The sequence below is a fragment of the Thrips palmi genome, unplaced genomic scaffold (genome assembly GCF_012932325.1).
Source record: "Thrips palmi isolate BJ-2018 unplaced genomic scaffold, TpBJ-2018v1 HiC_scaffold_4, whole genome shotgun sequence".
In the NCBI taxonomy this organism is placed as follows: domain Eukaryota; kingdom Metazoa; phylum Arthropoda; class Insecta; order Thysanoptera; family Thripidae; genus Thrips; species Thrips palmi.
In genome coordinates, this window is record NW_023144631.1 from 944,319 (window position 1) to 1,013,717 (window position 69,399).

The window sequence follows — 69,399 nt, forward strand, 5'->3', positions numbered from 1 at the left end:
AACCTCTCGGATAAAGATGTAGTGGTGCAAAGTGTGGAACGAAGAGCAGGACGGTCGGCCGCAGGCAGAGCGGGAGAGCGCCTGGTGGGCATACGATCATGTGTGGTCTAGCCCTTAATGGTAATGGTAATGGTGGGCAGGCAGTCCCGTCGAGCAGGGCTGCCTCCGGAAGGCGCTGTACCAACCTTAACCGACTTAATTATTTTTATTGTTTTGTTTTGCAGAGTCCACTGCGATTGGCGACAAATTTGGTGTGGCGCTGCGGATTTGGTGATGGAGTGAGCGGCCCGGCGCGGCGAGGCGGGAGAAAAATGAGGCGATGAAAGGGAAAGGCGGAAGGAGGGGGAAGAGGGGATTGTGAAAAATGACGAGTTATTGTCACGCCGCCCTCCACTGCACTTATGCTCGTCTACACACGTCGAGTTGGTGGCGCTCGTCTGCCCCTACCTCCCCCTCCCCCTCACACACACTTTCCCCGGCCCGACGAGGCCTGCTCGGCGGGGCGGCCTACCAGCCTACCCCGCGGGGGCCGCACTATATTAATGAGGCCCGTGTAGCAATGTGTGTGGCGACTGGTGCGTACAAGACGCAAGGAGGGGACGCCGGGACGACGGGAACAACGGAGGGGCGGAAAATCGATCAACAACAACAAAATTCTCGGCCACAATAGTAGCGGCACGTTGTCCCGGCACCATTTTCTCATCTCTAGAGTGCTGTATTTCTAGTTTTCTTGTTTGTTTTTGTTTATTGGTCTGTTGAGAAAATATTGTATTGTGTATTTCCACGTTGCCGCCCCCCCCCCCCCCCCCAGGTTGGTGGTTTGTCTTGAAGTACGCCTGCAGTCAATCAATTTTCCTACTTTCAAAAACAATATCATTTTTTAAAAACAACATATTAATACCACTGCATCTTTGATGCGTAATACTGAATGTGTGTGGGAGCCCCAGCTGTTCAAGTTGTCCGGATGGGCGCGGCAGCGGCGCCGCGCAGTCCGCCCTGCGTCTGCTGTCACTGTCATGTCATGTGGATAGGGTACTTTCGTAGATCCCTGAACCGGAAGCACACAGACGCCATGTTGGCGGAAGTAGATCCACACTTGACATGGGAAAGAGACGTTCGTCAAAGGTATCGGCCACACTTGAACATAAAGAGTCGGTTGATACTTGTTTGCAGTGCATATGTGTTTCGCGAGCAATATTTGTACAGCTCGGCTATAGTTTTGGATCCGAAGAGAGGTTAGTTTCCGGCCAATTTGGCGTCTGCTGGTCTGCTTGCTTCCGGTTCAGGATTCTACGAAAGTACCCTATTCGAACTCGCCCGGCCACTGCACCAGCGTTCCTGCCGCCTGCCGCCCCGGCCAAGCTTCTGCTCGCAGGGGGTTTATGTGTCAGTCCGGGACGTTTTACGATGACGAATGTCCAGGTCCGGTGCGCGGGCGGGGTCTCTCCTTTGACTGGATCAAGCATGATAGCCGCGCCACGCCCCGCCCCGCCACGCGCACCTGGGGTACGCACCGTGCGCGATACGCAATGGGACGACCACGGCCACGCCGCGTCGCCCACCCTTTTTCCCGACGCCTGTCCGGAGCCCAACATTTTGCGGTTTCTTTCCCTCGGGGACGAACTTCCATCAGGTGCAAGGCGCGAGGTTCTTGTTTTTAATCACAGCTGTGATTTGTGATTACTTCCCTAGGGAAGTAATAAGGAAGGGTGCTTTGGGTGAAAGAGTAACAGAGCTCCTCTCATTAAAAATATAAAGACCGTTTTATTTGACCACTTTACACCATAATTAAAAATAATGTATGATAGTATCACAACCAATCTTTGTTATACCGATATTTGATTCGAAAGTGTGTCAGTGCAATTTACATTAACCACTTTCAGAGATGAAAGTTGACAGGGTAAAATGTAAAAGAAAAGACGAATTACTAGTAAGGAAACTTAGATTGCAAAACATGATTGAAAATAACAAAACTTTCAAAAATCTAAAGGAATTGAGAGGAGTTGAAGCATAACACAAACTCCTTAAAGAAACAAACTACAAAGAACTAACAGTAGCATGGTATCTGAAATCGAGAACAAGGTAACTTAAAATTCTCAAAGGAATTCTTCTATTTTCACAGGTGATTGCAAATGCAGTCGGAAGATTATTAATTTTTTAATAGTAAAATATTGTGTGAGGCATTTATTAATCTGATCTGCATCATCAGTTTTACGTTATAATGCGTTTTGACTCCACACTAACTAATTTCTTACACTACTCTATCATACTAAGTGGCTGCATAAACAAATAACAAGAATAAATTAGAAACAACTATGGCCGAACCTGCGGCACGGTATCTTAGCAGGTTGAAGATAAAACAAAAACTTTGGTTTAAACAGGTTTACAGCCAAGAGATTTGGTGGAAAGTTGGCACCATCACAATTTACTTTTTTTCAGGCATTTACATGAAGGCAGTAAGCGTTAAAAAATAAGCCATAACATAGTCTAAATCTACAAAAGTTATGACATCAGTAAACACAATATATACAACTGTTGAAATTTCAGGCACAAGGTTAGTTCTGCACCGCACCCACAATTTATATGAATAATAATAACATAATAACATTTTCAGTTGGTTTTCATAAAAAATATCAGTTCAAAAGCCTTACCTATCAGTCAAAGAAATTAAAGTATGCATTCAGTGGATTCAATGTATTCCATAACATTCTAATAGTAGACTGTACAATTATTGATTGCTCAAGAGCAGTTATCCCATACAGATCACTCCATTAACTTCTTTGCTCATAAAAAAAAATTGTTTACAAACAAAAGTAAAATTAACGTAAAATAATACGCCCTTTTCTACACAAGTACTAATGTATTCATTAGATACTAATGTATCCATTAGATACTCTCTCATCTACGACTTGTTATTGTCTGAGTGTGGATATTCAGGTCTTAAAATTAAAAAGCAGTCACTCATCCATAAAATTTGATGAGCTCCTCAAGAGAGTGTACCGCCTTTCTTCAAACATTTCTTTTGCATAATTAACTTGTTGAGAAACCTACAAAAATCATTTTAGAATTAGCATTTGTTTAAAAAATGGCAAAAAGATATCTGACTGTCAACAAAAACAGGAATAAAAACATTAAACATACCCATACAGAGACTCTTTCCGAGTTACACCGAACCAATGGACGCTTGATAGATTCTTGAGAGGTTCCCCCACTGGCACCACCACTGATATCAGCTCGTATTGTAAGCTCAATAAAATGCAAAGTATTGGATCCATCTTGTTTAGCGACAGGTTGACATTCAAAAAGGTCACTAGAAAACAAAAGTATGCAAAGCATTAAATGAAGGAAGGAGTGTCAGTGTCCTGTTTTTAAGTTAATTTAATTAAGTTACACACTACAACATGTAAGTACCTGAGTAGAGCTTGAAGAACAACCGTAGCATTTGGTTGACTTCCAGACTGGGAACCAGCACAAGAGAAAACCCTCACTTTCTCACTTGACACAAGGATTCTCAAATCTTCAGTTCCACTCAGCAGTACTTCATAGGCCATCAATCTGAAACACAAAGATCCATTTAATTTAAGTCTGAAAACAAGGATTCAAATCAATATAAAATGAAACATGGTTCACAATGCCTTACATTTCAGAATAGTTTCGTTCATTAATTGTGTACAGAAATTCTTGACCTTCACTTTGTTTGGCCGAGTACGGAGGCAGCAAACCTCCCGGACCAACCACACAACGCGGGGTACGATAACGCGTTGGACTCAATCGATTTGAGTCACGGCAAAGATCTCGGAAAGCACTTGCACCCTCAGATGCAAAATCCAGAACACCAATAACAGGTTTTGTTACAGTTCCCACTAGACCTTTAGCCATTCCAGTAACAGCACCCTAGGAAGTAAAGAAAAAAAACACCTTGGTAAAATTTAAAAATACAGTTAATTTACGAAACACAAAGCACAAAAATAACTTGTATAGCTACCGGCACTCCATCGTTTGCAGCTCCATCCCATGTCTGTTTCACGACACTTGTTATTCCACCGAGAACACCAAATCCAAGACCCTTCAAACCAGAGGTGAAATGTTCCATTACAGTGTTTCCACCTCGCATTCGCCTTCTAGCTTCATCATGCTGCTCATCCATTATTACATGACCCAAACCGTCTCCCAAAGACTCTGAAAAATGGAATAAACTTAATAAATGTTTCTTCCACAATGGAGTAACAATAATAATAAAGTCGATTGGGTTCGGGGTAATTACCAGTGAACTTAGCAGTGGAATTTGTAAGTCCATGTGCAACATTCTTCACCAGAGTTTTCACGCTGCCTTCAAAGATTAATCCTGAAAACCCTTCTGAAACATCTGATGCAAGGGCTGCTGGATTCCCCAAGAAATCACTGGAGCCCAATATATTATGAGCCCTCCATTTGAGCATCTGTAAAGAGAAGGCAGTCAGAATCTAGCAACAGAAAATAACCAAACAATCGTAGGAAATTCTGCAACAAACCTGCTGGTAGTGTTTGACAATAGAGGAGAACAAAAATTGACTAGTCTCAAAGGGGTGTTGTTTAACAAAGCCACCCAAATCAACACATGCATCTTCAAACTTGATCAGACGTAAGCCAAGCTTGCGTTTCACAGCTTGAAGCTCAGGTGGAAGTTTGTTACTTGTAAAGACACTGAGCCGGAACTGAAATTCAAAATAAGGGTGATACAGAATCAAAGTGAAAATCTGTGAAGACAAATTTAAAATAAAATCCAGAACATCCTGTACATACCTCACTTGGCATAAGTTGCATGTGACCAAAGTAGTACCGCTTTGCGTGTATGGATGTAGCTTCACTTAGTATACGTTGGGTCTCAAATTCACTTTCACCCACATCTTCATGCACTGGTATAGATGGCTTATAGCCTGCCCAGATGACCAGCTTCAATAGTAATGATTCTTCAATACTCAGACAGAGACGAGTAATCACAACTGTCAAATACTAGAACACAGAAAAAAAAACAAAAAAAAAACATTAATACCAACAACATAATTGGAGCAGCTGATGAATAAATGAAGAACAGTTTAATCACCTTGAAAATCTCAGCATTGATGTTGGGGCTTGTTAGACGCTCTGCAGCAAGAACAATGGCTGGTTGTGGGGCTTCTAGGCTACCTCCCCTTTTAGAGGTTGTGGGATTGACATAAAGAAGAACAGGACATTGGGCATTATATAACTGGTTATCAACTTGAATGTCTTCCACACTGACAGAAACTTTCTGAGAGTCTGATCCTAATTGGAGTTCTAAAGCTATGCCCACAAGTCTAATAAAAACCAGCTCTTCGGGGGGTTGACGTGACACAACTGATATGCCTAAGCCTCTTTCAAGGAACAAACATATCTGGAAGACGAAAAGAAAAAAGTGAATTGTGGTTGAAGTCAAAATGATGCAAAGGCTTGTAAACATTTTGTACTCACATTTATGTCAACACGTTCATTTGGGGAAGATTGACCCAGATCGTTGTGAATCAATGAAGGTCTCTGTGTTGCTGATATGTGGGCCCAATCACGCTCCTCCAGAAGAGCATATTTTTGCTGGAGAGAGGCACAAAACCAATAATTTAGTTTTAGGTGTAACTAGAGGGGACTAGGTAGGCACATCTTATCTGTGTCATTGAACAGGATGAAGTCATTCAAGCCTACCTTGGATTTTATATCAGTAATTTCCAAAACTCGAGTTGGACCATCTGTCAGTACATTTACTGCCAAAAATCCTGACCCTGGTCTCAAACGCTGACGGCTGACAGCTTGTTCAAGAGGAACACCTTCCTCTGTCAACCTGTGTGTGACAGGCTGGGGAGGCCCAAGGACAGCTTCACACCCTGCAAAGTCAAATTCAAGTAAAGTAGTGTTGTCAAAAAGAGAAAGCAAAGAAAAAAACGTATGAAACATTTGAATCAGTGATAAAATTGTATGAAATTAGGAAATACAATGTAACCTAATGCACCAAGCGTAATCTAGTAGACCAAGATAAGACCATTCGAGAAAGTAGAGAAATGTGACGAAAGCAATCTTATAAGAGAAGAGTACAAATAGAAATACACTAGAAAAACATACACTGCTGCCAACGAGACCCCAAATCGCCAGACGCTCCTGGAACACCAGGATAGCATACATGCATCAAGCACTTACATGCAACCCTCCATGCATGCAAACAAAAATACAATACTCCATAAACTTAGCCAATGCAATACAGGGACATTGCATCATAAAGTAAAGACAAAGATTGACTATATTTTTAGCAAGCAATCAAAGTTTTGTTTAGCTAGCTTTAAAAATAAAACAAATTTTTAAAAAGTAATAAAATGGAAAATAAGTGAATACTGAGATGCAGCCAGAAACTGAACATGAATGATGCTACACAACTCAATAAAAGCAGATAATTAAACAGGTACACTTAAGCTGTCATTAAATAGCTCGCCTTTCCAACTTCCCATAGATTATAAAAGCTTAAGCTACCGGAACAGAACAAGTCAACCAGCCACACATACCTTGACGCAGACCAAAGAAGCCATCTTTCGCCTGAACACACATATTGTTATGCGCGCAGCATAATCTCCCATCTTCTGTGAATCGCCAAGTTTGTGTCGACTTGCGTCTGTTGTCCACGCGGCGCAGCGTGAGGCCGACATATTGGGAAGGCTGAGGCGCTGGCCCAGCAATGTCCAATACAAGAATTTTGTCAGATGACGATGTGGAGCTGCTGCCGAAGCTATGACTTCGGTGGGGATCTCGAGGAGGCGAGCTTCCTTCATGTTGCAGCTGGCCCTCCCCAGTCATGCGCCACAATTGGGATCGAGCTCCTTGCTCTTTGCGAGCCAGCACCACTCTAGTGCCCCCAGGTGGCACGTCAAGAACTAGCTGTTGTCCTTCCACATCCAGTGGATCAAAGGGGCCATCAGACACACTGCAAGGATAAAATGGAATGAGCATCTTGGAGGTTCTTCCCGCAACTTGGACAAGACTTGATCATCAACAAACTTGACCTACTTTTTGAATGTTCCCGTGAAGGCAATGTAAATGAAATTCTCATAGGTGAGATCTCTCCCTCGCCCTAAGACATTCATGTCATAGGAAGCTGTGGCACCACCAGGAGCCACTAAAGAAATGCTAGGACCTTGGGTTGGTTCATCCCATGCATAAGGCATGGAGAGATGGGGTCGAATAGACCATTGCAAACTTTCAACCTGTACGCAACTCTAAACATAAATAAAAACAAAAAGTGTTATAAAAATCGTAAATATCAATCAATCAATCACGCAACCCCTCGCAACCCTCTATGAACTAGACCCACCTGATAGAATAACAAGGGAACCTCTGAATAATTGTCAACTCGAATGGGTGGCGGCATTGTGTTTGCATCAGAGAACACGACAAAGTATGTGGCTCCTTGGAGAACAATTTCTAAACGGAGGAAGTACATTCTTCCATTTCGATCCCTACAAAACATGAAAATAAAAGAGTTGAATGAGACAATGAATGGATAAGAAAATATGGCAAAGAAGGATGGGAATGTAACCTTTTCTTACCTGATATTGACATGTAGGGAGTCTGTCACATTAATACGGAATCCTCCCGACCAGAGACAGTTTGGTACAGCCAAGAGTCGCACACAAAGCAGCTGTTCTTTCTCTTGCCTTGGCCAGTGGAATGGCAGACAGCAATTGGGTACAGCTGTCAGGTAAGTGGCTTGTGCTCCAGGGTCACTCTGTCAAATGTTAGAGGAACAGAAGGCAAAATTTAGATTAAAAGTATTTCCAAATTTTAGAAGCATGAGAAAGAAAGAGACTTACCAGAGTAGTAGCAAAATATTTTTGAGCAAACTGAAGTTTGTAGCTTGATCGATTGAAAAGCTGGTAATGAGGTGACAAAGTGACAATATTTGTACGTCGGTACCGTCCACGTCCTGTCTTCACTTCAACCCCCATCAGATATATAACATCAGGACGAGACTCTCTAAATGACACTAGGAGTCTGCAGAACTGGACACCGGGGTGTAAATGGAAATGATCACACCACTGAAAAAGAAAGAGGGGAAAGAAATTATACCTTCACAATTTTAACATACAAAGAAATTCAAACAGACTGGTGGTTTGTACCTGAGGAACACCTTCAGTATGCACTCCACTTCCCACTCGCGCAACAATTGTAGGGCTTGCTTCATGGTCAGAAAAAGAAAAGAGTAGAGGAGCAACCATACGGGCAACCTCATGCTCAGCAAATTGACCAGCAGTTTCTTCAGGAACCCCTTCTTGGCGAAAGACTAATGGAAGTCCAGTTTTGTTCACAATCCAGTAAGGTGACCACACAACCACCTGGTCACAAAAAAAAAAAAAAAATTAAAAAATAACTAAGGTTGAGAGACAGAAAAAAGATAGAAAAATAAATAGAAAGACTCAATTACAACAATTACCTTGATAGCAGACCCCTTATTGACATGTACACTTGCTTGCAGAAACAGCCTTCTTGAAGAGAGATCATGCAAACGCAAACGTTGGGTAAAACTGCTGCTGGGTTGTGGAGGTAAAACAAGAGTTCCAGCACCAGGGAAATTATCCAAATGGAAGGAAAGTTCAATTGACCCATCAATATCAACTTCCCGAACTGGGTCTTGGCCACCAGGTTTAATTACACCACTAGCTCTTGAGGCTGACAATGTTTTTGATTGAACAGCATAGTGTAAGTCATAAGGCAATAGGTTGACAACAGTAACACAGCACAGAAGAGTGATGGTGTGGGCAGGCTGAACCCAAAGGCCTGTCCTTTCTAAAGGGTAATTCTCCCTTGTGACAGCAGCACAAAACCTGAGAGAGATACAAGAACTATGACAACACTTTCTCTCAAATTAAAAATGTTTACAAGATGTAAGACGTTAGAATTTTACAAACCTATAGCTGTTGCCACGATTGGCTTGGCAAGAATGTGTCTCCTCCATGGTGTCACCTGGCTTCGTCACTGCTGTCCACGATATGGGGTGAGAGCTAAACGCATGGTAGCTGCCTGTTACAGGCCTGACCCAGAGCTGAGCCAATGTATGTGTCAGAGGAATAGGCATTACAGACTGGGGAGCAATCTGAATCATCTTTACTCCAGCCCAGGCTGAAAGAGAAGTAATATAAAAAGCACTTCATTGTTTTAAAGTTCAATGAAATGTAAGATAGACACCAAACAGGACACTGGTTGGGACTCACCACTGCCCTGAAGTAAAGTATTTTCAAGCCGCAGTTCTACAGGGTCTTGAAGCTGATTCTTTACCAGAAGTGCAGAGCGCACAACTACTAATTTCTGGGCAGAACCTTCCAGGATTACTTCCAAAACCACTCTAGCTCCAGGCAGATCTAGATGCTGGGAGGAGACAAAATGGTGAGATTGGTGAAACAAAAGCGTGTGTTGTGAGAATTCCACTCAATAACTGTATTAGACTAAGCAAATACTGTAACATTTTCTGGTTATCAAAACACATCACATAGAATGCTTCAATCGAAACTCCAATCAAGCAAGTTAAAAGGTTAATTAACTCTGAATGAAAATTAAGCCACAAAGAGAGAAAGAAAATTACACATAGATAAACAAACAAAATTAAAGCACAGGCCCATCCAGAAAAAAACATTACTTTCACATACATCTCCACTGCCTGGATGAGGCAGTTTTTTCAACAGTCTTGCTTCTACCTACACATTAAGAAATAAATGAACATATGGTCAAACTACTGGGTGAACATATGACATTTGGTACTCCTCTTTCTAAATCTGCTCAATTAAACTGTACATAACTTACCGATCTTTGAGACTCAGGTACTGCTTGACGGAAATAAATGCCAACTTTATCAACTGAAATGGGTGGAACTGGACGCCATCCCTCAACACATATACCCAGTTGATGAATTTTATACTTGTGGGTATTTTGATGACGAAGTTTTCCTAATAAAATTACAAAGAAATATACAGAGCTAATTTGCTAGTGGTTACAGGAAGGGCTGAAAATCCATCATCTCTTAAAAGACAAAGTACCTCTTTCTTCAAATGTGAATGGCACTGTTGCTCCTGGCGCCACTGGAATCCATTGCACATTGGAGTCTTCAGTATTGTGCTTGGTAACTCTGGCAATAAAAAATTTAATTCAGAGGCCATTCAATATAAGCGCACATGGACGTGTGGTACACATGCTCACCTGTCGGCTGAAGTAACACATGTTGCAAAAAACACCCTTGACCCAGTGTCATTGCGGAGAGCAAACGGTACAAACGGAGAGCGGCGCCGGTGGCCTGCCGGGCTGCTCGTCAGTCGGCTGTTGTTTGTGCAATAGTAGTCCTCAGTCCAATTCTCTTTGACTGCCTTATACAGCTCCACCAAAGTGCTGGTAATGTTTACATTCAGCAGCTCATCTGATTTCACTGTTATTCCTGTCAGCTCACTGCCATCACTGTTTCTCACTCGGTCCCATAGCATTTTGAATGACCATGGTTCCACAAATGGTTCCCAGCCAGACAACACTCGATTGTAGTAATCACTAGCCAGAACACCTTCAATCTTGCAACCACCATTGGAATAATTTTGCTCCGCATTTAAAGATGACAAAGAGAGCTCCAAGAGCGGAACATCGGCATCTCTGCAGTCATCAATGACACAGATACTGAGACACTTGACATTCATTTGAATGAATTGAAATGATAATACAGAGGTCTGCTCTGGGACATTGAGGGGCGGCCGATTGACGGCATATTGGGTCAGCCACAGAGCAGCATCATCTATTTTACCATCACACCTATCTAAAGCTTGAGCACAGTCTTCAGTTTCAAAACCGAGAGCAGACAGCTTATATACTTGGCTTGAAAAATTAGCAGGCCGACAATGCATCTTGAATTCTTGACTCCTTGCAGATACCGTCTGTTGCTTGAGGGACGATATCATCTGCATAAACATGCGCACATCATGGTATGAGAGTCTGACATTTAGTTGTTCAGTTGTTTGGATGACAAGGACTTGATCTTGATTTCCTCTAACATCATCATTGGGAGATCTTGGTTGACACTTCAAATCCATACTAATAGTGACTGGGTCTATGATTGACAATGCAGTTTCATCCTCCATTCCCAAAACGCAAGAAAATACTTCACAGTGGTTCAGATTACATGATAGAGGTTCATTCCTTTGACCAGGTTTGAAAGAAACAACTGTTGTACTTTTTAAAATAACAGCATTCGCATCCCATTGAGAGGTGTCTTCAACAACGACGACCTCAGATGCTGTAATGTTCAGTTTCAGTTCATATGGAACAACTGGATTATCACCATCTATTTCATCAGTTTGAATGGGTTTAGCATTACTGACATTGACCTTTTCCAAATTGGTGAAAGGATCTTCAGCATTTTCCGAGATGAAATCTTTGATAACTTCCCACCAGTCCAAGATGGCCATCAAACGCATGCTATTTAGTAAAATGGTAAATTTTGAGTAATCGCGACGTTTTCTATGATGTATTTCTGCTTGGACCATGTCCTTTGAATAGATCATATTTATAGGTTGCAGAATATTGGTAAATACATTCGAGCGCTTATTAACAGGCTCATCTTGAAATCTTGTATCAGTTATGAGAATTTCCTGGGATACCAGATCTACATCTTGTGATCTGTCACTGTATGTTTCAACAGTGAGTCGTGATTTAATGAAATTAATACAAGCAAGAGAAGATTCGCCCTCTCCTTGACTTGGAATATGGGTTTGGCCAGGAGACAAGTCACACCATGGTTCTGGGCCATGGTTCAGTTGAAGCTTCAAGGTGACGTCAACAAGATCCAGGTGAATAGACATGAGCATCCAAACGTCAGAGCATGAAGGTGCACTCTGCAAAAGTTTTAAAAACGTCAATTATTTATATTAATGTAAGAAGATACAAGGCAAGGGGGAAAAGTTCCATCAGTTTAAAGTAAATTTTTAAAAAGGGAGTTACATACCAAGGCAGAAAGTGATGAATTATTGAAACTGGTTTCGGCCACTTGCACATCAATGTCATCCAAACATTCCCCAATGTTATATGATAGCAAACCACGAATTAAACGGTACTGTGATAAATCAACGGCAGCACTCAATCTTGACAGTGTCCCTTGTACACTCATATCAGGAACTAAAATTTAAGCAGTTACATATCTTTGTTAGCTTGATATGCAAAATTTATTTGGTTAACATGATAAAGCTCAAAACCCACCAGAATGTGAAAGCATTGAATCAAGATTGCTTTCAAGCTGGAGCTTGAGTTGGCACTTTTCACGAAGTAGAGAAGGACCTCTTTTGGCTACAACGAAGCTACCTAGGTGCAATAATGACATTTCCCTCATATTGTCGGAGGCTGGAAGGCGTTGGCCCGCATAGAGATCCATATTCACTAAATCAATTTGCATCACATCAAGAAGTGGCCAATCTGTTTTGGAAAATTAACAGAATTTCAAAAGTGAAAACCATCAACAAATATGCATCATCAGAAATGATAATAAACACAAAACACAGCATACCATTTGGTTTTTCTGGTTCAGCACAAACTTTACTTATCGTTCCTTGAGAGGCAGCATGTAAAAATTTATTTGTTATGCTCAGCCTTCCCAGATCTGCCACAAGTATCTCTGTAGAGTGGGAACTTAATGGTAACAACAATACAGGAGAGCCTGCAGTGAGCACAAGCAGCCTCCGACTTCTCCTAACAGCCTTTTCTTGGACCTAAAAATAAAAAGGAAAATATCCTCTAAACAACCTTTCTAACAATCGTAAGAATTTTGAAACTACTGAACAATGAGCGAGCAAGTTATACCTGATTGGCAGAGCGAATGTTGATAAGGACATTTTGAAGCTGGGAGAAATGTCGGAAGAAGGCATTTATTTCAGCAAGGAAGCGTTGTGTGTGGACATAAAGAACAGATGACATTTCAATTTTCAGCTGAGAGTCATACTCTCTCTTAAGCAGTGGATCTGGAGCCCCAAACCTATGATTTCAAAATAATTTTTATAACACAAAAACCAAGCAAAACTACAAACACAAACAAACAAACAGACTAAGTTTTGAAAAGGAATCATAGAGCAGTAATTCCTACCTGAAGAAATGGACATTAAGAGCTTCAGAGCCAGAGGAAATGAATCGTTCTCTGTAAAATGCAGAGTGAGGTGTGGCATCCATCAAGCTCATTTTACCAAGGCGTCCATCCAATGATAAATTATTATTACGATTAACAACTGTTGCTGACAGTTGAGACACATTGGCTCGAGCTACTTCATACTCTGGTTTATTTAGGACAAGTGTCAGAGACCATACTTCCAGCTCTAGTTTTACATTATCACCTTGTGTGCCTTCTACAGTCTCTGAACCAGAACTTTTGACCACTTGTTCCTGCAACATGAAAAATACAAAACAAAATATAAATGTTACAGTCTTTAAAAATTGTAAAACCTTTGACCAGTAAAAAGAACATTTCCTACAGACCTTTGGCTGAGGTGCTCCAGTAGAGGGACCAAATCCAAAGAAGTCTAAAATTACCACCCATGATTCCACATTTACAATAACATCCAGAGTATTAAAATCAACACTTATACTCCGATGAATGTTGTTGAACAGTGATGTCAGCTTAGGTGCATTGCGGTCAATTAGCACAATATTGATTCTGACTAGGGTGTCATCTCTCAACCGCCCACTACTGTGGTGTAGGGGTGAGGGTGGTGGAGTGCTGGGATATTCTCCCACACCAGATGGAGCAGTTTTCCCTGCAAACAGCAAGTAGAAAATAACCCAAACCTCTGAAGAAAAAAAAAAAAAGTTTACAGAAAAAACAAAACACTAACTAGATTGACGATGGCTAACTTTAGCCTTTGATGAAACAAATGCAGACTCATTTTCTAGATGATCTGGAAGGGATCCATGATGATAATGGTGTGGTCTCAAATAATTTTCATGCAATAAATTATTTGTTCCAATTGAATTTCCACTTAAATTAGGACAAGACTTGGAAACAAAAGCTGGCACATCACAGTATTGACTTCTTGATGCTTCAGAACCATTAGAGGACACTAATAAAAACCGATGTTTGGAATCAGGTGGCTGAAGAAGATCCTCCATTAATAATGATCGCAAAGACATCTGAAACCAACATACCACGAATTATAATTTAAAAAAAACAGGAAATGGTTTAGCCTAATGATGTTTGACATAACTAAATGTTGGAAATGTAACCTCTATCACAGTCTCATATGGTCGTTGGCGCTCAAACTGTAGCTTGAAGTCACTGCATGATAAGTCAACAAGACCTTGTTCCCCATTGCCTAGGTCACCTTTCAGTTCCAAAGTGAATATAGGCAGTTCAAATGAAACTGAAATAGCAAAAATCATGAGTCAGCAAGGGAAACTCAACATGTTAACGCATAAAAAGTACTGAAGCCAAGACCTTTTATTGTGATGCGATGAGGGGGTGCAGGCCTTGAATATTCAACAGTGGGAGGTCCTTGATGTAGCATTCTCGAACGCAATGTTGAATCCATATTTAAAGTTGAAACCCCAGTATGCATGTCTGACTCCTCTTCAGCTATATCTCCCAAAGGTGCCCGTTGTACCGCTGCTGCGGCTGTATTTTGTACTAACTGAGAACTTGACATGACAGACGAGCTACACGGCTGTACCATTCCAGTGAGTAGACTATTAACTGTATCTAGAACCTGCTCATATTGTTGACGGGACAGTGAAACCTTCAAAGCTGTGACAACAGATCCAGACACCTGCAAGTTGTGATGATGAGAATTTTAAAAAGAGAAAAATGGTTGGTCAGAAGTGTTAATGAGAATGAGAAGATGAGCATTGTTGAAAGAAGAATGTCGCCTTACCTGTAGGCTGTCTTGTGACTGATATTCGTTAAAGTCGGCGGTGTTGTCATCGAGTAACAGAGATGACAAACTATCTGATTTTTGCATGATACCACAGCCCATAACACGAGCAACTTCTAATTTGATGACTGTATCATGCAAAATAGGCACTCCTGCCTCTGAACATGCATAAAGTTGTTCAGCACGAAGTAAACTATCTACATGTCCACTGTAATCATAGACATGGAAAGATTGATTGAATGTTAATAAATCAGAAATAAAAGCAAAAAGTCAGTTAAGAACTTACTGAGAAAGCAATCCTCCTGGCTTTTTAGTACTCTCAATAGTTTTTAATGTGTCCAGTGAAAACAGATTCATATCTCGTATCTCAATACTGTATTGCTCTTTTGACTGGCCTGTGCCCCACAAGTGCTCTTGACTATCCTGAACACCTGCTGGATTACTATCATGAATGTTGCTGATTGAAATCTTTCCCAAGTGAGCAACTAAAACTTCAGAGCTAGTGGGACATCGTGGCACTACCACAACAGGAGTATCTAAAACCACATCCAATCTGCAAATTGATTTTTAAAACCTTGAGAAATAACATATCAACATTATAAATTTTGAATGTTGGGCAGATACAAGAGAAATTTATACCTCAATTCAGTGGCAGATGCAAGGCTATCCTCATCACCGTCACCTGGACTGGTGGGTGTGACATTTCCTTTAGTGTTGCATAATGAGGGGTTGGTGGTGTTCGAGACAGATTCATACACCTCAGAAGAGCGAGAAACACTTCTTCTCCTACGCTTTGGTGAAGAGAGCTCTGAGCCAGAGCCACCATAAAATGAGGCTGACAAGCGGCTACTCATGTACAAACTTTGTGCCAGAGCTTCAGCTCTGAAAAAAACAGACAAAACCCAAATTACAGCAATATGAGCGACAAAGCAGAAATTAAACTTGAAATGGGTCCTTACTGTTGAATCCCATACCTTGCATGCACCAGTCCAAGTGCCATCTCAGTTGCAGCAGATTTTATTGAGCTTGCCAAGTTACTCAGGTACTGTTTGAATTCAGAAGCACATGACCCTAATTCATTGACTAAGCATGGGGAATGTGTGTACAAGACAGATGCCATACGTATTTTGACATCCACTGCTTCAGATTCCTGTTGATTGGATGAGAGACCTGCCCAAACACATTACGACACTCACTTGAGTCATTTTGAAGATATCTCTCCTGTATTTTATTACTAAATAAACAACACCACTTGCCTCTTTCGCCTGAGGAAACTGGGCCAGGCACAATACTCTCCAAAGAGCGACTCACTGAAAAGCTAAAAGCTTGTACTTGCTTTTCTTCAGGGCATGTGCTGCCGCTAGGCTGACCCATTGAGTATAAATCAGCACCCAAACAAGTAACAAGGTCTGGTTGACGATCAGATACTAAGGGATCTTTACCAAGGCTGAGAATTCTCTGATGTTTCTGACCTTCTGGAGTCAAGTCGAGAACTTGGAGTCCTCCTAGAGATCCTCCAACCACCAGCTGTTGGCCTGTTACAAAAATTTAATTTTAGAAACTATTCCATTTTTTAATCTGGAATCAGACTCATTTAACAATGACATACCAATAGTGGCATGAATCTTAGCTTCTGACATAGTAGCAGTAGCAATCTTCCTGCCCGTGTGAACATTATCTTTCAATACAGCTCGCAGAAGGAGAACGTTAAGCCGATGAAAATCAAATGATAATTCAGTTCGAGCGGTAGGAGGACTTAAAGCCGATCCAAGGCCTTGAGGAATTTGAGTGGCAGCACTGGGGCTAGGACTGTGCGACATATGCTCAGTTCTGCTCTGAGAAGCAGACCGACCACTGGGAGAAGAAGATCGAGGCACTGAAAGAGAATCAATTAATTGGTTTGGTGAACACACACTAACACAAGTTTCATATTATGCAAATTAATACATGCCATGAGTTGCTGTAGACCGCTTTTTCAGCTGAGGAAACACACGTCGACTGAAGCCAATCAACTCCACTATAGTTTCTTGATTTGCTGAAATAAAATTTAAAAGTGAAGTGGTAAATTCATATTGTGAACAAAATGAAAAAAAAAATCACACTCACCTATAATGTCCAAATTATTAAACTGGACAGAGACAATTTGAAGAGCTTCTCTTGGAGAGGGATCATTTGGATCATTGTTCGTTGGACAATCAGGGCTAACAAGTAGAATCTCTATAGTTATGAGAGCCTCATGATCAAATGTGTCCAGACCAACGTATGAAGCACGGGCTGACAGTCCTCCTCCTGGGAGGAACTGAGGTGACGTTATCATTGGTGGAGGGGATGGTACAGACCACGATGGAGATATTGCTGATATGAGAAAAAAGGGAGAGGCAATTAGAAATACTTTTCTGGACAGGCCATGTAAGTTCTTGGCATAGAGATTTTATGAACTCACCTCGTGGACCTGATGAATCATGTTGAAGACTTGAAAGTGCTTGCGTTAAAGCTAGTGGAGTAGTGAATTTGGTTGAACGAGGACTCTGAACATCTGGGGAAGGTGACCCTGGAGAAGTGGGAGATGTTGGCTCACTGTCTCGCAAGCTCCCACTCACGCTATCCATACTGTCAACAAATCACACTTAAGTAGAGAGCGCCATCAAAGACAAACAATTTGGGAAAATGGTCTAAAACACATACCCAACATGTTTGTGACTAGCAACCAGAAGCTCAAAATCTGGGCCAAATGTCTGAAGGGCATCTACTAACAGCAGACTATGGACACTGAGTGATAATGAAGTATCAAATGGTCTCTTTGTGAATCCCGCCCTGACTCCTGACACCTGCAATTCAGCCACTGATCTTCCTCTTGACTGTACCTGAGGATAAGAATGAAACAAGTTGTGGTACCATGAAAGTACGCCAGTAAAACCTCACTAATCAATTTATTTTTTCTTACCTCAAGTGCCATTTGGTCAATAGAAAACTGTAGCATCACCAGACGAGACATAGTTTTTTCAATGTGAATCTCTTCATCCTTCTCAGCTGACATGTTTTCATCTGGATCACTTACTTCACTGTTGTCCTTAGTTGTTGGTGGCTCTTGGGATCTACAAATATTACTTTTTATTTTTTAAAGAAAGGAAGAATGTATAAAAAAATTAGAACTTAAGTAAAAGGGCCCACCTGAATGGTGAGGGTAGACCTCGACCACTGATTATGTCCACCATAGTTCGTAATGCATCTATTTTTGATTCATTGACGTGTACAACAAGCTTTGGCAAGTTTCCGCTAACAGTTAAACTAGGAAATTGTGGGTCCCGTGTAAAAACAACTCGTCTCTCGATCTAAAGAAAGATGTAAGAGTTTAAAATTGGTCAAATGCAAAAAAAAAAAAAAAAAAAAAAAAAAAAATGTCCATGTGTCATTGCAGATTTACCTGAAGAGAGATGTTGAACCTGTCTAAGACATGTAACGTGGAGGTCCCTTTGAGATGAGCATACTTCCAATTATCTTTAACTTTCCCAACAAGGATTTGCAAGTCACCAAATTCAACAGTGTACCTGAAAACAGGATACACATGAAAACAAGGGGGAAAGCAACTGGAAATTAACACGCACTGGCAAAACTTGAGTGACTTGAAAAACTTACCTATCATATAATCTGTGATGTAGAGACCATTCATTTAGGCCCTCTTTATTAACATCGCCTGACATTTGTGAATTTAAGGTTTCATCAATGACTTCATCCTTTTCACTTCCAGACTCACTAGCAGCACTCCCTGGTGGAGTTGAGCATGGTGTTTGGAAAGCATCTGACAAAGAATGATAAAATTAACAATAAGCAAAACGACTACAGTCACTGAAGCACCAGCAATGCTACCAAATGCAGTTCAGTTACCGTCTTCATCATCACTATCCCGTGTTGTTGTAATAAGTGGTGGAGGTGCTTGAGTCTCTATCCTGTGACTATCTTGAGTACTTAAATGGAACCGTCCAAAATCAACTACTGCAATTACTGCATTTTTGTCACAAAAATGTTCAACAAGGATTATTTGTGGGGCTGATATATTCAGCTCCAATTCCCACGTTTTTCTGTTGCTCTGAAAAAATAAAAAAAAGAGTCTTGGATTGAAACTTTGACTTGCATAGAATGACGAGAAATGAAGAAAGGAAAGCATATACTACCAACCAAATGACCCTCGAGTAGCTCTTCCCAGTTCCTCATGAGTTCTTGTCGCGTTCGACGCTTCATAGCTTGGTAGCCATGACGGGCTGCTTGACGTAGCGCCCCATCAAGCTGCTGGTATGGCTGCGTGAAGAAGTTGGTTAGCCATTCTACTGCAGCTGGGTTGTAGACGACATCCAAAGATTGTGATCGCACATGGAGTCTAATAGAACATCACAAATCAAAGGAGGATTACAAACTTAATATTTAGTGACAAGATAATTTCAATTGAGAAAAGCCCAAGGGCTAGCTTCATACTACTAACCGATAGTCAGAAGTGCTATTAAAGGGTTTCAGTTCATAGACCAACTCAAACAAAGCTTCTTCTGTCTGTGATGTGCGTCTGGCTGTGTTAGGGGTGGAAGTTGCACCTATACTTCCAGAACCCTGGCTACGAAGACGTTGAAGGCCCGGTGGAAAAGCTCGAGGTCCGCGGCCTGCCAAAGCACTCGGCGCAGAATCATGACCTTGGGGTGCAACAAGAACAGGAAACACTGTGTCTTTTGTCAACCTGTCCCATACATAGATTCCACCAAGAGAAACACTAATACGCTGGGAGCCAGTACGAGGACGGGATTCCAAGTTCAATTGAACATTTTCAAATTGAAGCTCAAGAACTGATCTTCTGGAAAAGAACACAAAAAAGTTGAAACATAAACTTTTAAAGAAAATACATGAGGTTGAAACTAGGATAAAATTTACTTACTTTGTGTCCTCTTGTGTTTGTTCCCCCTGCTGCTCTGATTGCTCTTTCTCTAGGGAGCAGAGATGAAAAGTGCCCTCTTTGAGGGTAAAGTTCATTTGACAAAACACAACGTCCCTGCGGAGAAGAGAGTTGTTGTCCACAGTGTCAGCAAGGGCATCTAATAATTGACCCTCAATCTGCTGCTCTACGCTGCTTTCTAGACCCTCCACTGTGCCTTGCTCAGCTTCTGACCATCCCCACCAAGCTGGGAACCATTGGTGCAGAATGCCTCGGCCAGCTGAGGCACCTGTGGCCACATTCCCTGCAGGAGATGACTTGTCCACAGGAAGGGGTGCTGGACAAACACGACGCATTGCAACCTGAGAGAGAAAAGAAATTGAAATAAGGAGGACAGTCTCTCTCAGTAGTTTCCTTTTTTTTTTTTTTGTTGTGGAAATAACTAAATACCTCTCTTAATATTCTTAAATCTTCCAAAGATCGAGTGTGCTCCATGGCATCTTTCATCTCTTTAGTCTGTGCTGATAGAGTCATGGAGGGGTTTGACAACAATTGTTCATAAGCTGTTACATACTGAACATTTTCTTTAGCTAATTTTAAAGCATCTTCCCATGTGTGTGCCCGGTTTTGCTGGATCTGTCAGAAAATAATTGATTAGCCAAAACTAGAATGTAAGATATATACACAAAACACACAGATTTGGTTTAAAAAATCAATTTCCCTCGCACATAAGATTTGTACTTACAAGACGGGGACTGTTGCATTGGGCTAAATACATCCACCATGACCTAGGATCATCCTTCACTGAGGAAACAGGACGGTATTTTCGGAATCTTTGCATCTTTTCAATGGTCTGGAGGCCTTTTAGACAGCCAACCATTTGCCCATATTGCCACTACATAACATCAGCAGAATTAATTAAAGTTAAGAACATTATTTATATTGCAATGGTTAAATGAGCTTTAAAAACTTACATCATAGAGAGATAAGGGCACCTCTTCTAAATGCAAATCACAAACAATTCTAGGTTGTAGACGAGACCTTAAAGGTTGTTCTGAACGGTTGCGTTTAACATGTGCTTGAGCACTGACAGGAGATAGCAAAAAATTATGTGATTTGAATTTTACGCCCACTTGAGACAAGGCAACCTATAAGCAACAAAAAAGAGAGAACTTGTATTTGTCTTGAAAGCATAGACTTTTAACTTTGGAAGGTTGAAGGAAGAAATTTACATACCGCAAGATCTCCAAGAGATAAATCACCCAGCAGACCACTGGAATCAAGCTTGTCCCAATACACACCCAATGCACTGAGTTCCAAAAGCTTGAAGCTGTTGGGTCCTGAGTCCCCAGACAAATAGCGCGGTTGCCATGTGTCATCGCAACTTTGAGCAGATAAAGTGTCCAAAGTTATGCCAAAGGCAAATGCTTCATTTGGAACAGTGATGTCATCTTCATATCTAATATGCACATCAATTATCTTGAGCTAAAATGGAAAGCAGAGTATGTTACAAATAGAAAGTAATTGATATCATTATGCATGTACTCAAAAATAAGAAAACAAACCTGTAAATTTTCAACCACATTGGTGACAAGACTTGTTCCATAGCTTAACCATGATGAGTAGCTTGAAGCATAATAACTTGAACCTTGTGTTTGGTTGCCAAATTCTGCTCGCCATTGTGCTTCAAGATTGTCTAAAACACTTAGTTTATACTCTTGAGCAACCTGCTCTTCTGTTTCCTCATCCCACTGTAAATTTTTAAGAGATGGTGATGTAAACTGATAATTAATAGGGACAGTGCAGAAATACAAAGCCAGCTAAACTGTACTCACCTCATTGAGACGTACAGGTCCTGCCACAAGATAAAGTTGTTCGATTTGTATTACCCATGGAGCACTACGAATAGCTCGCACAGGGATTTGAAGTTTGATCTTCCCAATAAACCCTGCACGTACTTGAATTGGCAAACCAAAGTGACGCAAGGCATCTTTCTTCAGAGGCAAATTTTCAAATTCTACCTCACCTGAAATTTCAAAATAATTACCGAAATTTTTTGGTTGAATAAAGAAGTTGTTGTCAACAAATCTCAAATGTAACATACTGAATGGCATATATTTTTACCTTGTAGGAGGGCTATGCTGAGCTGGTGAGTATTTAGATTTTCTACATATTTGCCCAAGTAGGTGTTGAGCACCCATGCAACCAAACCTTCTAGCATGATGCATTACGTATGAGAACCTAGGAAAATAAAATAATTGATTCACATCATGAAAAGGGAAACTAAGAAGAGAAGATATTGTAGACAAAAGAAAAATTAGTAATGAATACAAATTGGTGAAATTTAATGCAGAATCATTCTCTTGAAAACAAGGAACTAACAATAGGTCTAAGCAATTCACTCATTTGCATTAATATCATAAGAAAGTTTGTGAACCAGTAAACGGTCAAAATAAATGGCCCAGAAAAGCTGTCAGACAGAGAGTTCGACCCAAAGAAACTTAGTGACAATCCAAACAAGTGAAATAAATACAGAAAACGGTTTATCAGATTGTTGCCTCATCGCAAGGCATGCCAATGTTTTCGTTTGTGGCTGATAAAACAAAAACCATGACCCATCTCATGAGGAGTTCTAGGTTATGACAGCAAATTGAAGGATCTTAACTTTGACATTATGAATGTCTACGTACCATGAACGAAGAAAATGACATTATATATAGATCATCAGTGAACAATCACCTTTCCATCGATTAGACTTGAGGCATTTTGATTGAGTGCAATGACAGTCACAAGTCAAACAAAGTTCACAGATCAGTTCTTTCAGCCAGCAGACTGTTGTGACGCGAAACACACATTCATATTAGGGTTTGCCAGAACTCGAGGGAAGTCGCCACCAGAGACCGCCACCGGTCGCCACCGCGAAAGTTTGAAAGTTTCTCCCAGAGAGCCGGTCCACCCTTTGGAAATACTCCATGGAAATACCAGAGGCGGATCAAGAGGCGGCTTTTGGGTAGAGTCGTCCTAAAGACCCCTTCTGGGGCGGTGTAGCACTTCTCTCCTACTTCCAGGGGTCAAGTATGACTTTTTGCCTACCTTCCAGGCGACTATCTAGGAAATAAATTTTTTGAAACTATTTTTACTTTGTCTCTTAGGGCATTGATGCGTATTCCAGGAACACCCTTGTTGCATAAACGAGATTTGTGTGCTAAACAGCTTGTTCTTGCTCTCTGATATTGTTTTAAATATGGTAAAAGAAGTGTTGATGGTGAAATTTTGATTATTGTGAGTCAATTGTGGAGTCACCATCATTGTTTAAATATGGCTCGAAGTCAAATCAAGTAATCCTGCAAAGTACTTATTCGCCAATCATCAGACAACGCTTGTAATGCTTGATCGTTAGTTCAAAGAGGCATTTTCTTTTAATTTCAAACCAAAACGATTCTCTTCACTATGCCTGAAGGTGTTAACCAAAATTTGAAGAGGAGAGATGATTATGCAGATTTGGGTACTGATCATGGCATTACTTCAGTAAAATTTGGGCTTGGATGGATTATTCCAAAAAACAATACGTACTTTCAGGTAACACAAAAAATAAGTTTTATTTCATGAATGTTTACCTTGCAGTGTAAATGGAAGTGGATTAAAACTACAAGCAGGTATGATAAAATCAAATGACAGTAAGAACAAGTGGAAATAAAGATGTGATACAGTGTATTTTGTTCAAACAATAAATGATGATGATGACAGATCATAGTTTTAAAAGAAATTCACCAAATCATACATAGTGGTTTGCTTTATTTTTAATATGTATCTACATTTTGATTAAAACAATAGTAACTGATAAAATGTTGAATATCAACAAAAGAAATTGGCACTCAATATGAATAGAAACAATTTACAAAAAACAGTCACACACATGGTTATATGATATTTTGTTTTAAATTAAAAAAGAAACACCTATACACACAAATTGTATATTTATACACAAATACAAAGAGATATAGTGTAAAATTAACCAACCACTTATCTTAGTGAAACAAACATACTCCTTTGCTCATTCCAAAAAAAAAAAAATACTGAATAGCTCTTACAATTTTCACAAGGAAACTAATAATTAGCAATACAAAACTACAGACTCACTCCCACCCCCATTCCATCTTCTTCTGCAAACATTTAGTCCACTGATGTTTATAATGTCAGGACGCTCAAATGAAATGTGGTGGCCTAAGTCAACCGTAAGTTGTATCTGCTTGTAATTTGCCACCATAAGTTAAATCACAGCAATTATCATCAGTCATTTTCAATTCCATCAAACTTCATTCATGCAAGGATACAACAAATTAAGTACCATAGGAATGGCAACGATTGCATTTCACATACACAAGGACATCATACTTTTGTTCACGACACAACATAACAGGTATGCTCGTAACACATTTTGATTATACTTCAAGGCTTTTAAATAGTTTATTGACTTTCAGAAAAGTTCTTTGTTATTACGGTGGTTGCAATGTTGTACATGGAAGGTTGGACATTAAACAAACCTCTTCCAAAGGTGGTTAATGAAATAATATGCTTGTTTGGAATTGGCGCAGGCAACATTTGTTTGAATCAACTAAGCAAGAATTTCAGATTGGGTAAGACTTTATACTACTGAGAATAAATAAAGAACTTGACTTAACACCATGAGAAGACCCCTATATACTTTTCAGCCACCTGCCATCCTACCACCTACAATAATTTAAAAAGATGTGTAACCATAACTTCTTCCTTGCATTCATTGATAAGGTAGCAGCTAACACTGACACATCGAGACAAATATAGCCAAATTAAAACAAATGTAGGGGAACAACCTGAGATGAAATGTCTGTCAACAAAAGATCTTTGATTATAAAGATAAAAGGCATGTGACGGACTGGCATTACAACAATTATCAAAGATCAATTTAGAACCAATTTAATTGGATTTATCTCAAACACATAAAATTCTAACTAGCTTTGTAAATACATCTACACGAATTTTTGAAAGTCTATAACCACTTTCTGACAGCAGCAAGAGGGAGTTCACTAGAGGTTTCTATACATTTTAGTACATATTAAATTAAACGGCTGGAAAGCCATACAACTAGGCTACACAAGGGTTACTTGTTTTGTTTTAACACACACCAGCGAGTTTAGGAGTTCCATACATGGGACAACATAGCCAACGTCGTCCTGGCAATCAGTGACTAGGATTAAAACAATAATCATACAAGGAAGCTTTATAGACTGGGACTTTCCTCTTTCCAGATTGCGCTCTGCGCAGATCCTTGGGGTTTGCTAGCACGGACACATTTGAGACATTGCCCTATGTCCAATAACTTGTAAAATAATAATAAATTTTCTTTTGGAAAAAAGCACACAATTTAAAAAGAATATGAAATGAGCATTTTGGAAGTGCCACTTCAGCAATAAGACATAGAGTATAGAAAGGTAACAAGATATGAAGTGGTCTACTCTACTAGAACAGGTATTATCATACACATTAACATAAAAATGCCCACAAGGAACTTTGCACAAATGAACTTGAACAAATTTACAAGGTTTTCATTTCATTAATGTTTAAATTAGAACATAAATTTGAATTATAGATCTATTGTTTCATACAACTATGTACACATTTGAAATATTCGCACATAGTATTTACATAATTATTCAGTGAAAAATTAGAGGGTTGCCCATGTAGTAAATGTTGTTTAGAACAATTTTAAGCTGTAAAATACAGAAATCTAGAGAAGGGTTATCAATTTGTTACTGAGCTTCTGTATTCACAGTGTGATAGCCACAGAAGGAAAGCTTACTACCTGACATTGAATAAAAGCACTATATATTTTTGCCAGTACAAGTTCGTCCAGATTAAGAATAACAAACTACAAAAAATTCAAAATTCTTTGCATGATTGTATGCTGAATTTAGAATAATGGTCATATCATAGGAAACGATTAATCAAATTTTAAACTACAATAATTGTTGACTGCATAAATTTTAAACTACAGTAATTATTCATTGTAGATGTTATGCCATTGAGCAAACCATCACAATACACAAGAAACACTTGGGTACCAAACAGTAAGCAAAAATCTGTCGAAACTGAACCTATACATATATAAATATGGTAGTACGATACGGACACAATGATAATGGTCTAGCGGCAAAGGACTTCTTAACATATAACAAACTGTAATGAGGTCCCACATTGCAAACCAAATTAGTTCATAATCTGCTTTCAGTTGTCAAAAGCAACATACTTCATAGTATGGCATCCCAATTCAAATAAAGTGGACACAATATTAACCAAACAGGCTTCCACATGCCTTAAATCCTACCATCTTACAAATAACATTACCATACCAGCAACAATAAAATTCAAAACTGACTGATGACAACATTAACATGAACCTCCATCAACGTGAAGACGTAAGGCGAGGAACCCTCAAACAACCTCAGGGCTGGTCCCACTCACACCCAGGCAGACCAACGGACGGGCCAGGCCCAATCGCGTAAGGGTCAATCCTGTCAAATGCATTCACAAGGCGAGCGTAAGAAGTGGCAGCGCCTTGGCCTTCACCTGCATTCACAGTGGGTTGTGGGTCATCCAACGAGTTAACCCGCGTAGGCTCCTGAGCAGGATTCTGCATCATCTGCATCACAGCCTCGCTGGGCAAAGAAACGAATGCCACCCCGGTGTCGGCCGAGGTTCCTGAGGCGTGCCCCTAACTCTCCCGAGCCTTGTTTTTCTCTGCCTTTACGGGGAAGTCCTCTCCAAGGATGGTGTTGATTTCGCCCGGCATGAAGGCCCACGGGGTGTTGGTGTTGGCCAATGGGCACTTGTCACCACTTGGACAGTAAACCTGCGGAACAGAGAGAGATACGCCCACATTAATCGAGAGAAAGTGTTGTGAGGAACAAACATGACTTTGGCTCTCTTCAACGAGTCACCGTGCATTCCTTGCAGCATAGGCGAGGTTGCCCAAAACACACGAACCAGACAACGTACCTCAGAGCCGGCTCCTTGCCGCTTGATGCTGTCCCGCGAGCAGGGGAAGCAGAACTTGTGGTGGGGCACGGACGGGCACTGCACGAAGTGGGTGTCTTCCAGCCTCTCCTGGCAGAGGGTGCACTTGAGAGTGGTGCTGGTGGGCGCGGGCGTGCCGGCCCCCGGCGAGGTGTTGGTGCCGTTGGTGGGCGGGTTGGGCGCTGGCCCGGCGGGGTTGGGGCCGCTGGGGCCGTTGGGGCCCTGCGGGACGGCGTCGCTCAAGGGGGTGCCGTTCGGGGTGCCCGGGCCCCCTTCAACGCCCTGCGGCGCCTCGCTGGAGGTGACGGTGGTGGAGCTGACGTGGCGGCTGCCTGATGACCGTCGTCCACTCGTTGATCCTGCGCAACACAAGAAACAGACAACGTCCGGGTAAGTCCACGTCATTTTGGTACGGCCAAAGTATGTAATCCGGCCGGCGGCGACATTGCGTCAATCTTCAAGAAGCCAAGAACTAAATAGCGAAGCATAACGGGTGACTTGGTATAAATTGGGAAGAGTAAACCAAAAAATTATGGAACGAAAAACATGTGACGTGACTTAAAAGGCACGAGCAGGTAAAACATGTTTAGGAGAGCAAATTTTAGATGGAAAAAAAAAACATGCAACAAATATATTTACTATATGGCGTTTCCAGCTAAGGATTCCATGCAATGCTTGTGAACCGAGGAATGCGACAAATATAAGCAAATTAATTGACGCAAGAGTTGAATGAATTGACTCGAGGCCCTGAAAACACGCCACTCGGGCAAACTTGTGACCGAGGTCGTGACGTGGCAGGGGTGGGGCGGTGGGGCCCGGTGCAACACTGGCTGCTCAAAGCGTTACGGGGTGGGGGCGGGCCTGCGCGGGCCTGCGCGGGCGCGGCACCAGGGCCAGGGCCGCCAGGGCGTGCAAGGCGTCCTGCCGCGGACACGGACAGCGGACAGCGTACCTGTGGAGTTAGGCGAGTGCTGGGAGCCCCTCGAGGCGGCCCGGGGACCCGAACCCCCGGCTCCCCCAGGACCACTGACGCCGGGGGCACCAGGAGGGCTGCCCCCAGCGCTCCGCGGCGACCCGGCAGGCAGGTTGTCCGTCACCGACATGAGCGCGGCCATGGGGTTGGGCCCGTTCGGCCCGTTCGGGTTTGGGCCGTTCGCCGGCTGTTGTGGCCCGGGTCCGCCGGGTCCGCTGCTCGCGCCGGGTCCGGCTGGGGGCGGGAGCGGGAGTGGGCCCCCCGCAGGCTGGGGCTGGTCAGGGGGGGAGCCAGTGCGGGGGCCCAGGGGGGAAACCGAGCCTCCGTTCGTCATGGCCATCCCCGGCATGCCTGGCCCATGGCCTGGCCCATGGCCCGCGCCATGGCCCCCGGGGTAACCTGTGTCAGGCAATGCCATAAAGCAAGTTTAGTTGAAATCACTCACATCAAGACTGAGACGAGAGGAAGACAGGAGTGATTGACATTTTAGTGTGGATTTAATGGTGGGCTCGGTTTGTTAGTGGCGTTTACGCTTTCGGTCAGAATGGTCGTTGGGGTGAGGCTCAGGGCTGCTCAACAAGAGTCCAGCCATTTAGTAAACAATACTGTACTTTAACACATTTAGGAAATTAACGCAATTAATGTCGAGTTTAGAGTCGATTTATATCACTGGAAGAAGGACAAAGGGCCCCAAACAATAACTCAAGAAACAGTGTGCGACATGTAAAACGTAACGTAGTGCGTTTCTACTCTAGCAGAAGCAGTTCCGTCAACATATGCCGCAAGAGAGCTGACTTCAGCACCGTGGAAGTAGCAGCTTAGGATAGGTAAGGGGTTGGCGCCACCAGGGTGTAAGACCGCTGGACACTACAGTCTAGAAGTAAGGAGGGTCACAGTCCTACTACAGTAGAAAGAATGACAGAGAGAGAAGGAACCAAATGAAAATGCAAACAAGGAAACGCCGCAACGCTGAAAACCTCAGCCGTTCGGCAAGCATGAATCGGAGCCCGCCTCGCAGTCGCAGAGCCAGAACGGCCAGCAGCCCCACAGTGTGGCCCACAGTGTGCCCACACCGGTACCGGCGCAAGCGCGAGGCGCTCCGCTTGCCCCGCTCCGGCAGAAGGGGAAGGGGCCTCGCCTGCCTGCCTACGGCACGGCTGCCTTGCCTGCCTGCGCGCGCATGCGCACAGCTCTGCAGACCCTCACAAAGGCCGCCTGCCTGCCATGTTGCCGCGCAGACCTGAGTCACCGTGCAGCGCGCAGCACCGCGAAAGCGGCTAGGGCGGATGGGGCGGGGGAGGAGGGGGAGGGTGCGCCGCGCCGCCCGCGCCTTCCGCGCCGCCCCACCCCGCGTGGCTCCGCGTGGCCGGTCGTTATCAGCAGGGTCGACGAGAACGCCGCGCCGCGCCACGGCGGGGAGTTGCATGAGATAGACTAACCTACCCCACTAGGCTAGCAGCTAGCACATCAGGCGCGCGGCGTGGCGGCGGCGCGGCGCGGTGGGTCAAGGCGGGGCGGCGCGCGTGGCGCTTCCAGTCCGGCCTGGACTGCCTGCCGCCGGCGGGCAGCCTGGCCAGGGGGTGTGCTTCGGCCTGCGTCGGCTCGGCGTCCAGGTGAACCTGGGCCCTTCACCATTCACTGGCCTGACGGCGCAGCGCCGCGCAGCGCGCTCCGGGCGACCTTCCCGGCCGTTCCCCGCGTTATCGCTACGGCCTCGGCGATTCTGGTTTATCTCGCTCCCGTCGCCCTGGCGGCCTAGCCGACGGCATGCCCACGCGCGCCGCGCGCCGGCCACGGCGGCCGCGCCACTGACTTAGCGCGACACCTATTTCGGGCGCGGACCGGGCCCCCGGCACCCGGGCGGGGCCAGGCCCGCGATAAGAGATAGCGGACGCGAGGACGCCGGCGATAGCGATAGCGTGGCCGCGCCACTGGCTTGCCACTGGCCATCGCCGCCGCGTCGCCGCGCAATCACCTCAATCACGGCAGCGCGCAGCACAGCGCAGCACCGCGGCCACGGCGGTGGTGGTGGAGCTACCCGCACAGCCCGGCCGGCCATCAGCCAGCACGCTGATAATGACGTGACGTCATGCGGACACCGCCTCGGCAACGCCGCCCGCTGCCCGCCTCGCCATGAGGCTCGCCATGAGGCTCACGGGGCGGGCGTAGCGCGGAGGGCGGCAGAGGCGGCAAATGCTCACCAGGCGAGCGGACTGCCAACGCGCAACGCGCCCGGCAACACCGCATGACGTGACCATCGCTGCATAACCGGCGGCAGCAACGGCGGCACGGCCAGGAGAGGGGGGAGGAGGGAGGCCTGTGCCGCGGCCGAGTCTCGGTCGCTGGGTCTGGCTGGCAACCACCATCACCACCGCTGCCGCCGCCACCGCTGCCGCGACGCGAGCGGGCCGGCCGTCGTCCTCACCCCCCTCTCCCACGCCGCACCGACGCCGCCAGAAAGAAGGCCACGAGCATGACGTCAGAGGACGAACGTGCAGGCAGGGAGCGCCTCGCCGGCCCCGCGTCCCGACCCCCCGCGCCCCGCGCCCCGCCCTCCCCGCCGCGCCACTTCGCCCGCTCCACGCTCCGCGCCGCGCCGGCCACGCCAGCAGGCAGCCAGCAGGCAGGCTCGTCGCTCGTCCTCTCCCCACTCCCTTCCCTTTTCCACCGCGGAACGCGGCGCGGCGGCGTTGCCACGTGGTGCTGACGTGACGTCACGCGCCGCCAATGTGGTACAGCGCGCACGGTTCATTCCTCAACGGGAGGGGTGGCGGATGCACCAAGGAAGAGAAAACAGCTGCACTGCCACGACCCGGCAACAGCGGCTGCGCCTAGCGGCGTTCGAAGTTCGTAGCCACGGTCGCCACAACGCTCGACGCCACCGGGTTGTTTCGCACGCCAGAGGTCGCCGTCGGCTCGCGCGTTCGAACGCAGCGCCGCGCCGTACAGGTGACCTTAAAAAGTGCGGCGATAGCGGGGAGCGGCGAATTGCCGTGTCGCGGATTGGGAGGGGAAAGGCCAAGTGGCGAGTTTGCGAGGAAGCGGGACGAGCCAGGCGGGGAGGGAGGGGGGAGCCGTCCTTCGCATTTCCGCACCAAGGACATCCCGACCGCCATGCGACGCCGAGCAAGGCTTCGGGCTCGGCGGGGAGGATGTCGCCGAAAAGGGAACGGGGGAGCCCCGTGCTGCCCCGAGCCCCGAACGCGCAACATGGCGGCGAGAGGGTCAACGTCTGGGGCCCTTTATAGTGCGCTGCGCATGCGTGGTGCGTACGACGCCGGGGCGCGGCGTGGCGGGCGCGGCGTTGCCCTACGCTCCAAGGGCGCGCCGCCATGCCGCCATCCGCATCGACCCCGGCCGGCCTGGCGGGCCTGGCGGCAGGCCTCCCCCGCCCCGTGACGTCACAGGGCCGCAGGGCTGGCTGGCCGGCCGGCGCGTCACTGGGAGGGAAGGGGTGCGGAGCAGTGCGGAGCGTGTCCTTGTTCCAGAGGTCGGCTCGGCACCGCACGCCACGGCTGGAGAGGTCATGGCGTGGTGCAGCCGTCCGCACAGGTGGCGCGGCGGGGCACTGGCGTAACGGCGCGGCGCCACGAGGGCAAGGCGGTGAACGGCGCAGGCCAAGACAGGCCCCGCGGAGAGAAAGTCCATTCCGAACCAGGAACGCGAGTCCACGTCCACGTCGGCAGCCAGGCAGCGGCGGCCCCGCGCTCCGCCCAGGCCCCGGTGCGGCGTGCAACCGCGGCCGCCGCCGCCGGTTGGAAAGCTGGTCGGAAACCCGGTCCGTTCCGTCCCAACAACGTCTTACGTGTGTGGATCGGAGAATCGGAGGGGAGGCGGCGAGGAAGGACCACGATCACGCGACGGGAAGGGAAGGGAAGGGAAGGGCCGCAACGACATCCTCCTCCTCCTCCTCGAGTTCCTTTCCGCCTCCTTGCCTGCCTCCTCCGCGGTGCTGGCTTACTTTAGGGCCAGTGAACCGCGCCGTGCCGGTCGGGGCCGAGACGTGGCGAGCCCAGCCCGGCGAGCCCGGCAACGCCGCCGAGCCTCGGAAGTCGGAGCGTGGCGGCGCGGCGCAAGTGCGGCCTGGCGCGGCGCGCGGCCATCACCGGCACGGGACGGACGGACTGGCGGCACCGCCACGCTCGCCACGCCGCCGCCCCTGCACTGCAGTCCCGCCTCGCTGCCCACTCGGGCAACGGTCCGTTCCAAGAGTGTTCCAAGCACGGCCAGCTTGAACGGGCGAGTGCCAAAACAACAGTGGCGCAGGACGCTGCTTGCCATGCCTTTGAATGCGCCGGCGAGACGTCTTGCTTGAGGTCTAGGGTGGGGGTGGGGGTGGGGCCCACTGATTCATTCATTGATTCAATCGCTCTCCAGCACTCCACGACCGTACGCCGGACGACCGGGACGCCGGGGTCGTCCAGACCGCACCGCGTGTCCAGGTGCGACGCCCGCCGCCCAGCCACCCCCAGAACGATCCCGTTCCTACCCCCAACCAAACCTAACCTAACCACCGCCTACTTGACCCCCCGTAAACACACGCCCCCCACCACCTGGGGGAAGGAGAGGGGGGTCGCCACCACGGTCGCTACCCCCGCCTGCCTGCTGCTGCTGCCGTCGCTGGGGGTGGGTGGGGCGTTTCTATTTCGGTGCGGCGGGCCGGGCAGGGCGTCGGGGCAGGGCGGCATTGGGCACGTGACCCCGGTGGCCGCGGCGGGCGGGGCGGGCGCGTCGGGGCTGGGTGACTGGCAGGCGGGTAAACAACGAGTTATCGACGACAGGCCTTGATCCTGCGCGGCCCCCACGGGGAGGCCCCCACCCCAAGACACCGGCCCGCGGCGCACCAAAATAAACGGAGGGCCCCGCCACCGCCACCACGCCCAGCTCCACGGCGCGGCGGCCCCGCGGCACGGCGGGCCGTTAGCGAAGGGGCGACGCGGTGCCGGCGGTGCCGGCGCTCCTTCCCGTCCCTTGCCGTCATTACCCGCGGAGAGGAGAGAGGGAGACGCCGAGGAGAGCGGCCAAGTTCACGGCGACGAGAGGGAAGGGAAGGGCGTGTCTAGCTTCGGGACAAGATGGCTGCGGCGCCGGGCCGCCGGGCCCCACCTGGCGTGACTACAGCCGCTACAGCCGCCCGTAACGCTCCACGGACTCCACAGGCCAGGCGGCCAGGCCGTGGCCAGGCCGTCAGGCACACGGGCATCATGTCCTGGGCGGACAGCGCGCTGGCCGCGTCGACACACTGCTTTACGCCCCTGGTGACTCAACGAAGGCAGCGCTGGGCCGCAGCCAGACCACCAAGTGCCGACCGCCGCGGACTCTGAAAAGTGTCGCCGACGTCGACCTTAGGCCCGTTCGTTCTCTTGCCGCTGCGCCGCTCGTACGAGGCGGACGGACGGCGAGAGGGCGCCGTTGGCACGCGGCCAGCCGCCGCCGCGGCAACGCCGACGACGCGCTCGCCCAGTCCACGGCGGAGGTGAACCGGTATCCTGGACGGCGCCGCGAGTCGACCGCGCCGTGACCGGCACGACGATCCAGTCAGGTCAAACAGCGGCGCGGGCAGCGGCCAGAGCAAATAGGCTTGGCCCGGCCGTGAAAATAAGTCGGAATGCGGCGGCCCGGCTCGGCCTGGGGGAGGCTCAGACCACGGCGACCACACGTGCCAGCAGCGTGCCTGCACTGCCCGAAGCACGCGCACGCGCCGGCCGCGGCGCCGAGGTCAAGTCGTCCCGAATGCAACAAATACCGAATGCAAGCTGCACGCCCTTGCCAGCCAAGACCGCGTTAGTCACCGCGGTTACGAAGCGGGCCGCACCGCGCTGTACTGTACGACTGTATACGACGGCCACCCACGCGCCCGAGGCGTGCCCGACTAGGCGTGTAACTCTGCCGGGCCTGTGAAGGGGCAGGGGGCGGGGGGCGTGAGGCGACTGTGCTGGCTGCGATGCGTCTTGGGAGGCTGCGGCCTGCGGGGCGCGGCTGTTTACCACGTCTACATTTGGCACGATAACTGGTTTCCCTCCTCCAAGCCGGGCAAGCCGGGCCGCGGCCCGTGGTCCGCAGTGGCGGGGGCCCTACACAACCCGGCGGCCGGGCCGTGCCGGGCCGGCGCGACCAGTACAGTAGTGTGGTGGGGCGCAGCGCGCCGCGCGCCTTGCCCGACGGGTTTTCGTCCGAACCGGTCGCTGATGGAAATGAACCAGCCAACCGGGCCGCAAGTCAGGCAGCAGGCTGGGTCTGGTCCGCCCTTCCAAGCAGTGGTCCGAGCCGAGGTGTGGCATGGTGCGGCCCAGAGCCGGTCCCTGACGTCCCTGGCGCCGGCCCGGCCGCCCCACGCCGGCACGCCGCTCCGATCATTCGCGACTAGCAGCCATCGGCGGCCACACAAGCCAGAAATAGCCCGCCCGACCGGCACACCGGCAGGCCGGCACGGCTGGACTGCCAACAACGGCAAGCCTCGCCTCTCGGGGGGCGGCGCGGCGGCGCACTCCATCCCCCTACACCCCCGCTGGGCTGCGGCGGCCCGACCCCCGACGCATTGCGTAACGGGGCCGTGCTGCAGCGCCCGGCCACAACCCCAACACGTAGCCCCCGCGCGCCCTGCCTGCGCCTGCCGCCCGCTCAGCTGGGCCGCTTTGATGACGTAACGGCGGCGCCGCGCCACAAGCGTCGCGACGCACCAGCAGCGTCGCTTCGCAGCCCGGCGACAATGCGCGCCGGAGAACTGACCTGGGGTCCTACTCCAGCCGGCAGAACCTGCAGAACGGCCGGTGTGAGTCAGGGGCGGGCGGATGGCGACTCCCCCGCGGCCACCCGTCCGACGTGGTGTACTCGCGGAGGTTGAGCCAAGCTGCGCGGCGACCTCGCGTTGCGGGGCATAAGGCACAACACCGCGGGCACGCCCGGCGGGGCGCGGTGCCAGCGGGCCGTCAACGTCACGTCACGTACGGCGACGGCAGGGCCGCACGTCGCTGTGGCTGCCGGGGTTGCCGGGGCGCCGCTGGCTGGCCCCCCAAGTCCGCGTCCGGGCACGTCGGCCACGTCCGCGCCGGCACGCCGCGCTGCGGTATCAGCCCCCAGCGACGCCGCCATGCCGCCAGGAACAATACGACCAATACGCGGATCGCGGATGGCGACACGAGAGGCGAAAAAAGATGAAGGTAACGGAATTCTACCGCCGTCCGGGCGGTCGGATCGCCGGGTTGCCGCGTGGGTCAATAACGACCGGGGACCGACCGGGGCGCTGAGCGGCCTGGCTTGTGCCAACGGGAAACAGGGAAACCCCCACGAGTCGAAACGCTATCGATAAAGCGCCGGTCCGGCGACGGCAGGCAGGCAGACAGGCAGCGGCTTCCCCTGACCTTCCCTCTGCTCTGGTTTTAGCGTGGTGTCGTGGCGTTTGCACTGCCTTTGCAGCCCCACAGCGGCCAGCTCCCGCTCCCACTGCCAGTCTGGCACGCCAGACGAAGTGGCCCTACTTGTTTCCGGACTACTTAGTCCCTCTTTCCTCTTATCTGTCCGCCACCTTTTACCCCACCCTAACAATGTCCTTGCCAATTGGAGCCGGGAAGAGAAGAGTGTGCTTAAGGGACCGAGGTTGAGAGTTAGGTTCCTGTCTAGTTTACACTGGGGGGTGGAGATCCTTACCGTTGCGCTGTTGCTGCTGCAACATGCCGGACTCGAAGGAAGGCGCCCTGAGGGGCAGCTTCTCTTGCTTGAAGCGCACATAGGGCGCTGTGGCGGCCATGGACACGGCGGGCAGAGACTCGCCGCGCGTCAGGGGCGGCCGGGGGGCGCCCACGCCGACGGGGACGCCGGCCGGGTCTTCGACGATGAGGCGCTTGGCGCCGGGCACGTCCCCGTTCATCATGTGGTGGTGCTCGTCCTCGTCCAGGTCGCGCTTGACTGTGACGGGAGCCGGAGGCAGAGAGTTGGGCCTGCCGTTGTGAGTGGCCTGCGGCTGCGGGGGCGGCGGCTGCTGTTGGGGATGCTGCTGCTGTTGCTGTTGGCCGGGCAGGGCGTGGTGCCCTGGCGGCGCCGAAGCCAGCTGAGCGCCGTGGGGAACGCCGGCACGGCTACGGGCGACCATGGCGTCGTGCTCGGCCTGGGCTTGGGCCTGGGCCTGCGCCTCCACTAAGGGTCGTGGCATGGCCACGGCACTGCGCGGGGGCGGCGGAACCCCAGGACCAGGCCCACCCGGGCCGCCAGGGCCGCCCGGACCGCCGGGGTACTCCAGCATGGCCCCACGGTGGTGATGCTGGTACGCGGGGTGCGGCTGCGGCGCGGGCTGCGGACGAGAGTGCGCGGCCGGCGGCATGCTGGCCACCTCCATGCCGTTCTCGTGGGCGGTGCGCACCGCCACGGGCTTGGAGGACTGCGCGGATGGGCGCGAGGGCACGTCCTGTGTGAGGTACGACGCGCCGCGCTTGAGCTGGCGCACGCCGTCCAGCACGCACTCGATGCGGTCCGCGCCCTCGTAGTTGACGCAGCCGCGGCACACCACCTCGCTGAAGTCGTGCAGCAGCGCCCAGGGCGCGCGCGGCAGGTCGCACAGGTAACAGTGCTGCCTTTTGGGCTGCATCACGGACATGGTGGCGTCCACGTCGCAAGCAAAGGCCACGTCAAACAACAAGTCTATCCTGGGCAAGGCCGAGGACTCCACTACGCTCGCGCTTCACTTGCACAGGGTCACAGAAATAACGGTATCACTCCGAGGGGGCCGCTGGGGCCATGTCTGGGGACTTGCACTGCACACAACACGAGACAGCACGAGAACGCGGATGGGATAGCTCGCAACAAGGGCTATGCTCCTCACGATGTGCCTTCTTCGCTCGCCTGGACTCGACTGACTGCCTGGCTGCCTGCCTGCCGCAGCGGCCGTGCCGCGTCGCCAGGCCCAGCGCGGGGTGGAGGAGGGGGTGGGGGAGGGAGATGCAGCCACCACTACAACCCCCCACCACGCGACACGACGCGCAGCGCACAGCGCGCAGCCGCGCAGCGGCCACGGCACTTAAAATTCCACTTGTACGGCGTACTCGAGCGCTGCTGCTGCCGCCCTCCCCCTCCTTCCCGTTCGTCGCCTCCCATCCCCTCCCCTCCCCTCGCCCCTCCCCTCCCCCACCAACACCGCCGGCCGGGCCGACGAGGCTGGCAGCCATCGGGTAGAATGGAAGGGGAAGGGGTTCGGGCCTCCGCGTCACAACCTGCACAGCGCAGAGCCAGCGGCCGAGAAGGGGAGGGAGCCGCCAAAATATCGGGCTGGTCATGGTCGAGAGAGAGCGCGCGGCGCGGCGGTGCGGCCAGAGCCGAGGTCTGCCAGTGCGCAGTGCGCGGTGCGCCTCGGAGCCACACCGCGTCGCCATGGCGCTGAGCTGAGCCCCTGCGGCTGCCTGCGGCCCCTGCCCTGCCCCGACGGCGTGGCTTGGAGCTCGGTCGTCCTGGCGACACGAAGCCCCGGCCCCTTCGCCGCGCGCCATGTTCCTCTCTGCCCGTTGCTCGACCGCCAGGCGACAAGCATTCGCATGCTGCTGTACTGCCCTGCGGCCCTGCGGCGTTGATTGAGGGCGACGTCGGGACGGGGCCGCCGCGCCGCACTGTTAACCCCCGTTGGATTAAATTAATTGAGCTCGCACCACGCAGTGCCACGCACTGCGCGGCTGGACGCACTGGTCCTCGCAGAACCGGCGGCTAACAGTGGCGGCACGGTGTGTTCGAGGAAGTGCACGGGGCTCGCCGGCCGGCCGTTCCAGGAACTTTCAGGACAGCCAGACAATGCAGCAGGGTCTGATGCTGCTGACCGGGCAGACGGCGTGGCAGACCTGCAGGACGACGTTCCGTGCACCCAGCAGCGACAGCGGGCAGGCCGGGGCCCGCACAGTGGGCCAGAGGACCGGTGGAGGCGGCCAAAACTCTAGACGCGTTTTGAGCTCCAGAGTCGCTAAACAGGACTCGAACCGAACGTGTGACCCCACCAATGGATTCCTCGTTCGGAGAGCAATCCATTGGTGGGGTCACACGCTCGGCTCGAGTCCCATTCAGCGACTCTGGAGCTCAAAACGCGTCCACAGTTTTGGCCGCCTCCACCGCCCACTGTGGCCCGGTTCGGCTTGGGTGTTGCTCGGTGTTGCCGTGTTGCTGTTGGGTTAGGTTGGCTCACACCCGCTAATGCGGCTAAAAGGAGAGAGGCGCTCGGCAGCCTGCGCGGTGGGCGTGGGGCGTGGGGCGTGGGGCGCGACGTCAGAGGCAAAGCGTGCGGCGGCATGCGTGCTCGCGTACACAGCCCCAGGGCCCCAGCCCGCAGCCCGTCGGGGATGTGGCTCCAGCAGCTCCAGCGCCACAGTCACGCAGCCGCAAAAGGTCCTCCAGCGAGCTGATTCCGAGCTCTGTTTTCGTCGCTCTGTCTCTCTCACTCCTTTATGGAACGCCAAGTAACAGTGAGAGGCTCATGCTTGACAGAGCCGTTTGTTGAACGTCCAACCTTAAACCTTAAACATGATTGCCCCGAAATGGAGTCGCGGAAATATTTTGAAGGGTCGCGGCGAGTTGCCTGGGTGTCTTCCCCGCTAAGCCCTGCCCGCCGGGAACACAGATTCGCCGGAAACTGGGAAACAACTGGTTTGTCGTTGCACGGGTGCTTCGAGGCCTGCGAGCGCCGTGAGAATGCGGAAAAATCCTGCTCGGAAGGGTAGGGAGGATCAACTGACTTGGCTCTAGCAACACGAGTTGCCTACCTCCCGGGCGCCCCGCCGCCCGCGTCTCGTCCCACCGCCTCGCCTGCCCGCTACCGGTGCAGTCGTTCCGAACAGTCCTGTCTCTCTCGCACCCTTACGAGCGCCTCTCTCGCCCAATGGGGGGCGAGAGAGTGAGAGGCCTCCCACTCGGAACCAGTCTGCTGGGCGCAACGGGGCCGAACGGGGCGCTGGCTGGGCTGGCTGCCGTGGCCGTGGACCTCACCGTCGTCTGGACTGCATCCGGCGGGGTCACCACAGCGTGGCGGAAACAACAAGAACATCAACGACACGCCTCGGGGCCCGCGGCCTGTGCGGCAGCCCGCGGCCGTCCTCCATCAGCTGCGGCGTCGCGACGCCCCGGGGAGTGGACGAGTCAGCAGCCGCCGACGGGGACGTCACTTCGCCAGCACTTCGCTCTTGCCACGTCGCTTCCCCTCCCGCTCAGTGCGGCTCTCCAGCGCCCTCGTCCTGTTCCTCCTGTTCCTCCTCTGCGACTTGCGAAACCCGGCGGGCAACCCGGCCCGGCCCGGCACGACCGGCAGGGCAGGGCCGGCAGCGGCAGGGCGAAGCCGGCGAGGCAGGCGGCTGCGAGTCGCAGGCTGCGACGCGGCGACAGCGACGCGGCGACCTTGTGCTAATAACTCGGTTGCGGCGGCGCGCCTCCCCGCCCCGCCGCCGCGGTGGTCGCCGACTCGCGGGTCGGGTTGGGCCTTGCCGCCCAGGACGCTCAGGACGCTCAGGACGCCCCGCCACGCCCCGCCACGCCCCGCGCTGCAGGCGGGCGCAGGCCGTGGCGCGGTGCTGCTAACCCGCTCCGCCGGACTGGCCGGCCAGCGCACCGCAGCGCCGTTGCCAAACGGGGGGCCGGCCGCGCAGCCGATGCAGCCGCCGAGGGGCGTATCCTGGCGAGCACGCCGGCAACGCCGCGATGCAGCGCGAAATGGATTGCGGACCGAGCAGAGGCGGAGCGGCGGGGCGGCGAGAGCAAGGAGCTCTCTGGTATGGCGTGGCGGAGCGCGGAGCCGGGCGGCGCTTTGGTTGCCGAGTCAGACCAGACGGACCAGACCGGCGGCCCCGGTCCGGCCCCGGCCCGCTCAAGAGGTGGTCGCCGCTCGCCAAGTTTGCGAAAAGGGAAGGGAGAGGCGCGGGGAAGGCTGCTGCACGGGGCTGCGCGCTCGAGCTGGTATGGTAATGCACTGCAACGTTCCAGGTTGCAGCGCACGCCCAACCAGCACTGCAGCACCACGCCGCTCTTGGCGAAAACAAGTTGCCCCTTTTCCAAGAGGACTGCAGCAGCAGTCGATTCGTGCGTGCGCGTACAGCGCGTATGTTCGTGTGTGAGAGAATATACTTGTGTGTGTGTGTGTGAAGCAAATACCTTCCTCCGCCGCTGCCGATGTTACTTTTTTCCCGTTCTGTGCCGCCGCCGTCGGCCTGCCACCCAGACCTCCACGACGACGGCGACCATGCCGGTTGTTCCTTACGCTACGCCCCCCTGCCCCGCGTCCGCCCTGGCCGCCGGCGTGGAGGTCTGCCTCTGCCGTGCAGCCCGGCCAGCCCTCGAGCCTTCCTTGACTCGCCTCGGCGCGCCGCTTCGTGCTTCGTCCGTCTCGCAGACACATAAAATCTGTAGACGCTGTGCTGGTTGTTTATTTCGTTTTGCTGGCGCGGCGCAGCGCGCAGCCAGACATGCTGCTCATGGCGTGGTAGCCCTGAGCGTGCCCCCGCCGCCCCTCTCCTTGCCCTCCCCGGGCCGGCCCCTCGTCCCCTCAGCCGCTCACGCCCTTCGCCACGTGAAAAGCGTTTCTAAATGCCGCAGGTATGGACATGGACAGGCGACGGGCCTCGGGGATTCAATGGTCCTGCCTGCCGCAGCGACGGGGATGTTCTTGTCGTCGCGCGTCGCCCACATGCTGCTAGGCCTCCCATCTCTCTCGCACTCTTGGCGCGCTACGCAGGCATCCGAGAGAGACAGAGCGACAAAACGCTGTACACACGAAGCCGCCGCCCGGTTCAGAGCGACAACGGCCGGCCCCGCTGCCCCGCGCGTTTCGTAAGACGGGTCCCGGTCCTTTCAGCAGGCTGGAGGGTGGACGGGACTGAGTCGACTGGTGGGCGGGGAGGCCGCACAAAGGACGACACACGGGCGGCCTGCCGCGGCCTGCCGTGTTGAAACCAAGGCCCGGCCAGCCCGCTAATGGCGCAGGATGACGAGGCGGCCGGAAGGACGGAAGGGGAGCCATCGGCAGCCATCGGCAGCCATCGGCGTAGTGAAGGGCGGAGGGCGGCAAGCGCGGCGGAGGACTGACTTGTTTCGCCAAGGTCCCGCCCGAACCGAAAACAGGCTGCCGGCGAAATGCATGTTCCTCTCCTCCGTCGCGCGCAACGAGGAGAGGGGGGCCGAAGGCTGAAGGCGCTGAAGGGGTTGGCGGCCAGCGGACCGATTCCGAGAGTCGTTTTCGTCGCTCTGTCTCCCTCGCACCTATTCATTCACTACACCCCTTGAGCGCGAGAAAGACAGAAAGAGCGACGGAAAAGACTCTCAGAATCAGTAATGGCGTGGGTTGGGGCCCGCGCGAGGGGTTCTTCAATTGACACGGCGTGGGGACGCGAGGGCTGTCCCAAAATCTCAGCATTCACACAAAGTACTCTTGTGTATGGACAAGTCTTTCGACAAAGGTGTGCATATGCATTTTGCAGTATTCTATCCGTACAGAAGAATACATAGCAAGTGATTACCCCCTGTGCCGCGCCCCAGCCTTCACCACCGCGAATCTGCTCCTGCTCGGCAGCTCGGCGCGCATGCGCGGGCCGCGGGGTGCGGGAGGTGGAGGACGCCGAGGGCGAGGACGCCGTGGGCGAGGAAGGGCGGCCGGGCCGGCGGGGCAGGCATCTGCAGCATCTGCTGGCCTGCGGCCCGGCCTGCGGCCCGGCCTGTGGCCCGTGGCGCACCAGCCCCTTCTCCTCGCCCGCCGCGTGTATGTAACCGTGACGTCACGCGGTGCGCATGGCGGCGGCGCGGAGTGTTCATGTGCCAGGCCTGGCCGTGGCGAGCCGCCGCGCAGCGCTGCGCCCCTCCGCCGCGCATCCCGGCCCTCCCGTCGAGGGTCCGTGCGCGGTGCGCGCGCCGCGGGGGTGGGAGGGTGGAAGGGTGGACGCGAGCACGGCACACCGCCCCACCGCTTGGAGCCAAGCCGCCGCGCCACTGGGGGTGTGGCGTGGGCACACTGTGGGCACGGCACGGCGGCCACGGCGAGGCTCTTCACCCGCGCGGCCTGCTTGGGCTGCTGGGGGCTGGGGATCCGATGAGGTGGTGCTGGCCGGGCTATGGCGGGCCGCCACGCCGTCGGGGTCCCGCAGGCCGCGGAGGGGTAGAGGGGGCCCTTGCCATGCCCCAGCACTACATCCGGCTGTAACACTCTCACACTCGCTCACACGCTAACACGCCGCGCCGAGTTAGAGCCGAGCAACGAAACGTTTGTTGTCGGACGAGCGCACGGCGTCCACGCGCATGACGAGGGTTCGAACACCGGCTGCCTCCCCTGCCGTCCAATCCTTTGATACACTATCGCTTGCGGCGGCGCGGCGGGACGGAAAAAGATGTCGATAAGCCACGCGCGGCAAGGCGCGGCAAGGCGCGACGCGCGAGGCGGCGGCGGCCCTGTACAGTACGGGGCACTGTACACTGTGCTGATAAGGCACGGGGCTTTCCGGCATCGCCGCCGAAAACTGCCTACCGTGCCGCCGCTAAATAGAATTCCGACTCGGTGTGCGAAACCGAATTTATTTTCGCCGTGTGTTGGTATTTCCGGGGCGCCGCGCCTCGCCGCCACGCAGGACGCGCGGGTCGACCTTGCCGAAACCGAAACCACCAAAACACACTGCATGCCGTTATCGGGGCGGCCGCGGCTCACTGGCTGACGTCACGGCACGGCGGCAGGCGGCACCTGACCAAGGCGGCGGTCACATGCTTGGCCGCGCCACGCCGCCGCGACACCCGGCGGGACAGGATGTGCGTCTTGACCTACTGGCGGTGCAGCCGACCGACTCGCGCCTCCACGTTCACCCCCCGGATGCACAAAGCCCAGGTGGCACTACACTGCCGCGGCCTGCAAGGCGGCAGGGCGGCGAGGGCTGGCGCGCGGGGGTGTTGGCGGCCGAGGCGGCCAGGACGGCCCGACCCGACCCTCGCCGACAGCTGGCCGCCCCGGCGTCGCCCCGGCGTGCCTCGGCCTTCGCGCTTCGCGTCCACAATGCCCTCGTCGTGCCCTCAGAAGTACGGTAGGCTTTGGGGAGCAGGATGTTTTGTATTCACGACTCCCTTTCCCCATGGCAGAGACGCGCCGTGTGTGTGTGTGTGTGTGTGTGTGTGTGTGTGTGTTGTGTGTACGTATGTGTGTATGTATGAGTGTAACTGTGCCTGTCTGTGTATGCCTGTACGTGTGTTGATTGTGTGTCACGCCATACCGCCTCATCCGTTGCCACAACACCGTTGCGTATATCAACGCCCGATATCAGTCGGCAACACGCCGGCTGCGAGGTGCCAAGGTGCGGCTCATGGTTGGACCCTTGTTGGACCCGATCCTGCTTGAGTCACATTCGAGCGGCACCGCGGCCAATGGCACAGGGGAACCCCGTGGGGAGTTGGAATGAATCGCCGCGGCGGAGTCATTCACTCTTCCTGGAGCCGCACCTCTTTCTCTTCTCTCTCTCTCTCTCTCTCTCTCTCTCTCTCTCTCTCTCTCTCTCTCTCTCTCTCTCTCTCTCTCTCTCTCTCTCTCTCTCTCGCACTCATGGGGCGTTCCACCGGGGTGCGAGAGAGACAGGGCGACGAGGCACAGCTCGGAACCATCCAGCTGCATCCCGGCCACGGCGTTAGAGGAGGAAGAACAACATCCAACATCCATCGGCAGGCTGTGCGTGTCGGCCTGCCTTGCCGCCGAGCCAGCCGCGGTTCGGCCGGGTAAGGCCCCATTCGTGAGGCCCCGGCCCCGGCACGGCGTGGACGGCGTGGAGCAGCGCCTCAGCGCCGCGGGTCGCCCGGCTAGGCTCCTCTCTCGTCTCCTTGTTCCTCGCTCCACCACGACGGCGTAATTGTCCAATTGGGCGTTTCCGGCCTCACCGGCCGTCGGGGCGCCGAGCTCGGCGTCCAGCGTCCAGCCCGGACTCGAGTCCGCGGCACCGCCACACCGCCGGGCACCGCAGCCGATCGCCCATCCCATTCCACCCATTCGCCATGCCGCGGCGCCGCGGTGTGGCGGAGTGTGGCGTCCCGGCCGGCCGGCTGCAGACTCTAGCCGCGCCGCGCTACGCCGCGCCCCTCGCAGGGCCCCCGACCGGCACCGCGGCGAGGCAGGCGAGGCAGGCGAGGCCCCGCCGAGGGCCCCACGGCCGGTGCGGGATAGGCACGGTCTAGGCCTCGCGGCGGGCGGGGGGCGTGGCGGGGGGCGTGGCGGGGAGCGGCGCGGCGGTCGAGGGCAATGTCTCCTTCACGCCGCGGTGCCCGGTTGCCACGGTCCTTCCGACCAGCCGCAGGCGCCGCCGGCTGCGTGGCACGTTGTTGCGCCCAACACGATGGTGTCCTTCTGTTACTACGCCCAGAGGCCGCCGCGCTGCGTGGCACGTTGTTGCGCCCAACATGATGGTGTCCTTCTGTTACTACGCCCAGAGGCCGCCGCGCTGCGTGGCACGTTGTTGCGCCCAACATGATGGTGTCCTTCTGTTACTACGCCCAGAGGCCGCCGCGCTGCGTGGCACGTTGTTGCGCCCAACATGATGGTGTCCTTCTGTTACTACGCCCAGAGGCCGCCGCGCTGCGTGGCACGTTGTTGCGCCCAACATGATGGTGTCCTTCTGTTACTACGCCCAGAGGCCGCCGCGCTGCGTGGCACGTTGTTGCGCCCAACATGATGGTGTCCTTCTGTTACTACGCCCAGAGGCCGCCGCGCTGCGTGGCACGTTGTTGCGCCCAACATGATGGTGTCCTTCTGTTACTACGCCCAGAGGCCGCCGCGCTGTGTGGCAGCACGCCGGCAAGGCGGCATGGCGGCACGGCAGCACGGCATGCCACAGGTGTCCCACTCCCGCCAGGCCTAGCTCGCGCCTGCATGCACCTGGCCACGGGTCTGCGGGTTCGAAAACCACCGCGCCGTGCGTTTTCGGCCGCGTCCAGATCACTGAACACGCGGCGCGCGGCGCGGCCCACACCGGCGCGAGGCGATGATGTCACCTGTGGCCGCCGGTGGCATGACGCGTCGTGCCGTAGCCGGGCCGGCCGCGCCGACCTCTAGGCGACCTTGTCGGTGGCTGTGGTATAACGCCGCCATGCCGGGCCGTGCCGGGCCATGCCGGGCATACACGGGCCCCCCTCCACGCCTCCGAGCAGCACGGACTGATGAAGACGGATGGCCGGGTACGGATCACCGAATGGAATACGCGCTCAAAGCACAAAGTGGGGGCCCCGCGGCGGCTGCGGCCGCGCTACGGTCCTGGTGCTCTACCGGCTCCACCAGCTAGTGCGCGCCCACCAACCGGCGGATAGGCAACCCGCAGCGCGCCACGTCCAAGCAGGCCAAGCAGCGGCAGTGCCAGCAGAGCGGTGGCGGCAGCGCGGCAGCGGCGTAGTGAAGGGGTTACCGCGGCCGTTCGTGGAACTGCTGCGGGCTGCGGGCTCCACGTAGCGAGTTGTTTGTGTTCCGAGAGAGATTAGACGGAGGAAGTGTGGGCGGCTGGATAGAAAAGACCTACGCCACACAGCGGGTACACTGCGCCAGCCGCGCGCCCTCGCCGGGACGCCTGCGGAGCACCGCGTCACCCTGCAGCCGAACTCAAGCTCATCGCGATTGGCGACATGACGGGGATTGATAAAGCGGTTGTTCAATTGTTTGCGCGACCGCCACCCGCCGACCCAATGGCCGCGGCGTCGGCTGAAGCGTCGCGTCGCCGCTGGCTGGTTCGCGCATCGCCTCGCGCGGCCAGCGCCGCCACAGGCTGGGTTGCTGGGTTCAGGAACAGCCGCGATACGTGCTATCAGCATCAGCCGACGATGTAAACAGAAACACTGCTATCTTATCGGGCCGAACAGTGTGGTGCCGAGCCGAGTCGAGCCGCGCTCAGATTGGCCTGCATGCCAGTACCCAGTACGAACGGTCAGTCGTCCGTCCGTCTGTCGGTCTGCATGCTCGTCAGGGTGTCTGCCTGGTCGACGAGGACAGGCGGCAGCAGCACGCCGCGGCCTCGTGGAGATCCTCCCCTCCTTCCTCTTGCACCCTCTTCCCTTCTGGTCGGAGCCCTTGACCGATACTTAGGGGTCGCTCTCGCCATGCTGCCACCGAGTGGCTGCGTATCGGCGCCCCTGACGGCCCGACCGCCGCTTGCGCTGCTTTGGCTGCTCTAACGACCGAATTAAGCGCCGTGGTCCCAAGTCCAGACCGGCAACTGCTCGGCCCTCTGACCTGGCGGCCCGGCGGCCCGGCGAGACGGACTCACTACGACATTAGTGCAGCCCGGTTATCTATCACGAGCAGGGCGGCAGGGCCTTGTTGACCAGACGCAGCGCGAGACGCAGCCACTGCGACGTTCGTCGTGAAGGACGGGGAGAGCGGTGTGCGCCGGGCGATGCGTCAGGACGCTGTGACTCTCAAACAAGGATGAGCTCGAAGGCGCAATGGAAGCCAACGCGTACCATTTTTACTTTCTCAACGGCCGCCGCGCCGAGACGTACCGGGAGGACGGACGGGCCTTGACGGCCGAGGGCCGAGGCCGGCCGGGGAGACTGAGGCCAGAGGCAGACAGAGGCCTGGTCGTCACTCAATGACAATGACGCAGCGCATAGCCAGCAGACTCATTCCGAAAGTCGTTTTCGTCGCTCTGTCTCTCTCGCACCTATACTACAGGGCCCCAGGAGTGACAGAGGCAGAGCGACGAAAACGACTCTCGGAATCAGTCTGCAGGGCCAGGAGCGGCGAGGCGAGGCCCCCAGTCCTGCAGGGCAGCGCACTGCAGCCGGTGCAGCCGAACGGGCCGGCCGTTCCATGCCCAGGCCGTGCCGGCCGTGCCCCACGCCCTGCCCGTCGTGAACCAGATTCCTGGCCGCCGTCCGGGCCGCACGGCCAGTCCGCCGCATCGGGGAGCTATTTCGGTCGCCTGGCGGCTGGCGGGCAAAGAGAGGAGCCAGCAGTCCCGTCCCCGCCGCCGCGCCGCACCGCGCCCGCCGCCTCAAATCGAAGGGAGTGGAGTGAGTGGAGTGGGGCTACTTCCACTTTGGCCGGCCGACGCGCCCGACGGACTGAGACCACGGGGCCAACGACCATGGGGCCGGCAGCTCGGCAGCCGCAAGGCGCGCAAGGCCAAGCGCCAGGACAGTGGCCACGGAGCTCCACGGAGAGCATACCATGGACCCCGCTGGGGCTGGGCACCACCGCACCACCATGGGAGCCATCCTCGGATCCGACACGAACCGACCATGGACCACCACCACCATGAGACTGGCGCCGGAAAACCGCGTGGTCGTCACCACCGCCCCGCGACCAGCATGTGGATCACCACCACCATCGCACGGCCGGGCCTGCCGGGGCGCGGCGAGTCGGAGAGCAGGTTCTCTCTCCACCGGCGCCCTTCCCTTCCCCGCTGCGACCGTGGCCGGCGGAGTGGCCGGGGGAGTGGCCGCCGGTCGCGCCGAGGACGCGGAAAAGGAGAAACAAGACCGGACCGGCAAAACGAAAAGCACGACAGAGACAGAGAGACAGAAGGACCGAGCAGGGCGCGGCAGGGCTGAGGCTGCGAGACGACTGTTGAGACTGAGTGCGGCAGCGGCAGTCCCTGAACTGATTTCGCCGGCGGGGAGGACAGTTAGCCATTGCCTGCTCCGATGACGCAACCCGCACTCGTTGCGCTCGGACCGCGGTTCGAATCCCGCTGCGGTAGACCGCTTCACACTTGGGCTCGCTGCGTAGCTGCTGTTTTTGCACCCCAAGACGATAATGAATGCAAACGGACTGTGTGTTTGTGTGAGTGTGTTTGTGTGTGTGTGTGGCCCCGTTCTATCGCCGCGGCCGATTGCGAGGGACGTTAAATCCGAGAAACACGCCATGCCACTACAAATCGACCACTGAGCGTGAATAGGAAACCTTGCGCGAAAGAAAAGAGAACAGAAGAAATGAAACGAACGCGACAAATCCGAAAACGTGACGCCCAAACGCGTGCCGGCCGGCGCGGCTGTCGCGGGTTCGGATTCTGATTCAGTTTCGCCGCGCGTCGCGGGTTTCGCTATCAGTGTATCAGTGCAGCATCATCGCCGGCCGAAGCATTGTCGTCATTCGATTCGCCGCCTTGTCTTGCGAGACGCCGAGCCTTGCAGCGCCGACACGTCGCGACGTCGCGAACCACCAGGAAACAGCCGGTCAGCGAGGTTCGACTCACTCGAACCTAAATCGCAGCTTATCTCTCACTCTCTCGATAGGACGTGGATGCGAACGCCCAGGAAAGGCAGCCTGGCCACGCCCGTCCGTCCGTTGTAGCACTGTTAAAAGGTTAAAATCGAACAACTCCTTTTCGAAAACAGCGTGCTTCATTCGAACGGTGCTTCGAAGCTTCGATGTAGTACCGATGAACATTACAGTGACCGAGCGCGCTTCCGGTTGCGTGACATGGGTCGTTGTGAAACAGACTCGTCCTGCCGTGTGGCTCGCGGTGGAGCGAAGGGGCACCGTACGATGGTCGGGAGGAGGAGGAGGAGGAGGAGGCAAGGCTGGGGGAGGCCGGGAGGCCGCGCGGACGCGCTGCGCCGGGGGCAGGCAACCCGCTGGCCTCCCTGCCTCACGGGACTGCCTAGCGCTCAAGGCGCTCGGGGCACTCAACCACGCTCAGCCATCAGGGCCTCGGGGCCGCTTCGAGGCCCCAGTCCCTGGGAGAGCGGCGACGGTGGTGCGGGACCGCCGCCTCGCCGCCTTGCCGAATCTGGCCGACCCATCAGCTTGTTGAAGGCAATTTACGTGCCAAGCGCCCCGTCAGCGCAACGCCAGCGCCCCCGGGACGGCGGGGACGTCGGAGACGCACAGTGGGCCAGAAGACCGGTGGAGGCGGCCAAAACTCTGGACGCATTTTGAGCTCCAGAGTCGCTTAACGGGACTCGAACGAAACGAGTGACCCCACCAATGGATTCCTCGTTGGGAGAGCAATCCATTGGTGGGGTCACGCGTTCGTTTCGAGTCCCCTTTAGTGACTCTGGAGCTCAAAACGCGCCTGGAGTTTTGGCCGCCTCCACCGGTCTTCTGGCCCACTGTGAGACGCAGCCGGGGGCGAGGCGAGGGCTTAGGGGGCCTCGCCTCCGGCCGGCCCGGCCGCCCTTCCCCGTTCCTGGAACGCCCTGGACGGCCTGGACACAGGGGCTGCTGCGGTCAGCAGCAATATAGTTAGCCGGCGATGTGCTCGCTGTGCCGTTGGCTAGCCGTGGGGCGTGGCGTCGACCTCAGCAGCAAGCTCAGCAAAAGCTCAGCAGCGCGGCGGACGGCGCGCGGCCCGGGGCGGCCTGGCCTAGCCGGGCGGAAAACAGCGTGCCTAGCTTGGGTTCCCACGGGCTGGACGACGAGCTGCTTGGCGCTCCGCGTGACGTCGGCGCCGCAACGCGACACCGCCACCTCAGCAGAGTGACCAGCGACGACTGGACAGCGCCGCACGACGAGGCGCTGTCTCGGACCTGGCCGCCAAGGGGCCCACCGTCCACGTCGGGAAGGGTTGGCCGCTGGCCGGCGTCGGAGCGGAGGGTTATGAGGGTTGGCCGATGGAACGAACGTACGTCCCCGCGTTCAGCTCACCGCCATTGGTTGCCACTGGCTTGGCTCGCTGCAGGGTGGCGCCATGGTGGCGCTGGTGGGCCAGGGCGAGGAGAAAGCACCGAGCGTGGTCGTGGTGGCAACACGCCACCGCCGCGCCGCTGCTGACGCCGCCCTCGCCCCGCAACCCGATACCCCCCCGGCACGACTGTTTGTGTTTTTCACGTCGCGCCGAACGGCCGAGGGTGGCACTTTTGCACCGCGCCAGGTCATCAAACGCGTCGCGCTGCTGGGGTCACCCCTTCCCTTTCTCATGGAAATTTCGCAGTGTCGGCGCCATTCCACCACCGCGACCACGACGCCGACCCGTTCTGTTTCTGTTTTCAGCGCTGCCACTGCAGCCTGCTGACGGCGCGGCTGGGGCTGGGGGCGCGGGTGTTGTCTTACAGCGTCAACACACGCCGCCCTGGCCTGCGGAAAACAGGGCCTCGCACGCCGGTTACTTGCAGTGCTCGGACGGTACGGCGGCGTCCTCTACCTGGTGCACGTCAGGAAGCGCCTCCTCGCGTTGCGCAGAGCACACCCTGCGCGCGGTGGAGATAGCCGCCGATAAGGACGCCTTGTTGGGACGCCGCACCCCGCCCCGTTCCGCCAGCAGGGGTTTAGGTTTTACACACCCTGCCGAGCCCTGCGGAGTCTTGCCTTTACGCGTGTAGGGCAGATAGGCCCTTCAGCCTCATAAAATATGCATGGCCGGCAATGGGGCCGAGGGCTGCGAGGGCCGCGTGCTCACAACTTGCTTCCCTTATCGCCTGACCACGTAATTACGTCACGCCCGCCTCCCCCTCATGCATTCCGTAGGCCGTCAACACGGACCCCGTGGAGGTCCGTCACGGCTTTGACGTCTTTGTGGTCCTGGGTCCCTTCGTGCGCCTCGCCCTGCCGGCCGGCACGCCCTGCAGGACTTGCGGGGCGCCCTCTCCGCCCCCTCCGCGGCCACGGTCCCCCGCGGCACGCACAGCGGACCGCGTCTCCGAAGCGTCGTTCCACCGCTCTCTCTCTCTCGCACCCCACGCCCCATGAGTGCGACAGAGACGGCGCGACGAGAGGACTCCTCGCGTGCGCACCGCGGCGTCGTCGTCGCACAGTGGGCCAGAAGACCGGTAGAGGCGGCCAAAACTCTAGACGCGTTTTGAGCTCTAGAGTCGCTAAACAGGACTCGAACCGAACGTGTGACCCCATCAATGGATTCCTCGATCGAAGAGCAATCCATTGCTGGGGTCACACGTTCGGTTCGAGTCCTGTTTAGCAACTCTGGAGCTCAAAACGCCTCTAGAGTATTGGCCGCCTCCGCCGGTCTTCTGGCCCACTGGCGTCGTCGCCGTCGTCGCCCCTGCGGCCCCGTTACCGCCGGGCGTCGGGACGTGACGCTCATGGCCGGCCGAACCCCTCCAGACCAGACGTCGGCTCGATGCTCGATGCACAGTGTTTGCGCTCCGCCGTTTATTTACCCCGTGGCCGTGGGCATGGGCGGCTCGAGGAATGCCTGAACGTGCCGCGGCAGGCTCGTCGGCAGGCTCGTCGGCAGGCCGTGCTCGCCGTGGCGGCGCATACGGCAGTGACTCCTGGCCTGGCCGGCCTGGCCCTCTGTGGCCCCGTCTGGCTGTCTGGCCGGCCGGGCCGACGCGGTGCATGCATGCAGCAGCGGGGCCCCAGCGCTCGACTATGGCCTACGGAGCCTAGGGGGCCAGGGCTGGCAGGACAGCGGGCGGACATCCGGAGGCAGCAGTGGCGTGACAGGACGGCTCGTCGACATGGCACGAAATCGAAAAAATTACCCAGCCTGCTGGAAATGTTGGTGCCTCTAGGGCGCCCTGTAAATCATGATGAACGTGGGGAAACTGGAACGACGATCCACGCGCCGCGCCGCTCGCCAACAGCTGTGCTGGCCGACTCGCTGGCCAGTCTGCTGGAGGTGTACCGTTCGCCGTGTGGCATTCCAGCGAGGACGTTTCCAGCAGCGGGCTGACCGGCCCGACGCGCGCCGCGGCCTTGGTGGACACGCAGGCCACGTCCGTTCCGCGGCCTGTCTCTTCCGGTCCATCATCGGCGGGCCGTGCTCCAGCGGGCCGTGCTCCAGCGGGCCGTGCTCCAGCAGGTCGTGTTTTTAGCTCCAGAGTCGCTACATGGGACTCGAACCGAACGTGTGACCCCACCAATGGATTGCTCTCCGAACGAGGAATCCATTGGTGGGGTCACACGTTCGGTTCGAGTCTTGTTAAGCGACTCTGGAGCTCAAAACGCGTCTAGATTTTTGGGCGCCGGCGCTGGTCTTCTGCCACACTGTGCGTGCTCCAGCAGGCCGTGCTCCAGGCCCTGGCCCAGGCGTGACGAGGTAGAGATTGGCCCAGCGTGTCGTCGCGGTCCAGCCCACCTGGAGAATGCCTGGAATGCCAACTGGGGCTGGAGTCCCGACGCCCTGACGCCTGTCCCGTCCCGGTGCGCCTCTCGCGCGTTTCCAGTTTCCAGGGCGACGGCGCGAGGAATGCGGCTGAAAGGGAAACGGGGGAACAAACGGCGATTGGCGGACTGCCCCACGCCCGCAGCGCCGCGGCGGCCGCGTCAGGGTGATGTATGGCCAAAGTCAACATCGGCCCTCCGGTGGCGTCGGTGCCTCCGAGCAGAGGGGCCGAGCGACGCAGCGACGCAACCGCAAATCCAATTTGCAGTGGCAGGCAGGGAATCGATAGCATCGACATGCCGGCCCAGCTAATGAGTTGGCCGTGTAGCCTGCACTGCCTCCACGGCGACGCGCCGACCGCAGGGAATGCCGGGAGGACGCCAGGACGACGCCGGGGCCGGGACGCCACGCCGCCGACGGCTCGTTCCTGTTCCTGCCACCACACCGTCAGCACGCTCGCTTGCGGTGGCGGTGCTCGCCGTGTTTTCGTGCGGCTGCCGCGCTGGCCGCGCGTCGTCTCACCTGATCGGAGCCCCCCCCCCTCTCCCCCCAAATGCCGTGCGGCAGGAACGGTACCAAGCAGCGAGCGAACGTCGCTTTGACGTCACGCGGCGGACGGGACGCCGGGCCGAACGGGCTTGGAGCAGGCAGGAACAGGTACCCGCGAGCCGCGGGCTACCTCCAGCCTCGAGCCTCGAGCGAGGCTTCAAGGCGCCAGCGCTAGGAGAGGGGCCGCGTCCCTAGTCACGCCAGCGCCGTGAGGCACCAACACCACGCAGCCACGCAGCAGAGCGATTCAGAAGTCGTTTCATCGCTCTGTCTCCGTCGCACCCTCGCGGGCCCGGGCTATCCGTAGGGGTGCGAGAGAGACAGAGCGATGCTTCGCTCTTCTGAATAGCTGGGCAGTCCGCGCACAGCATGCGGCCGCTCTCTCGAAACGAGGGACTCAACGGCCACCGGAGTGGATGGGAAGACCTCTCGAAACGGCCCCACAGACCGACGATACTGCCCGTTCGGAGTTTCCTTAAGCAAGGTCCAAAGACCACTACACTGAAGTAGGAGTACGAATAATCAGTTTGGACGCAGAGATAGTCTGTTTTGCACGATTCTGTGGCTGCTGGCCTACTGGCCGCGCCGGTCCCGCGCGTGCTGAGCAGACCGCGAATGGCATGACGGCGGCCTGTCGTCCTGCGGCTGATTTTGCCGAGTGTTTCCTGTCGGCCTCGTCGGCGCCGACCTGGTTGGACGTTGGACGCGGCGCGAGCTTGTGTCAGTGTGGGTGCCCTGTGAGTGTCCGTGCCCTGCCCGTCGTGTCGCCCGTGCAGGTGGCCTCGGTGGACCACGGCGCCATCCCGGCCGTGCGGTGCGCAAGCCGAACCACATTGGGCCGGCCGTGCGCCGCCGCTCCGCGCTCCGCTCGCTCGAGGAGGGAGGGAGGGCTCCGGGCCTCCGCTCGGCGTGAAGACCCATCGCGACACCCCCAGCGCTCCACCGGCCCCGCCTGCCTCCCCTACGCAGCCCGCGGGCGGGGCGGGGTGGGGCGGGGCGGGGCGGTGTGCGCGTCGGGGTCGGGGTGGGCCGCGGAGGAGGACGCCGCCTGCTGGCAACACTTGCGAATCAATATGAGAGAAGAGGAGCCCCTCCGTTCTTGCCTCCGTTTCCTGTTGCAGCAGGTAGCCGACGGCGCCACACCAGGAACACCGCCGGGCTACGCCGGGCCGGCAGCCTGCAGCGCGTGCACGTGCACTGCACGAATCTCGACGCCACGCCCGGCGGCCCGGGCAGGTGCGTGCGTGCGTGACCGCGCGCGTCTGTGTGCGTGCGCACATTGTATAACTCTTACGTGCTGCAGCAGCTTTCGTGCGCGACGGCCTCCATTGCAGCCCCTCGGGGACGGCCGGGAGGTGGGGAGGGGGCTGACCGGTCGGCACCTCGCGTGCCCGATGAACCCGCCCGCCGACCGGCCTCCCCATCCTCAGCACGCGGACGTTGGCTCGCGTTAGCCGGGGGAATTTTGTTCGAAAATAACAGCGCAATCCGGGCTATTCTCGGTGTGCGCTGCGCTTGCCGCAAAAGGTCGAAAGCACCCGGAGCACCGTCGGCGAGGGGATGGAGGATGGAGCGCTCGCCCCGCCGCCACCCCGCCGCGGTGTCTCGGCGCCTCGGAGGACGGTCGGTGTGGTTCGCTTCACTCCCCCACGGCGTACACCCGCACCGCCCGCACCCCAGCGCCGCGGCCAGGCCGCCCTATCTGGCATTCTAGCGACAGATACGGCCGACCCCGGCCCGGCCCTCGATAAGGCCAGGCGATACCTTCAGGCCTCTGCTGCCGCTGCAGACTGATTCCGAGAGTCGTTTTCGTCGCTCTCTCTCTCACAGTCGAGGGGCGTCCCCTAAAGGTGCGAGAGAGACAGAGCGACGAAAACAACTGAAGCAAATCAGTCTGCTGCGTTCGACAATTTGCTGTTGAGCTGCCTTCGGGTTGCCCTCAGCCCTTGGGGCTGCCTTTTCGCCGCCTTTCGAGCACAGCATACACGCGAGAGAATACAAGGCAGCAATTTGGGGCCCTGGTACACCGCAAGCGCGGCCCGGAGTCAACGAACGCCCCCAGCCCTGCTTGGCCGAGGCCGAGGGCCTTGCCGAGCGCCCTGGCCGGACGCCAGCCCCTGTCGCCCTGTCGGCCCGCGGTGGTGGCGGCGCACTCGGCCACTTCATCACGCGGCACTACATGGCGGAGACGGGCGACGGCCGAATTACCCTAATCGCCCCGAAACGCAGGCAGCAGCAGCCGCGGCACGACGGCGAGGGTCTGATAGCGCGCCCACTATCGACGAGATTGCAGAACCAGGGTGACGCAGGACGCCGAGGACGCGGTGGCGAGCAGGCAGCACTCGCCGCCAAGGACATGTCCTCGGTGCTAAGCCGGCTAAGCTGCCGCCGGACGCGTCATCGCGCTCCGCATCGCGGTGGTGGCGGCGCGGTGGCGGCGAGGAGCGACGTCGTTACGGCCGCCCCACCCCACGGCGTCGCGGCGGCCCCGTCCCGGTGCTGGCTGGCTGCCTGGCTGCCTGCCTGGCTGCCTGCCTGCCTGGCTGCGCAGGCCGGACACCAGTAGCTCTATCGATTTGACAGGGAGGCTCCGGCTCTGCACGCCCGGGCTGAGGCATGGCGGCGCTCGGCGTCGGGCGGCGCCGGGCCGTGTCACGCAGCGCATCGGCGTCCCCGACCACCCCCAGCCACAGCCCCAGCCCCAGCCCGAGCCACCCACCCCGACGCGCCTCCCACCGCCCGGCCCGGCCGCCGGGGTGGCGGCGTCCTGGCCGTTCCGTACACTGATTCCGAGAGTCGTTTTCGTCGCTCTGCCTCTCTCGCACCTATACGGGACGCCCCATGAGTGCGAGAGAGGCAGAGCGACGGAAACGACTCTCGGAAATCAGTCTGCTGGTCTCGACACTTGGCGGCTTCAATCAATCCGTCGCTGCTTTCCCGCCAGGCTTGCGTCCGTGCTTCAGCAGCAGGGCCTTCCCGGCCTTCCCACCGCCAATCTCAGAGCCCTGCAGATAGCACCTGATTACGCGCTAATGGCTGCGATGAGCGGCCCGGGGCCAACCTCACCCCACCCCGCCCCGCCCCGCCGCACCCTGCTCCACCCCACCGCGCCCCCGCGCAGGACGCGTAGCCCGGCGGTGGGCGGAGGGGCAGCGGCAGCGCTGGCTATATTGATCAGTCCAGCAGGCGGCTCCGGGCGAGGGGTGGGGCGGCGGGCCAGCCCAGCCGGGCGGGCGCTGAGAGGCCAGGGGGTGCCGGACGCGCGGCGCGGCGGGGCGGCCGCAGGGGCCGCGTCGTCATCGTCAGCCGGTAAACGCGGGGCAGCCCAGCCGCCGAGCCTGGCAGGCCCAGCTAGCCTTCCGCCGCCGGGTGTTGCATCTGCGTGCCGCGTCGCTCTGTCTCTCTCGCACTCATGGGGCGCCTGTATGGGTGCGAGAGAGACAGAGCGACGGAAACAACTCTCGGAATGAGCGGGCACCCCGCCGAAGTGCGGTGGCTCCGCCACTGGTTTGCGAGATGGGGGCGTGGGGGCGGTGCCGCCGGGGGCGTGCTGTGCCGGGCGGTTGGCGTGGTTGCCAGGGGCGTTGCAGATACCACTTATCAGGGCAGGGCCCACTGCGGGCCGCGCGCTCTGTCATCGGCGTAGCCAGCACTAGCGCGAGGAGCAAGCAGCGGCACGGGGAGGTCGAAGTGAATAAAGTTTGAGCCCCGCAAGCCTCCTTCGTCACTTGCCTGGCTGAGTGGCCCCGAGGGGGCGTGGCGTGGCAGGGCGTGGCGTGGCAGGGCGTGGCGCGGCGGAGTGCGGCGGGGCGGGGTGACAATCTGCGCTCCCACAGCCCCACAAAGCGTCACAAAGCTTGTTCCTTCCCCGCCTATTCATCCCTTGGCATTCCGTCGGTACTTGGCTCTGTGTGTGCGTGCGCGCGCGTGCGTGTGTGTGCCATTGTTCGGTGGGGCACATCGTCCCCGGAATCCTGAGCGCTGAGCGCCTCGCCAGCCAATCCGTCAGGCTGGCATCGCGGAGTGGAGCGCGGAGCGCGTAGCAAGACGAGGATAGAGCGTCTACACAGAAATCACAAGAGCACTCCGGCAAAAACTTGCCAAAAAACAGGCGGGGGACAAAGAACCTCGGCGAATCCTCGGTCGCCGTCGTCTTATTTCACTCAAGTCGCGGGTCGCGAGGCGAGAGGAGAGGCGAGGCACCTTTGTGCTCCAAGTTATGGCGGCGCGTGACAGCGCCGGCAGTGCGCGGGGCGGCGCGGAGCGCGGACAAGGCCTGAGCGCCGTGCAGCGGAGTGCAAGCGTCCCCCCGACCCGACCCGCGTCTCCGACGTCTCCCAGACACCCGTCACGAGTTTACGGCCCACCATCAGCCTGACGCGCTTCACGACGTCGCGGTCGGCGTCGCGGTCGGCGCGGCCGCGGCCAAGCCGGCGAAGCCAGTGCCTGTGCGTGTCGGTCTTCGTCGTCGTCGTCGAGGTCGAGGTTCCACGACCAGTAAATACTGCCGCCGCCTCCACGCCATGGCGTGGGCCGCGCCTCGGGGGAGAAGAGAAGTCAGCCGAAAAAGCTTGCGCGTTTTCGGCGCGGCTCGGCGCATGCGCGCCGCTTCACTTCATTCAACAGCCGCGGCTTGTGGCTTCGCGCTTCGCTTTTGCTTCGCGTCGCTTCGCGTTTCTTCGCGGCCCCGTCGTCGCCGAGCCCCGATTCGCGTGCCGCGAGCAAATAGCGCCGCGCCGTGGCGTGCATGCGGCGCGGCGGGGCGTGCTTGCGGGGCCGTGGCGTGCGCGACGCGCTGACTACAAAAATAACCACCTAGGTACGCGCGCGGTGTTCGCGTGCGTGCGTGCGCGCCAAATTGCGTCCGTCTGTCTGTCTGTCCGTCCGTCCGTCCGCCGCGTCAGCAGCACGCTGCACGCACAGACTGTTCGTCACGCGCAACAGCACGGCAGCACGGCCGACCGCCGCGGCAACACGGAGCGACTGTGTTTCCTCTGCGATTCGAGTCCGACGCGTGCGCCACACGCCTCCCGCGGGATAGCGACACCGTGGACCCGATTCAGAGGCTTGGTTGCCCTCACTAAATCCAGCCTAACCTAGCCTGCAGTCGACATTTTTGATTTGACGTTGGAGTGTTATTTCTTTGAGCGACAGTCGTGCACACTTCTTGGTACAGCGCGGCACCGCGTCAGGCGGAGTCGCCGCGTCAGTGCTGTCCCCGATTCGGCCGCAACGCGTGCGCAGCTCTTCAAGTGAGGACGGCGAAGACACACCAACACACCGCAACTTACACACACACAAACGCGCGCGCGGTGCCGCTCCGCATTGCTGCACCGCGCGCCTTGTTCCTCGCCGTCCCCGCCGCGCGCCGCCACGCCGAGCACGCCGAGTTGGCCGGCGTTGAGGTGGGTCAGGAGGCGTGCGCGCGGCGCGGGCCGTGGCCGTGGTGGCCAGGGAGCAGGGCGGCGTGGCGGAGCGTTGGCGCGCTGCTGCGCCGTCCCGGGGGGCTCCTTTCTAGGACACGAGTTGTTCGAATAAGTTGTGTCCCCAGCGGCCGGCTGTGCAGCCCCCCCCCCCTTTCCCCTCCTCCTTCTCCTCCCTCCGCGGCGAGCCAAACGGAGGCCTGCAGGGAGCGGCCGGCCGCTGCGAGCGCCCGACAGGCAGGCCGGCCCGCCGCGCACGCCGCGAGCGCGGAATGCCTACCTTCGCTCCTTGAACCTTGAACCCTCCACTTCAGCAATCGCGCGGTCAGCTCTTCTTCTCCTTCTTCTTCTCGGCGTCCGCCGCGCCGCGCTCCTCCTCCGTCACCCCCATGCCGGGCAGGCGGGCGGCGCGTCATCGTCAAGCCGTGACGACGGCCGGCGCGTAGAGAGCTCAAATGAGCGCACACGGCTGTTCGGATATGTTGCGAGCCGAATGGAGCCGAAGCACTTTTCGGCTTCCGAAGATACTCGAAATCGTCGACGCTCGCTTATTGAAACCTCCGCTTCCGGTTCGACACCCGCCTTTTTCGGAAGCTGGCCAACAGAATCCCCCACTTCACCCCCTCGCCTAGCGTCTGTCGCCAACCTTCCCGACAGGTGCTGCCCTCTAGTAGCTATCGTTCGGCTCCGAGCGACCCGTCGGTAGTTCTTCGGGTTGCTTCGGCGACCGAGCCACCGAGCCAGCCGCAGTCCGGCTCGCCCGGCCCGACGCACAGTGGGTCAGATTCGGAAAAAGCTGTGCAAAAAGGCATTTTGTAAACGTTCGAATTTGGAAAAACTGATTGCTGTATGTGATAAAGGGATGTCTAGTGCGCCAGAAGCCGATTTTATTTTGTCCCTGCACCGCCCGTTATCGGCAGGCTGAGCGCTTCCGTCTCCGCTATTTCAAACGCTGAGCGCGAAGCGATGCGCGTCGGAGAAATCTAGTTTCTTCTTGCGCTGTTCTACGGAACGGAGGGAGGTCCAGAAATTATTGAACCTCATGACTCCGTAGTTTAAAACCTCCTCTTTCCATTGGTACCAGCGGAATTCCGTTATCGTTGATAGTTTCGGCGACAGAGCGAAATACATAAAGGAATGCAAACCACCATTTTCATGACAAATCACTCTTACAAAACAGGCTGGGAAACCTGAAAAGCACCGGAAAGCACCGCGATTTTTGTACCAACTTGAAGCTTGAAGTGTCCTCTATCGAACGCACTACGCGGATTTGTCGGCAAGTTCCGGCATAACCCGTGAGAAGCAAAACAAGGGACCGATGCAGAGGGCGCGCGCGCGGAATTCGGACCAGACCGGGCAGCGCCGTAGCCAAACGGTTTCGCCGATCGGACTCAAATTTTGTGTGCGGGGGTTTTGAAGGCCGGCGAGTCCATTTCCAACGTTATTCTGAGTCAGTGGCGTACCCTTTTCCCAGTAGCGTAGGTAAAATTACAAAAAAAACCTATATTGCTATGAGATCTGTATTCTGTAAGTTTACGAGGTTCCTCAATTCAGTTTTTGCACTATTTTGATTCAGTGGCGTATTCTTCACCCAGTGGCGTAGGTGACAAAAAACAAAAACAACTGAATCGTTATGAAATTTTCGTTCTGAACGTTTAGGAGGTCCCGGAATACAATTTGATCAATATTTTTAATCAGTGGCCAACCCGATACTAAGTGGTGTAGGCTAAACACAAACAAATAAGACGTAATCGTTATGAATCTGCAGTTTGAAATGTTTAAAGGGTCCAAAAGACACCCACCAGTTTTTAAAACGAATGGAACCAATTCATAACAATCAAGGAGTTTTTTGGATGTGTTATTTTTTTTTTGTCTACGCCACTGGACTAGAGACATGCCACTGAAGCAAAATTATGTTGAAATTGATTTCAGGGACCCCCAAAACATAGAGAACCAAAAATTGATAACGATCAAGTTGATTTTGTGGTGTTTTGCCTACGCCACTGGGTAAAGGGTACGCCACTGATTCAAAATAACGTCAGAAATGAACTCGCTGACCCTCGAAACCCCTGGACACCAAATTTGAGTCCGATAGGAGTAACCGTTTAGCCGTGAGACATTTTGCACAGCTTTTTTCGATTCTGACCCACTGTGCGACGCCGAACCGAGTCGGGCGAGCCGAGCTCGGCAGAAGCCTTCGTTTTCGGTCGTTCGGACAGGCAGTGTTCGCTCGTTTGAGCTCTCTACCGGCGCGGCACCGCACCACCGCGGCAGCGAAGCAGCGACACGGCGCATTTGTCATCCGCCGCGCCACGCCGTGCCACGCCAAGCCGCGCTACGCCCGCGGCCGATGACAGCGCCTTGGCTCGCCTCGCTTCGGCGGCCATGCCGCCGGCAGCGCGTTGCGGGGCGCGGGGCGCGCAGCCTCATTCAGAGTCCCTCCGTAATGGAAGCAGTAATCCTCCCTCGTACATCACGGCCCCTGTCGCGCCTCCGCGCCTTCGACTCCGTGTGTGTGCTGAATCCGGCGGCGCTTCGAGGCGCACGCACTTCTTGAGCTGCGCGAACTCGCTCGGCCTGTCCTCCGCCGTCGGCTAGGCGGCTTGGCGGCGTGCCTACGTGGCTTGCAGCCGGCTTGCAGCTGGCCGCTGATAAGATAGTGCGGCTCGCCGGCTGCTGATACGCGGCCCGGCAGTGCCGCTAAGCAAGTCAGCGCCGCGACGCCGCGACGCCGCGACACTATCCGCCGCGACTGGCCTAGATAATGCTCGCAGACTTGGGGGCGTTCTCGCCAGGCTCGCCACGCGCTCGCTCCGAATCCGATTCGAGGAAGAGGCGGAGTCAACAAGCACACTGCTATACGCGCCCGTCGAACAGTGTACAGTACGGAGCGGAAGGCGGCGACTGTATATCGAATAAAAACCGTGATGAAATTTCACCCTGGTGCCCGGATTGCGCAACGCGACGGACCCTCCTAGCGGCAAACTGTTTATTTTTATTTGTCGCTTTCATCAGTGAAGCGCGGCCCGCGAGGGGACGCCGTGCGATAATAAATGAGGGAATATTGCATTGTGTGTCGCCGTGTCCGTCATCTGCCCGCCTCTCCGCCTTTCTCTGTCTAGTCCTCGCAGATTGTGTGCGAGAGAGGGGGCTGCTCAGTATTGTTCGCTCTAAATATTCAATTTCGAATAAACAACTTCACTTCCTAGTCCATCCTGCATCATTCCTGCATCAAATCCCCCATAAAAACTGCCTGCCCGCCCGTCCCTGTGTCCCGGGGCCCCGTCGCGCACGGGGACTCTCGCCGTGAGCAGGATACCGACGCCACACTATCTTCGATAACGCGGCTATCTTGGGCAGGAGGGCGCGCATACACTCCTCGCCTACCTGGCAACAATTGGTGGAGTGCGGCCTGGCCGGGGCTGGCCGGGGCTGGCCGGGCTATCAGGGAGATAAGACGACATCGCCGCGGTCCCGGGTGACGCGGGGGGACTGTACACGTGGCGCAACAGGCAGGACGCCGTCAACGGCCATCACAGTCACCTTCTTGTTCTCCAGGCGGGAGCGCAGCGTTGCAAGGACGCGCGCGGGCAGCCCACACTCCTCGCTCTGTCTCTCTCGCACCCCTGCGGCACACTCCATGAGTGCGAGAGAGACGGAGCGAAAGCCCGGCCGCATCAAGCCAGCCAACCCGAGGCAAGGCGACGACGGCACTGGCAGCGGCAAGCCGAAAGCCGAGGCGGGTTCTGATAAGGCCGTTACGCCGCTTGGCGCATGTGGGGCCAAAATACTGCCTCGCCCAGCCAGACGAGCAGACGAAGACGAAAGCGGACTAGGCCCGGGGGTCAAAGACTGGCAGTGGAGGTGGCCGTGGCGGCCCGGCCAGTCCCGGGCCGAGAAGGTCGCGCGAGCTGCAGGGAAAACGCCGAATTTCAAGCCGGAACCCAAGGAACAACCACGCCGTGCCGGTGTTTGACCCCGGGCGATCTTGCGCCCCGCGGGCGGGGTGGCAGGGAGCAATGCTCTATCTTTTTGACAGTGCAGCGGCGCATTCCGTATGAGAAATAGCGCGGCGCGCGGCGCGCTTGGGAACGGCGTTATCACATCCTGGGCGCGGCCGGCGAGTGCCTCGAGTACGAGTACGTGCCCGCGGTGCTCGGCGGCGGCGTCGACGCGGACGCACGCGAGTCGGGCCGCGGCGGCCGCCAAGCCAAGGTGCCTGTGCCGTCCTGATCTGGGATTGGCCTCGAACGGCAGCAGGCACTGCCAGCGGCTTAGAGTCGGCAGCAGACTGATTCCGAGCGTCGTTTTCGTCGCTCCGTCCCTCCCGCACCTATGCGGGACGCCACACGAGTGCGAGAGGGACAGAGCGACGGAAACGACTCTCGGAATCAGTCCGCAGCGCCATTCAGCGAAACCAAGCCGACCAAGCACGCGGCCCGACCAGCCAGGAGAGGCGTCTCAGAGTCAACAGCCAAAGGCAGTGGCGGTATCTCCCGGCCAGACGGACGGCGGCCACGACGCCCCGCTGGCCTATCGCTGTCGCTGTCAGGAAGGTCGACCCCGCCCCGCCCCGCCCCGCCGACCCCCATTAGCCTGCACGCCGCGCCGCTGCCCGCCAAGAAGTGATAGAGCTTCGTGACGACGCGGACTCCCTTTATCGCCTGCCTGCCTGCTTGTTGCTTATCGGGATCACGCCGCGCAGGTGTGGGCGGCGGGTGGCGGGGCGGCCGTCGGCGGGCGCGGCCGGCTTGGTGGGCGATAGGGAGCAGCGCGGGGTGAGGCGTGGGGCGGACTTCAACCCGGCCGGGTCCGGTCCGGCCCCAGCGCCCCCACTCTACACGTGGCGAACCCTTGCTCTTTTTGCAGCATGCTTCAGCACTTCTGGCAGGCCAACTCTATGACCCGGCTGTCCGTCCGTCCGCTGGCCGCCGTTTTTTCACGCTCGGCTTACCTCCGCCTCCGCGCTGCGCTCCGCGGCCGGGAGCCGGGCACAGGTCGAGGGGCGCGCACCGCCACCGCGCCGCCACGTCGCGGAGGCGTGGACACTCGGGGCAGTCATGGGGCACTCGAGGGAGGCGCAAACAGGGCGATAGGGGGCGCGCCAGATTAGGATAAGCAGCCGGCAGGCAGGCAGGCCGGGCCGGGTGATGTAAAAATGACATTGCTTCATGTCGTGCACGCGCCGCGGGTGTGCATCGGGCGCGGCCTGCGGCGTACGCAGGGCGGCGGGGCGCGGCGGGGCGGGGCGCCACGCGGCCGCCACGTGCGGATCATGACCTGCGCGCCTGCATCGGCCTGCGAGCATTACCACTGTGGTGGGGCGCGGGCGCTGACGTCGCACTCGCTGTGACCTCACCCCTTGTCCGAGATGCATGCGACCGGCTGCTGCTGCAGCTTCTGCTCTAGAGTCTGCGCCCCGCCCCGCCCCGCCTCGCCCCGCCGTGCCCCGCCCCGCCCCGCCCCGCCTCGCCCCGCCACGCCCCGTTATCCTGCTGGCACAGCAGCGGACAGGTCATGAGGGGCATGGCACTGCATGGCAAGTAGGACCAACAGACCCAATTCAAGGCAGGCCACGCCCAGCCTAGGCTGATGCTGCCAAGCCGCACGTCACCTTGAACCTGCCTCGGAGCGCGCCCCGCCCCGCCCCGCCCCGCCCCGCCCCGCCCCGCCGCGCCGCGACGCGACCCACTGCAGATTGAGGCAGGCGGGGCGCTTGGCAGAGCTCCATTACCACCATTGAGGACACCGAGTGCACGGGGCACTACGAGGAGTTCCCTGTTGCCAAGGCACACCATCCGCAAAAAGCAAAAATAGGTGTCTTGACCGGGAATTTTTTCGAGAAAACATCGGAAAATACCCCCGTGAGTGTTTGCCAACACAGCTGCGATGAATCACGTGTCAAAAAGAAACTACTCGTGACCAAGTAAAAGTATTCCTGGGTGCGCGCGAACTATACGAGCTTTAGTGACACCGAGATAACGAGATACCGACGTACAGTACGTGCACACAAACACTTCTTCCACACACACACACACACACTCACACATTCTCGCGCCCCGCAGTTGTGGCGCGTGCGAGGTGAAAGGCCTGGCCCACGTGTGCGGGCTGCGGGCCGCGCGGCTCCGACACGCGTTTTTGCCTTTTTGTCGCCCCGCCTCGAAACTCGAAGACTCAATGTTCGAAGCTCGAAGGTCACTCTCGCACTCAATCTCTTTCTCCATTTCGGCTCCTAGCTTCTTTCCCATGGCCTGCCGGCCTGACAATCACTGCGCCGCCGGCCGGCCCGCGCGACGTCGCCAACCGGCAAGCCAACCGGGCCGGCCGGCGAGAAAAGAAAAAAAGTTGTTGTTTTTAAAAAGCGAGCCAAGAGATAAGAAGCGGCGCGGCCGCCCAGGAATGTGACATTGGGTACCCGCGGTGTGTATTTTGCATTTTGCGTCACTCGGGTTCGAGTCAGTGTCAATATCCTGGCCGTCCGACGAAAGCTCCTAGAAGAGTGTGAACCAATCGGATTATTCGGGCTCGTGGCCAACTGTCTCGTCGCAGTGCACACTCACACTCACACACACTCACGCGCGCAGACACACATACACGGGGAGATACATAGTGGTGGCGCCCTGCACTGCGGCGAAAGTGCTGAATGCGTTAGTGTCCTCCGCGGCCACAACGCCACCGCGCGGCAGAACTGTCCAACATCCCATTCCGTGGGTCGGCCACTTATCGTCCGCCCGGAAGGGGTGGCAGGGGAGGGGTGGGGGGCTTCGGCCACTTTGGGCGGACAGACGGACAGGCAGACAGACGGACAGAGGGGCAGACAGACAGACGGACAGACAGACGGACAAGGGCAGAACAGACGAAAAGCGCAGAGGGCAGACAGACGGACGGAGCAACGGACAGGGACAAGCAACTACGACGAGGCAGACGAGAGCAGACAGACGGACAGACGAGACAGACGGACAGACAGACAGAGACGGACAGGCCGCAGCCAGGTGGGCCGTGCTCCTCGGCCCCTCAGAGCACCCCGTTCACGTTCACACCCTGCCCCCGTGAAACCAGCGCGGGTCGCTTCGATTTGCAAGCAAACGCTCCCCTCGCGTCGCTTTTTTTGTTTTCCCTGCTTTGGGATATCCGATCAAGCAGCAGGTGTCTGGCCCAGCCCAAGGCCCTGCCTCCCCTCTCCGGTATTTAACTCGCTGCAGGCTGCTTCCGAACGATGCTTCTTCTCTCTGTCTCTCTCGCACTCCCCAAGCACGCCCCGCGAGTGCGAGAGAGAGGCGGCGATAATCGCCTTCGCCGTAAACGCGTATCGCGATAAGGGTGGTGGCGGAACGAGGATCGGAACGACCGGTCATCAGGGCGTATTTGGGTCGTGCCAAAGTCGCTAAACGCCGTGTCCTGCTTTTTATGCGCGCGCCCGGTTTCCCTTTTTGTTTTTGTTTTCCCGCCGTCCTTCGGCGTCCCGGAGGCGAGCATCCCGATGGGGCAGGCCTTTATCAGATCCCCTTAGCGACACCTGCCGCCCCGGCCGCCCTGCGGACTGATTCCGAGAGTCGTCGCTCTGTCTCTCTCGCACTCATGGGGCGTCTCGTACAGGTGCGAGAGAGACAGCGACGAAAACGACTCTGGCCGTGCGGCTGCACCGCGTCGTTCTGCATAGCGGGTCGCGGCCATTCGGCCATTCAAACGCTGCGGCGGGCGACTGGGCGAGGGCAGGTGGCCCTTCGGCCGGCTGACCCGGCGTGACCCACCGCGGGGGAGGGGCAGGAAGAGGAGCAGAACCGCCGCCGGCCGCGCGAACCGCCAAACGCGGAAACAGCTGCACGTCAAAGCTCCAATCAGGCGCACCAGCACCTGTGCTGCAGCCCGGCCCGGCCCGCCACGGCCAGCACACCTCCAAAATTTAATTAAATAATCGTTGACGGTGGCGGGCGGGCGGTTGAGCTTGTTTTCGTTGTTTTTTCTCGTGTACCAGCTGCTCCGCCGCGATGCTCCAGGCATGTGTCCGAGAGGACTGGGCGGACGGACGCACGCGCGTGTAAGGTGATCCGATCACGATCGGACAGGTGCATGGTCACGTGCTCACGGGCAGCAGCGAGGGCTAGGGGACGACAGGTGTGACTCATTCGGCCTCGGCGGCGCCCCCCCCCTCTCTCTCTCATCTCTGCCTCACTTGCAAGAAGATGATTTGACATGTTGGGAGCCGGTCGCGCCGAACTGATGGCGGACTCTAATCCCTCGGACAACGCGACTGATGAAGGTTAGTGATTGTACGACTTTTCCTGGAATCGAAATGTAAAATCAGTTCGCTTACTGCACCCTGCTAAACATGCAGGGTAAGTATGAATCGAGAAACTAACCAGTATCGGCGCTGGCCGAGCGCGCCGTGTTGGATTAGAGGTTATGTTAGGACGGCGTCGGCGGCCAAATTTCACTCACCCATTGACAGCAAATCGATATTCAAATTAGACAAGACATGTAGCTCGAAGCACTCCCAGACACACGCTTCACAGCTCCGCGAAGCTATTTTGTCACGTTAGAACCGCGAGCCACTCACGAAAAACTTTTCGAGACATAAACATGCACGTCGCGTCAAGCAAAGCCGGCAAGGGCTGACGGCAGAACCTCAAAGGCGGTGGGCGGTGTGAACCGGCAAAATTCGGAGTTCGCGCGTCAAGTTCGATCGAGCCGTCTCTTTGAAAACGAGAAATTAACACTTGAAGGGCGACTCGAAGACCGAGATTTCTGTCTACCGCGAAGGTCAAACGTCATTCTATGTGTTTTTGTTTTTAAAGAAAGCGCCATGTTGACTCCTACTCTATCCCCTTATCCGGCTGACACATTTTGCTGCACTGCGTTGCACGGCCATGACGAAGGCCCCTGCGGTCAAGCACGGCAGACGGCAGCTGTGCCTGCACTTGCACTGTGCCTGCACGACGCCGATCGCTCCTCGCTCGCCCACTCCCTCGCACTCACACACGCGCCCCATTTTATGCATGTTTTTACGCGTAACGGCACGGTGCGCGCGTCGCTGCAGCAGCCACTTGCAACGTTTGCAACATTGAATGCAGCAGGGAAACAAGTTGCAGGTCGTTAAATAATAAATAACGATTAGGCATCCTGCCTGCACGGTGCTCGCTCGGGGCTGGCTGGGGCTGGGATGATGCCTGTCCGGCAGTGGAGGCGGCCAAAACTCTAGACGCGTTTTGAGCTCCAGAGTCGCTAAATGGGACTCGAACCGAACGTGTGACCCCACCAATGGATTGTTCTCCGAACGAGGAATCGATTGATGGGGTCACACGTTCGGTTCGAGTCCCATTTAGCGACTCTGGAGCTCAAAACGCGTCTAGAGTTTTGTCCGCCTCCACCGGCTTCTGGCCCACTGTGCGGCGGCGCGGCGGATGGATACATCGCACATCGCCCCCTCAAAAACAGGCCTTTGTTCTCGGCCGTCGGATTGGATTGCCACATCGCCGGCTGCCCTGTTTCCCCATCGCCGTCCTGGCGAGACCAGGCGGACCAGGCGCCCAGCGGATCCGTGGCAGCGGCCCGCCGATATCGCATTGCCCGCGCCAATCTCGCGGCGATAGCACGACGACGACGTCACCGTCCCCGTCGACGCAGTGCCCGTCCTGGCCGTGCCCGTGCTCGCCCCGACGGTGCCCGGCGGCAGGCTGCTTGGCGGCAAGGAGCGGCCGGATGCGGAAGGAGCGGGAGGACGGGGAGGAGAAGGGACGGGGGTCGTCAGCAGCAAGGCCATAAAAATGCGTCGGGGGTCCCGAACGTGACAGCGGCCCTCCCCTGGCTGCGCCACGCTGCGCCGGCCGCGTGACCGGACTGCCTGCAGACTGATTCCGGGGAGTCGCTTCGTCACTTTGTCTCTGTCGCACTCGCGGTGCGCTTGAGGGGTGCGAGAGAGAGACTGACAGTGTCACCTGGACGCGGGCTGGACACAGTGCTGAGGAATGCGCGCGAACCCAAAAGATTTTCGGTCGGTTTCCGGGTTTGGGTTCGAACAGTTCCTCTTGCTCCTCCACGTGCCCCCTCGCCGTTCCGTTCCGCGCTGCGCTGCACTGCTCACGACAGCGGCCGGCCAGCACTTAATTTCGCCCCGAACGGACTGCTCGCGTGCCTCGCGCGTCGCGTGCCGCGGCACGGCCGTGCCTCCGTCCGTGGAGGGCGTGGCGCAGAGGGCGTGCCGCCGGGGCGTGCGCGACGCGTGCGCGCCGTCGATACTTCGATCAGGCGGCGCGGGGCGGCGCAACGGCGGCCTCGCGTGCGGCGCCGTGACGTCACGCGTCGCTGATTGGCGCGGACGGACGGACGGCACGACGACGGCCACCTCCAGCAAGGCGAGCAAGGCCGCCGGGACCTTCGCACCTTTCAATGACGGCGCAGCCCTTAGCGCCGAGGACGCCGACGGCAAGGACAAGCTCGTCGAGAGGCCCAACGTCGTGGAGGGCACTCTTCACACTTCAGCCCCTCCACCCCGGGCTGCCCACAGTGGGCCAGAAACCCGGTGAGGCGGCCAAAACTCTAGACGCGTTTTGAGCTCCAGAGTCGCTAAACAGGACTCGAACCGAACGTGTGACCCCACCAATGGATTCCTCGTTCGGAGAGCAGTCCATTGATGGGGTCACTCGTTCGGTTCGAGTCCCATTTAGCGACTCTGGAGCTCAAAACGCGTCTAGAGTTTTGGCCGCCTCACCGGTCTTCTGGCCCACTGTGCTGCCGGCTGATTCCGGAGAGCCGTTCGGTCGATCTGTCCTCGTCGCACTCGTAGGGGCGATCCACTGGGTGCGAGAGAGACAGAGCGAAGCAGTGACTCTTTCGGAACCGTCGGCTACCGACGGACCCATGCCGACCCACGCGTGCCGAGGGGCAGTCTGTCCGGCCACCGCGTCAGCGGGGCGGTGCCACTCCCGGGGGCAGGCCCTGCAGGGGGCGGCGGGCGGGGGCGTCCCTAAGCGGCGAGTAAAACCGAGTGAAACTGGTTTGGGACGCAGCCGCCCCGCCGAATGCAGCGAGCGCGCAGGCCGTCCATCATGCTGTGACTTCGGACGGCGCCGGCCGGCCCGGGCCTCCGGACGCGGCCCGGGCACAGGTGCATCGCCCAGCAGCCAAGCACGTTCGCGGTTTGTCGACAGCCCGCCCCGCACCTGCGCTGCAAGTTGCCTTGCCTCGGCGCCTCGCAGTGTGTGTGTCTGTGTGTGTGGCTTTTTTCCAGTGGCGCCGGCCAATGGGATGGCCGCTGCGCCCCGCCCCTCCCCGCCACGCCGTGACCGCTTCCATTGATTTCTCGCGTGACTTACCGCCACACTAAAGCACACGCCTTTTCTTTCGTTCGCGCCCTTTGTCCTTGTTGTTAATGTCGGTGTTGTTGTTGTTGCCGTGGGTCGATCCGTCACCGCGCCGGCAAACATTTGCCCCGCGAAAGGCAACAGGACGTGCGATGAGCGCGGCGGCGTCCGCGTCTTCCAAGCCGCCACCGCGAACCCCTTATCCCTCGTGAAAAAATAAACGAAAGGGTCGCCCCTTTCTTCCGCTCGGCCCGGCAATCTTTGTCCGTGTTCTGGCTGTCCTGGCTTTCCTGGCCGCCCTGGCCGCTCCCCCTTCC

The 69,399-nt window shown here is 56.1% G+C and overlaps 2 protein-coding genes across 4 annotated transcripts; both read right to left on the minus strand.

Annotated features, from left to right (window-relative positions):
- Positions 1-1,739: 1,739 nt before the first annotated feature.
- LOC117649115 (vacuolar protein sorting-associated protein 13D) lies at positions 1,740-22,679 on the minus strand. 3 transcript variants are annotated; one of them, XM_034391565.1, is made up of 59 exons: positions 22,512-22,679; positions 21,946-22,062; positions 21,657-21,847; positions 21,387-21,572; positions 21,058-21,306; positions 20,796-20,969; positions 20,567-20,716; positions 20,272-20,457; positions 19,825-20,183; positions 19,384-19,743; positions 19,083-19,281; positions 18,792-18,993; positions 18,543-18,705; positions 18,331-18,454; positions 18,078-18,238; positions 17,851-18,001; positions 17,592-17,770; positions 17,350-17,516; positions 17,013-17,261; positions 16,858-16,941; positions 16,516-16,782; positions 16,163-16,441; positions 15,881-16,076; positions 15,546-15,788; positions 15,193-15,459; positions 14,907-15,114; positions 14,474-14,801; positions 14,263-14,399; positions 13,875-14,169; positions 13,519-13,796; positions 13,133-13,425; positions 12,853-13,024; positions 12,560-12,761; positions 12,256-12,468; positions 12,005-12,174; positions 10,222-11,894; positions 10,062-10,150; positions 9,829-9,971; positions 9,243-9,396; positions 8,940-9,150; positions 8,465-8,855; positions 8,151-8,366; positions 7,845-8,069; positions 7,581-7,759; positions 7,346-7,490; positions 7,042-7,250; positions 6,543-6,958; positions 6,109-6,144; positions 5,695-5,873; positions 5,470-5,586; positions 5,084-5,392; positions 4,783-4,992; positions 4,512-4,694; positions 4,265-4,439; positions 3,986-4,179; positions 3,641-3,894; positions 3,412-3,555; positions 3,142-3,310; positions 1,740-3,047 (listed from the first exon to the last, which is right to left on the minus strand). In XM_034391565.1, exons 2-59 carry the CDS (start codon positions 22,040-22,042, stop codon positions 2,958-2,960), a joined length of 13,290 nt encoding a protein of 4,429 aa, XP_034247456.1. In that variant the 5' UTR covers positions 22,043-22,062; positions 22,512-22,679; the 3' UTR covers positions 1,740-2,957. The 3 variants fall into 3 exon arrangements, with proteins under 3 accessions (XP_034247456.1, XP_034247457.1, XP_034247458.1); XM_034391566.1 differs by having other exon boundaries at positions 22,561-22,673; XM_034391567.1 differs by lacking the exon at positions 6,109-6,144.
- Positions 22,680-23,596: 917 nt separating this feature from the next.
- LOC117649289 (probable E3 ubiquitin-protein ligase IRF2BPL) lies at positions 23,597-36,709 on the minus strand. Its single transcript, XM_034391901.1, has 4 exons — positions 35,495-36,709; positions 27,827-28,246; positions 26,857-27,233; positions 23,597-26,710 (listed from the first exon to the last, which is right to left on the minus strand). The coding sequence occupies exons 1-4, from the start codon at positions 36,435-36,437 to the stop codon at positions 26,573-26,575; spliced, it is 1,878 nt and encodes a 625-aa protein (XP_034247792.1). The 5' UTR covers positions 36,438-36,709; the 3' UTR covers positions 23,597-26,572.
- Positions 36,710-69,399: the final 32,690 nt, after the last annotated feature.

What these genes read in the sequence shown, in the direction of transcription:
- LOC117649115 (XM_034391565.1), bottom strand. Translation starts at nt 22,042, where the DNA reads ATGCTAGAAGGTTTGGTTGCATGGGTGCTCAACACCTACTTGGGCAAA. An exon ending in GGTTCAACATCTCTCTTCAG is followed by an intron (nt 18,239 to 18,330) that starts GTAAATCTGCAA and finishes ATCTTTCTTTAG; the next exon opens with ATCGAGAGACGAGTTGTTTT. An exon ending in TCATCGCATCACAATAAAAG is followed by an intron (nt 14,400 to 14,473) that starts GTCTTGGCTTCA and finishes TTGCTATTTCAG; the next exon opens with TTTCATTTGAACTGCCTATA.
- LOC117649289 (XM_034391901.1), bottom strand. Translation starts at nt 36,437, where the DNA reads ATGTCCGTGATGCAGCCCAAAAGGCAGCACTGTTACCTGTGCGACCTG. An exon ending in GCAGCAGCAACAGCGCAACG is followed by an intron (nt 28,247 to 35,494) that starts GTAAGGATCTCC and finishes TGCCTGACACAG; the next exon opens with GTTACCCCGGGGGCCATGGC. An exon ending in GGCAAGGAGCCGGCTCTGAG is followed by an intron (nt 26,711 to 26,856) that starts GTACGTTGTCTG and finishes TCTGTTCCGCAG; the next exon opens with GTTTACTGTCCAAGTGGTGA.